This window comes from Quercus robur, chromosome 9, assembly GCF_932294415.1.
Source record: "Quercus robur chromosome 9, dhQueRobu3.1, whole genome shotgun sequence".
NCBI classification, from domain to species: domain Eukaryota; kingdom Viridiplantae; phylum Streptophyta; class Magnoliopsida; order Fagales; family Fagaceae; genus Quercus; species Quercus robur.
The window spans coordinates 55,793,864-55,849,926 of record NC_065542.1 but is presented as its reverse complement, the minus strand read 5'-3'; the positions used below and the strand labels follow the sequence as shown (position 1 = coordinate 55,849,926).

The window sequence follows — 56,063 nt, the reverse complement described above, 5'->3', positions numbered from 1 at the left end:
GTTAGTTCCTGTTTAGAGTATAAAATAGGAATAACACTCATTGTAATCTTATCTGAGTTTACTACAATTTCCACATAATAAAATTCCTAGAGTATAAAAATTCATGCTTTGAATTGAATTTTAAAATGGAAGTGTTTATTTGAATTTTAACTTTTACAAAACAGCTCCATATCTATATATTTCCATTTAATTAAATAAATAAATAAATAAATATTTAATTACTATGGAGATCATCCATACTTTCTTATTTTGATTACCCATTAGTTACCACCTATGCTATGATCCAAGGACGAATTGGTCCCATTAACAACAATCAAAATACGGGTGTGACTTACCTCCAGTACTTTTTTAACTGGATATGTCCTTTTATTTTAAATATACAATGACAAGTGGTCGTGAATTTTAATCCCCATCTTTTATTTATTTAGTGAGTGATGTGGCAATCTCTCATTAAAATAAAAGGAGATTACTTTTAAGAAAGTATTGGAGGTAAGCCAAACCCTAAAAATACACCCCACCCACGTTTTGGATTTTTCTTTTTTGGGAGGAAACCACATTTTGGACTAAAACTCTCACTTAGGCCATCAAAAGGAGAGCCCATTTAGACATGAAAATATAAGATCCTATTTAAAAGCTTCTCTCTTTAAAAACAAAACTTGTTCCTTTTTCTCATACTAAAACACCCATAATTGACATCTATGAGGCTTATCATAACTTATAAAATGGGTCATAACTTAATCCAAAAAATAATAATTTGCATTCAAGATCGTGTTATAAAGATTTTAACACAACTTAGGCTCCACTGAATACATCCCTTGATACAGTGAGGATAATTATTTTCACCAAGTTTGTGTTCCAAGGACCTGACACAACTTAGTTTCTGTTTAATATTTCCAAGGATGTCGTAGTATATTAATTTCCACCAAGTTTGTGGTCCGAGGACCTGACATAACTTATTTTCTGTTTAATATTTCCAAGGATGTCGTAGTATATTAATTTCCACCAAGTTTGTGGTCTGAGAACCTGACATAACTTAGTTTCTGTTTAATATTTTCAAGAATGTCTTAGTATATTAATTTCCACCAAGTTTGTGGTCCAAGGACCTGACATAACTTAGTTTCTGTTTAATATTTCAAAGGATGTCATAGTATATTAATTTTCACCAAGTTTGTGGTCCGAGGACCTGACATAACTTAGTTTCTGTTTAATATTTCCAAGGATGTCATGGGATTCATGATATACACTTAGGATAAACTAGAAGGGGATCATAATGCAACTATTCTTATTAATAGTAGTACCTTTTCAGGTTGTTTACATTCCAAGGATGGAGTACAGTTTTTTCATCCAAATCTTCTAAGTAATACGCCCCTATCCCTGCCACTGATGTAATGCGATATGGTCTCTCCCAGATAGGCCCCAATTTTCCCCACGGGGGGTTTTTAGTATTTCCCAAAACCTTCCTCAATACCAAGTCTCCTGGGTCCAATGGCCTTAACTTTACATTCATATCGTAGCCTTGCTTAAGCATATGCTGATAATAGGCCAACTACACCATAGCATTTTCTCTCCGCTCTTCAACCAGATCCAAATTCTTCCTAAGCAGCTCATCATTTCCATCCGAGGTGAATGTGCTAGTTCTCATCGTTGGGAAACCATTCTCCAATGGGATTACAGCCTCAGCCCCATATGTCATTGAGAAAGGGGTCTCTCCGGTACACTTTCGAGGCGTTGTTTGATATGTCCAAAGGACATGAGGCAACTCTTCTACCCACTTTCCTTTGGCGTCGTCTAATCTCCTTTTAAGTCCATTCACCATGACCTTGTTAATAACCTCAGCCTGTCCAATTCCCTGTGGATAGGCGGGAGTGGAATACCTATTCTTTATACCTAGATCAGAACAGTATTTCCTGAAAGCTTTGCTGTCAAATTAAAGTCCATTTTCCGAGATGAGCACATAAGGAACCTCGAATCGTGTAACAATGTTCTTCCAAATGAATCTTTTGACATCTACATCCCTGATATTAGCCAGAGGCTCAGCTTTGACCCACTTGGTAAAATAGTCTGTACAGACTAGTAGATATTTTTTGTTTCCTACCGCTTTGGGGAAAGGTCCCACAATGTCCAAGCCCCATTGAGCAAATGGCCAAGGGCTAGAGAGAGGGTTGAGAACTCCTCTAGGCTGGTGAATATTTGGCGCGAACCTTTGACACTGATCGCATTTCTTAACGTATTCTTGCGCCTCCTTTTGCATGCCTGGCCACTAATATCCTTGGGTAAGAGCCCTATGAGACAGGGATCTTCCTCCTGTATGACTCTCACAAACCCCTTCATGGAGCTCCTCTAGAAGTGATTCTGATGCTTCGAGGTGCACACAAAGCAAATAGGGACCAGAGAAAGAGCACTTGTATAATTTCCTATCCTCGGACAGCCAAAACCGAGGAGATTTTCTTCGTATTTTCTCAGCTTCAGACTTCTCTTCAGGTAGTATATCTTTTTCCAGGAATAGTGATATGGAATCCATCCAGCTCGGACCTAGTTTGATTTAGTGGATCCGAGGCATACCATGGTGTATTGAAGTAGGTGTATACAGGTCTTCAATCAGTACTACTCGGGGCAAATCCTGCGCCGAGGACGTGGCGAAGGTAGCCAATGAGTCTGCATGCGTGTTTCCACCTCTAGAAATATGAGAAAAGTCAAAAGCTTCAAATTTTTCTTGTATACTCCTGATTTGGCACAAGTACTCCTGCATTCTTGGATCACGCGCTTCCAGATCACCCCTTACTTGACCCACCACTAGTTTTGAGTCTGAAAAAACTTTCACTGCCTTTCCCCCCATTTTCTGGACCATCATCATTCCCATCAGCAGAGCCTTATACTCTGCTTCGTTATTCGTAGCCGAGAAACTCAACCTCAAGGACTTTTCAATAGTAATCTTTTCTGGTGACACTAGAACTAGCCCCACCCTGATCCTCGCTGGTTCGCTCCCCCGTCGATGTACAATTCCCAAGGCATTGAGCATTGGACAGATACCACACCGATTGATGTTTCTCCCAATTTCTGATTTTCCCCCTCCATCTCCTCAGGACATTCAGCAAATTCGGCCACCAGATCGGCGAGCACTTGTCCCTTTATAGAAGTACGAGGCATGTACTTTATATCAAAAGCCCCAAGGATCATACCCCACTTGGCAATCCTTCCAGTATAATCTGCACTTCTGAGTACTGACTTGAGTGGAAGCTAAGTGAGCACGACCACAGTATGTGTTTGGAAGTAATGGGGAAGTTTTCTTGTAGCATGGACCACTACCAATATCGCCTTTTCCAACAGCAAATAGTGCACCTTGGCTTCATTAAGTGACTTGCTCACATAAAAGACTGGTCGTTGTATACCACTGTCCACTCGTATGAGCACAAGGCTTATGGCATATAAGGTAACTGCAATATAAGCAAAAAGAACTTCATCCACCACAGGGCTAGACAGAATGGGCGGATGGGTTAGGCGAATGCAGCGTTTAGAATGGTTATGCATGATGAATGTAAACTGAAGTTCTTAGAGCTAAAAGCAAAGAGGAATTACCGGTTCATTATTTTTAAGATTGAAAATCAAGAAGTGGTGGTGGAGAAACTGGGAAGCCCATATGAAACCTACGAGGACTTTCCTAAGTCTCCGCCTACCAATGAGTACCACTATGCTGTCTATGATTTAGATTTCTTCACTGATGAGAATTTCCCTAAAGGCAAGATTTTTTTCATTGCATGATTCTTCTACCATATGTGTGTGTGTGTGTGTGTGTATGTATAAATATAAATGGTTTGTATAGATCATAAGGCAGAAAGCATAATCCTTAGAAAATTATTTATGTACAGTTTATAACAAGTTCAGGGGCTAATGAGACCTACTACAATTCCAAACTAATCTTTTTGGCCACTTGAAAAGCATGAACCAGAGTACCTTCTAAAGCATGCACAACAAGGACCTGCAATCATCAATAGTATTGCCATAGGGTAAGCTTTTAGAATGTTACGTGTGTGTCATAGTACAAAATTGAACGATACAAATGTGTGAGAAATAACTTGTTTTAGAGCTTACTCTGTTTTCTTCTAGAGCATTGTGTTATCAAATCATTTTAAATTAAATCTGCATCTGAAAATGAAACATATTTTATATGGCAACAGTCAACAAAACTAGACTAAAAATTGAAAATGTTGGCTCCATTTTAGTATCAGCATATTTCTTAAATAAAATCCCGTTGGGTAGAAGGTTAGATATGAATTAAATCACATTTACAGTGCAGTGCCTAAAACATCAACAAGACCAAACAATTGTTAAGGACATAATATTTGCAGTATATCTCAAAGAAGATGATGCCTTTTACTTACATACCAACATGAAAAAGAACAAAGATGATGTCTTTCATAATTTGAAGTAACCAATTCAATTTTAACATTTCAGTCCTGCTGATCTTTTATGTCATCGATAAACCTGAAATCATCATACCTTGAAGTCCTTTTGAAGAAGAGAACTCCACATATTCCCCAAGAACCAACAGAATATTCAACTCTCATATCTATTCATACTAGGGGTTTTCAGAGTCGTCCTCATTTTTGCCAATTGCTTTTGAGAACTTTTGGGAAAGGGCTCCATTGAGTTCAAGATTGGCACTGTAGCTAAATGCAAAACAAATCTTAGGCTGGGTGCATGATGGAATTGTTCTCAAAAAATTGTTGTATGAAAGTTCATGAAACCAAGAAAAGACAAATTAAATATGCCCTTGACAATTTTGCCAAAAAGATTGTTTATTGAGATATCAAAGATTACCAACAATGTCATATTCCTAGCTTTCACTGCTATCTTTCTCATCAAATAACTTTGACACAAGTTCAAGAAACGAAATCCTGTAAGACTTCAGTAGAAACTAATACAAACGAGTTACCTGAAAGGTCTATGCTCCTATCAAATGTGGAATAATAAAAAACTCTTAGTAGGTTCCAGTTAGTTCAACTGGTAAAGTCTCTGATGGCTATATAAGATATCTAGGGTTCAATTTCCGCCTACACCAAAAACTGATTGATGTCTTGGTTTGATGATAAAGAGCTATTATTAGGAGTGACCGTTATAGGTTGAAACTTTCTTTAAAAAAAAAAAAAAAAAAACACTTAAAAAGTGCTAGAAAAAAGAAGAAACTGTAAGGTTCAGGTTCATTTGAACACCTTGGTCGATGTCCATTGGCAAAAATCCAATACCAAAGGAGAAGCTAGTTGCCATAATATTGGAGTACCATTTCACCCATCTAGCTTGGTACAAATCCTTGTGAATCTATTCCAAGCTAGACCAAGGAGCCCACAATGTTTACTTAATGAAAAGGTACAATTATGAACAAGCTATTGATGTTCAAGCACAAGGGTTCAAGCTTATATAATGGTGCCAATGAGTTGTGACTTGCATCTGAAGGGCTATTGTTCCCAGTTGAATGTGGGTCAAAGATAGCTAATGCATTTGTCAATGATGAAATTCTCCCGATGGAGATTTTTTTTTTAAATAATAAAACTTCACTGAAAGAAAATGATGAACTACAAAAAGCCAAAGCACACAGGAAGTGCGCTAAGGTAAACTAAGATGCATGAAAAGTACAACTATCAAGCAAAGTAGGTAAGAAATTAAAAGTGGAAACACTTGAAGCCGTTGTCCACCCAAGCAAAGTATGGAAAAAAGTTAGTTTCAGGTCTTGAGTTTGAACTTTCAGTTCCTTCAAAAATCCGAGCATTCCTCTCCCGCCAAATGCCACACATTAAACAATGAGGAATAATGTTCCAAACAACCCCAGTTCTATGTTTGCTGAACTTACCCGGCCAGCTAGATAAAAGCTCCATTACACCACTAGGCATAACCAAATGTACCCCAAAAAGAGTGAACACCATGCACCACAACTCTCTAGCTACCGGGCAACATAAAAGTAAGTGATTAGTAGTCTTCCCAGCCCTCTTACACATACAGCACCAGTTAATAACAACAAGCTAACGTTTTTGCAAATTGTCATTTGTTAAAATAAGACCCAATGCCGCCATCCAAATAAAGAAACTAATCTTTGTTGGCAAGTTTGGTTTCCACACCGTCTTCCAAGGAAAAGACATATGAGAAGGGGGTTGTAAGACTTTGTAGTAAGATCACACATCATAAACTCTTACAGAAGACAGTTTCCAGCACAACTTATCCGCTCCGTCCCCTTTCCACGCTCCAGAATAAAGTAAATCCATAAAGGAAGCAATAGACTCTTAACTCCCAGTCTTGACCCAACCAAGTAAAGATAATGTTCCAATGATAGCTATCCAAAGAGAAGGAAATTAACTCTGCCACTGACGCCTCTTTATTACGTGCCATGCCATACAACTTAGGGAAATTCCCCTTTAATCAAGCTAGAATCTGATAGAAGATCCATCCCCCACCTTCAAGCTAACAAAACGGTGAAAAGTATCCCAACCTTCCTTATACTCTTCCAAAGGCATACCCCTCAAGGCCCCTGCACAATATTAGAACACCAGGCCAATCTCTATTCATGTTTTAAGGGAGCAATACAATTTGCTATGCGATGTTGCCTATGAAAGTTGACTCTCTTGTTTTTCAGGTCACCTTGATACATCAAAAGTGAGAAGTAAGGTGGTCTATGCCACCTCGAAGGATAGATTCAAGAGGGACCTGGATATGGATGACACTCCAGTCATGTCACAAGCAACAGATCCTAGTAAAATGAGCCTTGACACTGTAAAAGGGCAAGAACTTTGTCATTTCAACTTCTTGATGTTTAGCTCCTCCTAACAGTAACATTCTACGAGCATTTTTCTTTTTCTTTTTTCTGTCCCTTGTCCTTTTTATTCTTTAGTGTTGTATGGGCTATAGAGAGAGAGAGAGAGAGAGAAATCAAATTGGATTGCCTTTGGCAAGATATAGATTACCACTTTTAACGGATGAGTGCTTGTATGAGCTGAAAATTGATTTTAAACTATCAAATTGGATTGCCTTGGACATTTATAGGAAGAAACATTGTATTCATATATATTCTCTCTGTCCTCAAAGTAAGTGATTTCTTTTAGAAATTAGGCAAAGCAGATCTAGAAAATAGTCCTAGGATTGTGCCGCTTGTCCCAAAATCATTTCTGTTCCACGAGAACATTTTAAAGTAGAGTACAGGCCACTTGGAAAACCACCAAATCTGTGTTTTAATAGAAAGAACAAGGTACCAAGGATCCATACATTCACTGACTGGAAAAAAAAGGAAAAAAAGAAGAAGGAGCCAATATTAAGGGATAGATTAATAAATCTAGTTGTTTACAGACTTGCTTAAAACTGGAAAGATACAAACAACTAACCTAGTGTTCTATTCTTTTTAGTGCAAAGTGAAATGACATACCACTCCGTACATAAATAGTTCGTACAGATCATAGGCAGAAATCATACCACTACGGTGCACATGAACCTGAGCTGCCTTCGGAAGCATACATACACAAGGACCTGCAATAATCAACTGTATTCCCACAGAGTATGCTTTTAGCAAGTTACATGCGCACCGTAGTACAATACTTTTATGATACAAATGTGCGAGAAATACTCGTCACAGTGCCAACTCTGTTTACTTCAGTAGCATTGTGTTCTCAAACAGTTTAAAAATGAAGTACGCATTTCAAAATGAACCATATTTCGTATGGCAATAATCAGCAAAACTATTAAAACTGAAAACATTGGCACCCACAACGTCACCATTAAACAAGACCACACAGGTATTAAGGACATAATGTTTAAAGCATATATACCTTGTACAATACATAACCAGGAATTTTCAAAGACAAACCAAATATGCCCAAAGCAATTTCGCAGAAGAGAACAAATGTATTTAAAAGATTTACACAACTAGACCCATTTAATTATTAATTCGAAAGATTGTGTAGAAAACTAGAGAAATCAAACCTGAGCCTTTTCAATTCTCCTTCGAAGTTCGAATCGTTATTTGTCAGATTCCAGTGAGAGAGAGACTGAGCGTGAAAGAGAGAAGACTGAGAGAGCCATAAAAAGAGAGATACGACGTCGTTCTGTGTATTAGAAACTTATAAGGAGGTTGAATTACTCATTTGCCCTTCACTTCATGATTTTAAATAATCTTGAAAAAATGGAAATAATCCGTACTTTCTTATTTTGATTTGGATATAATTAAAACATAAACTTCCATATTTTGATTCTATTTTTTTACCATGCAATTTTTTTTTTTTTTTTGGGGGGAAGTACATGACTATGCAGTATTAATTCTTAAAAAAAAAATAGATAAAAAATTCATGCTTTGAATATTAAAATAAAAGAGTTTCTTTGTTTTTTAACTTTTATAAAAGGACTAAGTATTTATATACTTCCATTGTATTCAAAAAATTAAATAATCAAGTACTACGAAAATAATGCATATTTTCTCATTTTGGTTACCTTTTCGTTACCACTAGTGCTATGATCTATGGACAGATTGATCCATTAACAACTGTTAAAAACACGCTCCACCCATGTTTGGGCTAAAACTCTCACTTTGGTCCATCAAAAGAATTGGACAAAAAAATATACTATCCTATTTAAAAGTTTCTCTCTTTAAAACAAAACTTGTAACTTTTGCTCACATAAAAAAATATTTGTTCATTGCTTATTTTAATTAATGCCTAGTAGGGTACTATGTTTGCAATCCCCAAGTATTGATGATTGAAGGGCCAAATTCGAACCCTCATTGTTCTAGTATGCTAGGCTATATTCAAAATCCATTGTGATATTATTGTATGATCGTGTCTTAGCTTCATTGGCTTTTTCCACCTAAAGTCATGTGTCCTTTTTGTTTTGTTTTGTTTTGTTTGTTTGTTTTTTTTTTTTTTTTTTTTGTTTCTCAAAAAAAAAAAAAACAAATGCAATAATTTCATAATTATAAGTCTCACCACAAAAAAAAAAAAAAAAAAAAAAAAAAAAAACAAAACAAAAACAAACAAACAAACAAAAGAATATGAAATAAGATTTAATGCGTTTAGAATATAATTGTTAATTCGAAGAATTGTATAGAAAATGAGAGAAATCAAACCTGAGCTTTTTCAATTCTCCTTTGAAGTGCTATTTGTCATATTCCAGTGAGAGGGAGAGACTGAGAAAGACATAAAAAGAGAGATACGACATTGTCTTTGTATTAGAAACTTATGAGAAGCGTGAATTACTCACTTGCCCTTCACTTCATGATTTTAAACAATCTTTGTTAAAATGGAAATAATCCATACTTTCTCATTTTGATTTGGATATAATTAAAACATAAACCTCCATATTTTGATTATATTTTTTTACCATGCAGTTTTTTTTTGGGGGGGGGGGGGGGGGAAGTACTTGACTATGCAATATTAATTCTCAAAAAAATAAAAAATTCATGCTTTGAAATTTAAAATGAAAGTTTTTCTTTGAATTTTAACTTTTATAAAAAGGGCTCCATATTTATATACTTCCACTGCATTCAAAAATTAAATAAATATGTTATAAAAAAATTTAATAAATAATCAAGTAATATGGAAATAATCCGTACTTTCTCATTTTGGTTACCACCAGTGCTATGATCTAGGGGCAGATTGGTCCATTAACAATAATTAGAAACATGCTTCACTCATGTTTTGGGGCCAAAATGGCCGAATACCACATTTTTTGGAAATTTTTAGCAAAAAAACACTGTTTCGGAAATAAATGGGAAACTACCACTTTTTCTAGAACTCGAGTTTCAGAAACTCGAGTTCCTCATCAACTCTGCCATTGTGGCACTGTTGAGTTGGATTTATGTGATTAAAAAAAATTTTGTGGTACTCGAGCTTGGTAAACTCGAGTACCATGCAACATAATACTCGAGTATATCAAGCTCGAGTACCTTTTATAAATAAAATGCAAAAAAAAAAAAAAAAAAATTTACACAGTACTCGAGTTTGGTAAACTCGAGTACTGTGTAATTTTTTTTTTTTTTTCTTGTTTGGGGATAAACAACAAATAAGCATAAAATAATAATAACTCCAAGTACAGCTGCTCTAGGTTGTTTAGTGCACCTAACTCTAAAAATAATAATAATTTTTTTTTTTTTTTTTTGCATTTTATTTATAAAAGGTACTCGAGCTTGGTGTACTCGAGTATTATGTTGCATGGTACTCGAGTTTACCAAGCTCGAGTACCACAAAATTTTTTTTAATCACATAAATCCAACTCAGCAGTGCCACGATGGCAGAATTGATGAGGAACTCGAGTTTCTGAAACTCGAGTTCTGGAAAAAGTGCTAGTTTCCCATTTATTTCCGAAACAGTGTTTTTTTGCTAAAAATTTCAAAAAAAGGTGGTATTAGGCCATTTTGGCCCATGTTTTGGACTAAAACTCTCACTTTATACCATCAAAAGATTAGCTCATTGGACATGAAAATATATGATCCAATTTAAAAGCTTTATCTCTTTAAAACAAAATTTGTACTTTCTACTCATGCTAAACATGTTTAAGGATGCAAAGATTTAGTTTGGTACTTGGTACTTAGGCATTGTAGATTACTTAAATTTAAGGTCAGGTATGAAAGTTTATTACTGATGATGTATTAGAATCAGTAGGTTGAAGTGCTTCGGGCTATGATAATGGCAGAGTCCTGAAAAGAAAGAAGTGTCAAAGGTGACTGGTGTGACCCGGCCAAGAACCCTTCGACAGTTAAGTTAGTTTTCTCTCTAGGACATAGGGACAGAAAAATAGTAGATGGTTAGAACTTACCTTTGGTAGATGAGACTTGCTCTTTTTATAGAGAGTTTGACGTGGGTCTACTTGTTTGGGATTCATCACCATCGTGGGCGATGTTGGTGGTTAATGAAGAAAATGGGGTATGTGGAATGAAGTGTGTGGAATTCCTTCCACGTACCAAGCAACATGTCATATTTTGCTTATATAGAACCTTTAGAGAACCCTTTGTAGAATTTACTAAGTACAATTTGATCGTTTGTGGATATGGTCGTCTACATCATGGTCGTCCATGGACGAGTTCTTTTTGGCAAATTCCATTATTCTTAATAAAGGGTCTTGTTCATGCATTCTGTTGGTCTATTGTGGTTTTCTTTGGATGTGATCAAGTCATGGACAACAACTAAGGACGGGTTATACTTAGTTGATCCCCACTAATTGCCCCCTCGTCCTTGCGTTGTCTGTCATTATTGCTTTAACACCTTTTTTTTATGGTGACACATGGCATGATCCTGAGATTCATCCATCATGTCGTTTTGTTCTTCAAAGGAAGTGCCATATGGCTCAATCAGGCCAGTCGCGTCATTCCAGTGACTAAGTCTTTCGCTTATAAATAGTAGAATTCCTCTCCTAACCCTCTCACATTTCTCAAATTTTCTTCTCTGACCTCTGTTGTCCAACGCCTCATCTAGAAGTCTTCTCCTGTCCTTAGGCCTTCTTCATTTAGAGCTAGGTATCCTCTTCCTCTCATCTTTAGGTTTTCCTTTAGTTTTTCAAAAATGTCTAAAATTGTAGTTTTTTCGTCCAGTAATAGTGATGATAGAGAGATAGATGAGTAGTACGATAGCTTTAGTGGCAGTGGTTCTAGCAATAGTAGTAGCAGTAGTAGAAGTAGTAGTAGCGGAAGAAACACCACGGATGAGCAATATATGTCTGGGGTTCCTAGTGTTCCATTAGAAGTCCTTCAAGAGGAGTTAAGGATGAGGATGGCCTTTAGGTTAAATGCTGGTACCTCCACCAACGTTCCTTTGTCCACTAGCCCCTTTTAACTTTTACAAAAGGGCTCCATATTTATATACTTCCACTATGTTCAAAAATTAAATAAACAATGGGTTTCTGGTTGTTAAATAAGAGATTTGATGTTCAGTCCTTATTTACATCAAAAATCGATTGGTGTCTTGGTTTGATGATAAAAAAATTATTATCAGGAGCGAATGTTATAGATTGAAACTCTCTAACTACATATTTAGTCCCTAACCTTTAAATCATATTTTAATTTAGTCCCTAATATTTCAATTGTCTCAATTTGGTCTCTAACCGTTCAATGTCGTGTCAATTTAGTTCTTGCTGTTATATCTTAAATAAAAATTGCTTATATGGCAAACGGCCAAAATAAAATTTATGTTTATTGTCACATCAACGGAAGCTAATTTTTTGTTTTGGCCATTAGACACATCATCAATTTTCATCCAAAAGATAATGGAAAGGACTAAATTGATATAGTATTGAAAAGTTAGGGACCAAATTGACATAATTGAAATGCTATGAGTCAAATTGAAATATAGTATATAAGATAGGGACCAAATACGTAATTTACCCTAATAATAATCAAGTACTCCACGGAAATAATCCATACTTTCTCATTTTGGTTACCCTTTAGTTCCACCAATGCTATGATCTAGGGACAGATTTATCCATTGACAATTGTTAAACAATATGCTCCACACATGTTTTGGACTAAAACTCTTCTCTTGGCCCATCAAAAGAAAAGCCCATTGTGCATGAAAATATACTATGGTAACTATTCTATTTAAAAGCTTCTCTCTTTAAAATAAAACTTGTACCTTTTGCCCACCCTGAAAATATTGTACATTGGTCATTTTAATTTAGATTTTTTTTACTTGCTCCCCAAAACAAAAGAGTGTATCTTTCTTGTACCTTGTCCCTTATTCGGGGGATCATATTTTGTCATCTTTAAGAGATGACTCTAAACAAAGTAGGAGTAACCATAAGAATGCTAAAAAAAGACAGATTTTAGAGATAATAATAAAATATATTCAAATAAATAAATTATAAATAAGATATATATAAATTTTATTCCATATATAAAAATGATATTAAATAAGAAATATATATACTCAATGTATGCTTGGGTGGAGTGATAAAAAAATTATATATATCATCATCAGAAAATCAAACTCATAAAAAAAATGTTATTTTAATGGAATAATTAATGCCTAGTAAGGTACTAATTTTTTTTTTTTTTTTAGAATTCTAAGTATATTAACACACACACACACCAAGGTGGGGGGGGAGAAGGCTTTCAAGAAACTGACAATGGTGTATATCCAAAAGGGCCTGTCTTGTAAGGTACTAAGTTTGCAATTTCCAAGTATAGATGATTGGAGAGCCAAATAGGAACCATCATTATTCTAGCATGCTAGGCTATGTTAAAAATTCATTGTAATATTATTAGCTTCATTTGGCTTTTTCCACCTAATGTCATGTGTCCTTTTTGCTTTTAACAAATTAATGCAATAATTTCATTAGTAGTCTAGCCCAAAAAAAAAAAAAAAAAAAAATAAAACACCATTAGAATATAAAACAATATTTAATGCATTCAGAATTTTACGTTTGAGAAATAATGTAGTCGCTAGGCACCAATAGATGTGTGCTTCATTGATCATTGTGGAACAAAACCAATATATTCCATGTACAAGCTTGGTCGCTTAGTGATAACTGAGCTCATTTTTGTAGCCAAATCTAAGTTTAAGTTATTTGGAGAAAAATTACATCAATAGAAAATTGAGGGGTCATTAGATTGATAAATAGTACATATCATTTTCTTTCCCACCAAGTCATTACATAATTTAGTTGAGCCAGTAAAATTTCTCATAAAAAGGAACAGTCCTAAAAAAAGAACAATTTTGTGACACTATAACTCATGTATGGTTGCCTTCTGTCCTATTGAGAATTTCCAAAAAAAACAAGAATTTTTTTTTTCATTGCATGGTAATTCTACTTTTCCTCAAATAATTTCATATGCATGCTTAAAGATTATTGTTTCTTCTTTTGTGTACATGGTAGCATGTTGAAATAAAGAATAAAAAAAGGCACCACGATTAGTACTCAAAGAAATGAGCTTTGACATTGTACAAGGGCAGGCAATTTAATTTTTTTCACCACACCCTTTGCCCTTCCTAACAATTACATTTTGTGTGCGTTGTGTTTTTGTCCCATGTACTGTTTATTCTTTATTATTGTTTGGGCTTATACTAAACCTGTAGTGCAATGCATACTATGAACTCATCTGTCCCGATTACTACTTTTTAGGTTGTTTGCCAATTTTATGGGATAGATAAGCAAATCTAGTTCTTTCGGGGATAGTTTAAAATTGGAAAGACATTAACAACTAACCTAATGTTATTCAGCCCAAAAAAAAAAAAAAAAAAACTAAGCTAATGTTCTAACCTTTTTGATTGAAAGTGAAATGGCTTACCACTGTGTATATAAATAGTTCTTACAGATCATAGGCAGAAATCATAATCTTTAGCAATTTATTCATGTAAAATTTAGAACAAATACAGGAGGTAAAGAGACCTATTACAATTTCAATCTAATCTTTGTGGCTTCTTGGAAGGCATGAACCAGAGCTTCCTTCTGAAGCATGTACAACTAGGACCTGAAATCATCAATGGAATTGGCATTGAGTAATCTTTTAGTGTGTTACATGTGCATTGTAGTACAAAACTGTACTTCACAAATGTGTGAGAAATAACTTGTTCTCAAATCATTTTTAAAATGATTTGAGAACACATTGCTTTAGAAGGAAACAAAACTAGACTACAAATTGAAAACGTTGGCTCCATTTTAGTATCGACATATTTCTGAAATAAAATCCCACTGGGTAGAAGGTTAAATATGAATTAAATCACATTTGCAGTGCAGTGCGTACAACATCAACTAGACCAAACAGTTGTTAAGGACAATGTTTGAAGTATATCTTATAGAATATGATGCCTTTCACTTAATACTAGCTCACTCACAATTTCAATGAACCAATTCACTTTTAACATTGTAATCACATTGATCTTTCATGTCATTGATAAACCTAAAATCATCATGCCTTGAAGTTCTTTTGAAGAAGAGAACTTTATAGACTCCTCGAGAACTAACCAAATATCTAATTCTCATACCTATACATGACTAGGAGTATTTAGAGTCATCCTCATTTTTTCAAGTTTCTTTCGAGTATTTTTGGGAAAAGGAGCTCCATTGAGTTCAATATTGGCAATGTATATAAATGTGTCAAAACTCTTAGCCAGGGTGCCAGGGTGCGTGATTGAATTGTTCTCACAAACTATTGAATGAAAGTTCATGTATGACGTAACCAACAAAAGAAAAACCAAATATGCCACAGCTAATTTCACCAAAATGATTGTTTATTCAGATATCAAGGGATTCCAACAATATCATGTTTCTGGCCTTTTCTAGTATCTTTCCAATCAAATGACTTTATGACAAGTTTAAGAAACGAAATCCAGTAAGAGCTCAATAGAAATTGATATAGACAAGTTGCTTGAAAGGTCTAAGCTCCTTACAAATACGGAAGAATAAAAGACTTTTACAAAGTGCTAGAGAAAAGAACTGTAAGTTTCATGTTCATTTGAACAACTTGGTATATGTCTAGAGGCTATTATTGACAAAATATCAATACCAAAAGAGAAGCAGGTCGGCAGATTTTTGGAGGAGTATAATTTCACCCGTCTGGCTTCATTCAAATCCATGTGAATCGTCTAGATCAAGGGGCCCACAAAGTGTGTAGTTCTGCAGCAATGGAAAAGGTACAATTTCTTTTTGGGATAACATAGGGAACCTTTCTAAGAAAGAGCCCATTGGGCTCACATCTAGCAAGTAAAACTTAGGGACAACTAACCCCACCTGCCAGTATTAGTTACCAAGTAATCCAAGGGCACTCACCCCTAATGGGATAAGCAATTTATGCTCATGCCCAAAACCAATTATGAAGAAGCAATTGTTGTTCAAGTACAAGGGTTCAAGCTTATACAAGGGAGCCAAAGAATTTTGAATTACATCTGAAGGGTTGTTGTTCCTATTTCACTATGGGTTAAAGATAGCCCATGCATTTGCCAATGATGAAGCTTTCTTGATAAAGATTTATCTGCTATGTCAGGCCAATCTCTATTCATGTTTTTGGCTCAAAAATAAGGATATTGGTATAGAAAAATAATCAAGTGCAATATTCAAAATTGTTACGTTAGGAAATAATCATGTTAGCTAACATTTGAAACAATTAGAGCTAAATCAATGAGTTCAGAATTTAGCAATACCTTGGATGCATTGCTGTCAAGTTTGTTCTCAAGGAGATTGATCAATTTAAGGTACATAGCCAAAATCCAGAACTAGTCTAAAACCCTCTGAAATTGTGAGATGTCCCACTGCTTAAGATGGGTAACCATGTAGGAAATTGTGGACCAATCTGACAAGAACTCACTGTGATGGCATTGATTTTAAGAGTAGGAGCTCCATTGGAGCTTTTATTCGTGACAATAGAGTGTGAAGACAAATCGGCGAAATGCATTTAAGACACATTGCCCTCCAAGCAATTTTGTGCAATGCTCAACTCCTTCCAATTCTGTGAGTGGAACCAAGCTTTCTAGTGTGGTAACATTCAATTGATTCAATTCAAGATGTAATATCAATAAAGTTCACAATTTTCCAAGAGATTTAGGGATGGGACCATAGAAGAAGTTATCATATAGAAAATGATATGCAAGATGCACCTAGTAAGCTGAGTGCTAGACAAAACATGTCAAGGATTCAAAGATTTATTTTGGTACTTGGTACTTGGCCTTGTAGATTACTGAAGTCTAAGAACAGGGATGAAAGTTTATTGCTGATCGTTATTGTGCCCTTGAAATGGTTCATAGAAAGATTAAGCTATTCAAGGGATACAAAAATTGACATTTCTAGGGACCAATGTGTGTCATGAAGTTGGTATTGAGATGACCATAATGCTGAAAAGGAAGGGGGTTGATTTATCATTTGAAGCCTTTTTCTTTTCCCCTTGGAAGGTTCATGCCACTTGCATAAAAATATTGTAGGGGAGAGAGATAAGAAACCCTCCCTAGACCATACACCTAAAGATATTTTCCCTGCAGGTTACGAAAAAAAAAAAAAAAAAAAAAAGCTGTGATAGATTTCTAGACTGTTGAGGAATGAATATTCCAAATCCTACAAATGATAAGTCAAAATGTCCAAGTCACTCCAATTAACCAATATAGCTTGGAATACCCTTACCACTATAATAATTAAACTCAAGTAATCTAGCAGTTTTAGTTTGAGTGATGAAGGATTAATCTTGCACCCAAAGGTAATTTATATCCATCAGCATGATATGAAATTCCTAGGTGGAGCTCAACCAAACCTTACACTTATGTTGTCACATCATACACTAGTCTATCTATAGCAATCTTCTTGAATAAACAAAGAGAAGAGCCTATTTGAAGGATTTGTAAGAGCTTTGCAAGTTACATTGGAGATCCTTTTCATAAGCTAGATTTGTAGGGTAATACATAGAAAACTGAAGAAAGAGAAGCATGATACTTATGAAAGATATAGGCATGTTAAAGCAATAAATAATGAGGAATTGTGTTTAGAGGAAACTTAATACGTTCATAACAAGCTAAAACAAAAGCTTATGGTTAAATAGACTTTTAGCCAAATGGCCCAAAACCAGCCATTGATCTAGAGCTCACATATAATGTTTATGACTCTGTTCATTTCCTATAGTAATTAACCAAGGTAATCATTTATAAATCACCTTAGAAAGAAGTGGAATACTGTTTATGGTATCTTTTTTTAGACACAAGAATTTTTCATCTATGCTAGGGTCATGCTTCCCTAAAGAGTTTTAAATAGGACTTCAAAGTTTACGAACTCTAAAATTTCTGGGAGAAAGTATTCCATAGGACACTATTTAACTTGCCTTGCAAGTTGCTTTGAGACATTGTCCATCTTAATATATGGCCAATCCCAACTCAATGTCCAAATCCCCATACGGTACCTTTTCACTATTGGTCCTTTGCTAGCACAACTGCGATATTAAATGAATAACAATAATATTATTATTATGACTGATTATTATTATTATATATGCTTCGGTAATGGCTGATGCGCCTAAAACAAGAGATTTAGCTGCTGTTTAAGGTTCATATTGTGTAGGACCCTGATTATTTAAAATCTAGCAGATAAACCAAAAGGGCAGGCATACCAAATTATGTAGACTCAAACTGAGGAAGAACTACCGGTGACTTGGCTGGAAACCAAACATAACAACTCAAAGAGGGAGACCTCCAAAATGTATACCTCGAATCTTCAAGGACTTTCACTGCCAGAACTATGTTAACATTCTGCTAAGTACTTTAGCCACTAAGTTGCAGAAAAATAAACTTTACCAAAGAGTAAAAATGATCTAAATCTCATTGAATTTAAATTCCAAATGATAGATCCAATTATTTATTCTATCCATCTCAATATAGCAAACCCTTTGTAGTTGGCATAAAGAATTATTTAAGTTTAGTTGTAAAAATGCTCTTAGCTTGGAAGTGTAGTGTAAGATGAACTGGTTCTCTATGAGCCTTACAAAGCTATGATCGTATCATTCTTTAAAAAAAAAAAAAAAATCAGAAAACACTAATTGATATTCACAAGTTCTAATAAGCACAACTAAACAGCTGATGCTACTGATGAGTAGATTGATTAAACCACAAAACACATAAAATAAAAGGATAAAAAGGAGTTGGACCCTTTTTTTTTATAGATAAGTAGAGGGTGGGGGGGGGGGGGGGGGGGTTAGATCTATGACAATTTTATCTTTTTTTTTTTGAATAATGCAGGGAACCCTTTCTAAAGAAGAGCCCTTTCAACTTGCCTCTAGTTATAAAACCTATGGGCAACTAACTCCAGCTGCCAGGTATCCATTGACGAGCTATGACAATTTTATCTTGAAAAAAAGAAAAAGAAAAAAGTAAAATCACCTGTTGCTTAGGTACTGAAGAATAAGGTTGATAACTCTGTCGGATAAATAGCCACCAACACGAATCACAATAAGCAAATTTATGTGACACTCCAAGATCTTTCCAGCATATTTCTAATGAAACATTTGAGCAAAAGCTGTGTTTTCTGGGTTTTGAAGGTTCAAATCTACAAACATGAGTAAAATAAGACTTTAAATGGCAATGAAAAGTCAAAATGCCTCCTGCTGCAAGCCTCATACTTATTTTAATATGTTTCAAATACAGGAACTTACCAAGTGTACAACCTGTTTAAAATGTGAATCGTCCATTTCTTGACCTTCCACCATCGCCATGATTTCCTAAGCTCGGGATCAGCAGGCCGCCCTTCCAAGGGAACGGAACTCCCCAATATATTTAAGAAAAGAATCATCCACGCATTGAACACGTTTGGATAAAATAGCTGCTTTGGAATCTCCAACTGAAAAGAACAAACAACAAACCCAAATGATATATAAAAGTCATCTTCTAAATAAAGAAATCAGCCATTCTCAATTTGGATATGAAAAAAGGATGAAAATAGGGTAAAAAACTTCCTCTTCTCCAAGACTTTTCCAAAACAAAAACAAACAAACAAACAAAAAGGTGAACCAAAGCTCTCTTCAGCTTTTTCTATTTCTCTTTTCTGTTAATTTGCTCTTACTTTGACAGTAATTTGAGCAGCAGAGGATTATTTGGAATTTTAAGTGATGTTAAGGTGTTGATTGCTCAATTTTAAACTTTCCAAGATATAGTTACTTGGACAATAGTTCAAGATAGATATTTGCAATTTATCCAAAATGAATTTAAGCATAACATGAAATGAGAACAATGATAACTATTAAAACACCACCTAGAATGAAAACCCATGTATAAAGTTAGACTGCAAATCTCTCCATCTAAGAACGAACATATATGGATGACCAAATATTTTACAAATAAGCTGGATCAAATCTGCAGCATCCAATGGCGGGTTGACAATCTCGACAAGCTTGTTATGAATAGATGAGGGAATGTCTCCTCAACAATGTGATAAACGGGTGATCTCTTCTCATCAAATTTGAAGCTACGAATATAAAAGAATAGAATACATTTCAACAAACAAAGTAAGACATCTTGCAAACAAGGGAAAAGATTCTACGTGAAAAATATTTATTATGTGATAAGAGTACCTCATCAATCAGAAATGTATCAGTAAAAAATAGCATTGCTGAAGGCATCGGTACACAAAAAAACATTGGATAAGATGGTAAAGTTATGGTTCCTTCCCAGATTTTCAAAGTTCGAGTGTACTGATCCCATGCCTCACACCACCCAAGTAGTGTCAATGCATTCACTAGTTGTTAGAGAGATATTAGCCCATTAGTATAGACCCAAGCCTAATTCTACTTTGTATGCAAGTCAAGTCTCCTACTTGTACTAGAAGTCTATTAGTCTAGGGTTTAGTCTACTATATATACACATGTTATGATTCATTGAAACACAGGATTTATACTACACTATAATATATTATTGATGTAACCCTTTAGGGTTTCCTCCGTGAATGTAGGCCATTAGGCTGAACCACGTAACTCTCGTGTGTTACTGTGTTCTATACTTTATACTTTCGCTTCCGTATCCATACTAGCATATTCAACATGGTGTATCAATGCTAATATTTAACATGGTATTAGAGCCACCTTCTTGTGGCCATGATTTTCTGTCCTTATGGAATATTTAAGAGCAATCTTTGTCTTTCTCGGTGTTTTTTTTTTTCGCTGCGTTCATCTTCTTTGGCTTACTGTTGCCGTCAAAACTCTCCGGTATAGTCAAGCCACCGTTAGAAGTTGCATCAACACTACAAGACTATTGCCTTCCTCAAACTACTATTACAGAGCCAAACTTCATTCAAGGGATCTTCTCAACCTTATCAAATCTCAAGATTTCATCAAACTTCCATCTTGAGTTTTAGAGGGGGTGTTAGAGATATATTTGCCCAATAGTATAGACCCAAGCCTAATTCTACTTTGTGTGCAAGTCAAGTCTCCTACTTGTATTAGAAGTCTATTAGTCTAGGGTTTAGTCTACTATATATACACATGTTATAATTCATTGTAATATAAGATTTGTACTACACTCTAATATATTATTGATGTAGCCCCCTAAGGTTTCCTTCGTGGATGTAGGCCGTTAGGCTGAACCATGTAACCTTCGTGTGTTATTGTGTTATATACTTTATGCTTTCGCTTCCACATCTATACTAGCATATTCAACATGGTGTATCAATGCTAATATTTAACACTAGTAAAAGAAGCATAGTACTAAACTTACTACTGTATCGCAATATTGTGTACATTTAATAAAAATTTATAGAAAAAATAAAAATAAAAAAAACCTTAAAATCAAGATCCAAGGTAGTTTTTATTTATTTCTTTAAAATTGTAGGAAAATTTTCTCCTATTTGGCGGGGAGGAGAAGTAGACTTTTGAGAGCCACACTTTTGTAAATTGGGCTTCCTTCGTAGAAACTGGTTGGGACGTATTTAGTTATACACAATCATGTTGAGACTTTAGACATTAGAAAGTGATCGCTAAGAGATTCTAAAGAGATCTGCTAGGATAGTCGGATGAATCTATCAACTTTTCTCTTTAGAGTAACAGAAACAGTAATAGGGCATCATTACAAGGTATAGTATACTACATTACTACTTTAACAAATCGGTTACTTTTATGAACTAAAATTTGATTTTACAATATTAATCTTCAAGGATTACATGACACTACAAATTGGATTGCCATTGATGTTCATAGGAAGAAACACCATATTCAGATATGCTAATGGAGTGAATTAACTAATAATATAAGTATTAACCAGCAAAAAGATTATTCGGAAATCATCAAAATATTAACATGATCAAGACAACATTTACTTACAATATTTAACATGATCAAAATATTTAACATTTGCACAAATTATTAAGAATCTTACAAGACAAAACTCTTAAGCTTGTACCCTATATGATCTAGGAATTGAAAGTACATCATTCTCCATAGCTTATTGAATAGTAAAGGACCACATACACCACAAAACCCAACCACCGAGCCGAGTGACATGCTCACATAGAACCAATCCACTTCAAGTCCACCAGTATCTTTACTTCTTATGTTGGGTTTTACACCATTTGTAGTACAACTATTAGTAAGTGGTGGTCCACACAGTTTGTTTCCAATAAAACTGGATGGATCAAGGCTTTGTAGTTGAGTGCTTAAAGGAATTTTCCCAGTCAAATTGTTGTTTGACAAGTTCAAATGATTTAAAAATGTCAAACTTGACATGCTTGAGGGAACTTGACCTGAAAGTTGGTTCAAAGAGAAATCAATAGATTCCAGTGATCCCATAGCACCTATATTCTCAGGAATACTTCCGATCAAGAGATTATATGACAAATTCAAAGATTGTAATCCTTGGAGACTAGTAACTTCGATGGGGATCTTTCCTGATAGACTATTCTTGGAAAAGTCTATACTTTTTACGAATTGGAGAATGGTGCTATACTCAAAAATGTTTCCCTTTATCACAAGCAATGCACTTTCAAGTGGGAGAGTTTCACCATAATTAGTAAAAGAAGAATAAGAATTCAAGTGGTCATTTGAAATATTATTTGTGGCCATGGCGCTAAAATTTTTAACACATCTAGGTATGCTTCCAGATAGCTTATTATGTGAAAGGTCCAATACTTGGAGTGAAGCTAGAGCACAGAGTTCTTTTGGTATGTGACCATGGAAATAGTTTGCGCGAAGGTTAAGAATCATCAAGCTTGTACATCTATGCCCAATCCAAGAAGGTATGTTTCCAGCAAACCTATTTTCAGCAACATCAATAGTTACCAACTCTGTACAATTTTTCAAAGATGATGGTAACTTTCCAAAAAATTTGTTTTTGTATAAGTGCAAAGATTGAAGAGAAGCCAAAGATCCCATCGATGCTGGAATAATGCCACTGAAATTGTTGTACCCCAAATTCAAGACCACCAAGTCGTTCCAATTCATCAAACAATCAGGTATTATTCCTGATAAAAGATTTTTTCCAAGATTGAGATATCCTATGGTTTTGTGCTCATTCACTTTGAAACAAAAAAAGTGAGAAATAGATCCAGAGAATGAATTGTTAGAAAGATCTAGCACATACACATTAGAGGATATACAAGGCAATGGACCTTTGAAATGGTTTGAACTTAAATCAATCACTGAAGCAGACAAAATCACGGGAATTTCTCCATGGATTAGATTGTGGGAGAGATTTAAAAGTCGGAACTGAGAAGACAAGTTCCAAAATGAAGAAGGAACCACATCTGAAATCCTTGTATCAGAGATGTCTAACGACTGCAGATGCCTTTGTGAACAAAGCCATGGGGGAAATTTTGGCCCTAAATTCCATGATTGCAAGTATAAAGACTCAAGCTGAAAAGGAGGAATCCAATTTTGACTTGCTTTTAAAGTCAGTTGGTTTCCAGATGCAAAAAGTCCCCTCAAACTGGTTAAATTGGAAAAATGAACTTCAGACACGACACCTTTCAACATATTAGACTCAATATGTAAAGTCTCAAGTTTGGAAAGCTGTCCAAAATTTTGAGGGAGGGTTCCTTCCAATTGATTATTCCCAAGATCCAGGTATGTCAGAGATGAAAGATTTCCTAAAGACACCGAAAGTGGACCTGAAATTGAATTATTCCAAAAATAAAGTCTCACTAGATTTTTCAAATGTCCAAAATTTTGAGGGAGAGTTCCGTTGAATAGATTGTTTGAAAAATCCAGGTATGTCAAAGATGAAAGATTTCCTAAAGACATTGGAATTGGACCAGATATTGAATTAGACCTAGCAAAAAGTTTGACTAGATTTTTAAATACCCCAAGTTCATCCGTCAATTGACCATGAAGTTGAGAATTACTTAAGTCTAAGATCTCTAGTCCATCTGAAACACACCCTGATAAACTTTCTAAGATTTCAGATATCTCTTGACCCCATTTGTTGTTTGACAATATGATTTCCCTTAAGTTACAGAGATTACCCAATGATCTTGGCAACTTTCCACCAAGTTCATTGAATGACAAGTCAATACTAATGGCAGAGGTTAGGTTTCCAATGGCACTGGAGATTGTTCCCTGCAAATTAGTGAACTGAAGGTTGAGAAACTCAAGACTTCTAAAACTATACAACCAATTGGGAATTAAAGAGTTGATATGGTTATTAGATAGATCGAGGTGACTAAGAGAAGTCATGTTTTGGAGATCAACAGGGATTGGACCTTGAAAGCTATTTTCAGATAGACGAAGAGAAACAAGATTACGAAGACCAAAGATCCATGATGGGATCAAAGTGTTTTCAAATTGGTTCTCTGAAAGATCGAGGGTGAGGAGAGATGAAAAGTTAACAGTGAGTGTCGGTGGAATGAAAGGAAGTTGGCAAGATGACAAGCGCAAGTCAAACAAGGAAGGGAGTGTATTTGTGACTTGTAGCCAATCAGAGGCTTTGCTAAGATCTACACCACTCATATCCAGATGTTGTAGCAAAGGAAGACCAGAAAGCCATTGAAGGTTATTCACATATAAACCAGGAAAACGAGAACTTTCGAGATTGAGATGGAGCAAATTGGAGAGATTTCCAAGTTGATGAGGTATGAGTCCCACAAATCTCGCATTAGAGAGATTAAGAGAAGTTAAACTCTTCATTGAACCGAGAAATTCAGGAATAGGAGAAGCAGAGAAATTATTGAAGCTGAGGTCAAAGTAATTCAAATGCTTCAAATCAAGCAGAGAAGGATTTAGCTTACCACCAAACATTGACTGCTCATAGGCATCAATTTGTCCCTGAGTCGTAAAAACATCCCAATCAGGAGGGAAGCTTCTGAGATGGAGTTGTTGAACGTGAGCAGTGAGGTTGTGGCAGACAACACCAACCCAGCGACAGCAATCCCCATCAAATATCCAAGAGGAGAGCCGGTTTGAAGGATCAATAAGGTCTTGCTTGAAGGTGAGAAGGGCATGTCGCTCGCTATCGATGCAACGAACCTCAGAGTGAGTGTGTCCGGTGCAAAAAATGAAGAAATGAGGAAGAGGAATAATTAGAAAAGTGAGGAAAAGGAATCCTAAGGAACCCTCCATTATCAGATTATGAGAAGTAAGGGTTAATTGTGAAAAAGGATTCTAATTGGATGGGAATTTATAGGAGCACTTCAAATTCTAATTGGATGATTTTGTTTTGTTTTACACTTCAAATTCTACACTCTGTCCGCATTCCGTGGTCTATGCTTCAAGCATTGACCGAAGTCTTGCAATTAGGACCCTCCCTCCATTTTGTGGGGCCTTCATCTTGACCTTGCCACATTTTTTTTTTTTTTTTGGGGGGGGGAGCTGCCTGCCAAATGTGAAACGAATTTTAGACAATATTAATTAGACAATGTCCTTCGTAGTCTTTCCCACAAAAAAAAAAAAAAAAAAAAAAAAAAAAAAAAAAAAAAAAAAAAAAAAAAAAAAAAAAAAAAAAAAAAAAACTTTCTCATTCAAGGTCCAGGACCATTAGACTTTATTTAATAGATTGACAATTTTTTTTTTTTTTTTTTTTTTGGAGAAGGACAATATTGTTTTAATTTAAATGAGTTGGGGAATCCTAAATATAAATAAAGTATACATTATGATGAAATCATGGCAAAGTGTTTAGCTCTAGAGTGAGGAAATGTTTAGGAAATTGAATAATTGATAGAAGCACAAAAGATTGTCCGCACCTGAAGTCTTTATTACTTTTGCTTTCTTTTTGCTGAAATTTTCTTCATGTCAAGATGATGAACTTGAATAATTGTTCCTTTTTTTTTTTTTTAGGAAAAGAACTTGAATAGTTGTAAGTTTTCATCACACGTTAAAGGGATGATCATTTTGTTTAATCTAATTAGATTTTTTTTTTTAAATCACACAAAAGTTACATTATTTGTACCAAATTGCTTAAGAAGAATTTCATTAAAAAAAAAAATTAAGCAAAATATTCAGAGTAAAGGTTGATCTTTTGCGTTCTGTGTGTGATCTTTAGCCAAGTATATACTCTAGACTAGTATATGGCCAAAAGGTCTAGCCGGAAGATGTCTCGTCCTGTAAATTTAGATGTAAATGTTGTTTAAGTCAATAAAGTTGTATTTGTTCTGAAAAAAAGAAAGAAAATAAAATGTCTAGTCGCTCAAGTCTTCCACTATAAAAAGTTGTGTTTATTTATTTATTTTTGTTGAAAAAAAGTTTTTATTTTGTTTTGTAAAAAAAAAAAAAAAAAGTTTATTGTTTTGTCTAACACAACTTATGGAGAGTACGCTTGATAAAATACAAATGATGCTAGTCTGAATATCTCATTTTCAGGAAAAAAAAAAAAAAAAATCTCATTTTCCCTTCCTAAGGCCAAACCTTTTTTTTTTTTTTAAATTTATTAAAAATAAAATAAAAAACAGAAGGCTTGTCTTCCCCCATAGAAAAAGAAAAAAAAAGGTTTGTCTTATAAAAGCATTCAAAAATTTCAATCAATTCATGATCCACGTTCCTAAGGTTTAGATTAGAGACAGCAATAAGTCATTTTTTCACAACACATCAACCCATTTGCTTAGTCTTCCACTATCAAAATGCTTATTCTTTAAAAGTCTTCTACTAAAAAAAAAGTCTTTCTTTTTTAAAAGATAATAATTGCATGAGTAATGTTATAAATATAACAATTTTCCCAATATTTGAAGGAAAAAATTTGACAACAAACTTAGTTATAACCTAAGACTACAATTCCACTCAATATCTTTGAATTAATGTGAATTTTGACAAATCCACCATTAGATTACATTTTCTTTTTATATTTTCCATACTTGCAAAATTTTCAATAAAATTAAAGTTTAATAAATATGTCATCAATCAAATGTTTAACAATAAAAAAACTTAAGTTCAACCTGCCAACTTTACTTAAAATGCCTACAAAACAGGATACTCTCCTACTAATCCATGATTTCTCAAGAAACTTATCCATTTTTTTTCTTTTTTAAATGAAAATCATGACACTAAACCAACACAAAAAAAAAAAAAAAAAAAAACTTCATCGCATGTGCAAAGCGCATGTGATGAGACTAGTAAAATCCTATTATGATTGAGTCAATTTTGACTCAAGATGTAATGCTTTTATCTTCTTCTTAATAAAATTACGATATTCTTATCAATATATATATATATATAGTATGCTTGATAAAATAAGAAGAATGCTAGTTTTTTTTTATCCACCTAAAGTGAGTCAGTTCGGTTTTGAAAGCTCTTGGGTTCTGGTTTTGTATTGTTCATATAGTTTCAATGTTGTGCGTGTGTGTGTGTGTGTAAAAAAGACGGTTAGTGTTATAGTAATTTGAAATGGAGTACCAAATTGGTTGTCAGAGTCTCTCTCTTCTCTTTCCCCCAATTCGGCATTATCAATGCAAAAATTCTGTAAAACTTTGCACTTAGGGTACCGAAATCTCCCCATCTTCTCAATCGCTTCAATATTTGTTTGTTTGTTTTTTTTTTTTTTTTGACAAATACCCATAAACTCAAATTTTAATAATATTTTGTTAAAAGACTCAAAAAATTCAAAGAAAAATAACCAAAACTTTGACTTCCTTATTCAAAAACCCAAATTAGATCAAACGCCTCCAAAGTCCTAAACATAATAAAGTTGCTATACTGCCACCATTGTGATCAAAATGAAAATACAAAACGATAATTCTAAACTCATGATTGTTCAAATAATGATAAGTCTATTTATATACCTTTTTTGTTTTAAAAATTACAAATTTATAATCCAAAGACTTTGAACTTCTAAAGTCTTAAAAGAGAGTTTGGAGATTTCGTTTTTCTTTTCTGAAGTCTTTGGAGTCTCCTTTAAGCTGGGCAAAATTTAAAATTTTTTTTCTTAAATTACCTAATTTTCCACACCAAACTTTTCTTTTTGATGGAATTCCACAAAATTTTTTCTTGTAGTACCTAATTTTCTACACCAAACCTTTTCTTTTTGATGGAATTCCACACTACACATTGAATACGCTCAATAACATTTTTCTCCATCTAGTTTTTCCAAGAAAGTATCGTTCATGAAAATTAAAAATTGTGGGGGCCTTAGAATCTTGACAAACAATAATTGTGCGAAGATTTTAACATTAATTTCATGGAATAGGAGATATTGAAATCTAATACCCTCTAATACCGTATCCAACGTCAAACATTTAATCTAGCTTTTACTTACTAATTGAAAAAGTATTTGAAAAAATAAATTTCTTTGGAGATTAAGAAAATCACTCTCAAGATATTCACCATACACATGGAGAAACTTTAGCAACCAACTCAATCTTCTACAGCCTGGGCTTCTTTCTTACATATTGGTTGCAAGTAATTCATCAAATATCCTCGGATTTTGTTACAAAGAGCCATTTAGTTTGCACAATTAAGTATAATCTTATCGTCTTTTGTTTGATACTTTACAAAGTGATCACTGCTCACTAAGAGACTCCAAATCGAGCTACCATGATTGCTAGACGAACACTAAGATCACCTATTAGAGTGGAAATGCACGTGTCAGTTATCTATTAGTAGTTTAAAGAGTTTGTTAGTTCCTGTTTAGAGTATAAAATAGGAATAACACTCATTGTAATCTTATCAGAGTTTGCTACAATTTCCATATATTAAAATTCCTAGAGTATAAAAATTCATGCTTTGAATTGAATTTTAAAATGAAAGTGTTTATTTGAATTTTAACTTTTAAAAAACAGCTCCATATTATTTTAATCTTATCAAGTACTATGGAAATAATCCATACTTTCTCATTTTGATTACCCATTAATTACCACCTGTGCTATGATCCAAGGACAAATTGGTCCATTAACAACAATTAAAAATACGAGTGTGGCTTATCTCCAGTATTTTTTTAACTGGACATGTCCTTTTGTTTTAAATATACAATGACAAGTGGTAGTGGGTTTTAATCCCCGCATTTTATTTATTCAGTGGGTGATGTGGTAGTCTCTCATTAAAACAAAAAGAGATTCTTTTTAAGAAAATATTGGAAATAAGCCAAACCCTAAAAATACACCCCACCCACGTTTTGGATTTTTCTTTTTTGGGAGGAAATTCACCTTTTGGACTAAAACTCTCACTTAGGCCATCAAAACGAGTGCCCATTTAGACATGAAAATATAAGATCCTATTTAAAAGCTTCTCTCTTTAAAAACAAAACTCGATCCTTTTTCTCATACTAAAAAAGTAAAAATACTTGTACATTGCTCATTTTAATTTAGATTTTTAGACTTGCTCCCCAAAACAAAAGAGTGTAGCTTTTTTGGGGGCAACTTTAAACACATTCCCTAAAAAACACCTATTCTTATCTTAATCAGATTGTACTTTAGCTTTAAGTAAAACTCTAATTTCAAAACCCTAAAAAACATAATAATATTACAAATTTTTTCTCCATCCAATGATATGATAAGCCAAAAATAATAAGTATATACTGTAAGGATGGCAACACGGTGTAGCCAAGTCAAATCATAGATACCATGTCCCTGCTTCGGGAGAATGTATTTTGCCATCTTTAATGAGATGACTCTAACAAAGGAGGGGTGACTATAAGAGACCTATTTTTTTTTTTTAAAAATACAAATATTTTAGAAATGATAATAAAATATGTACAAATAAATAAATTATAAATATAAAGGGTATATAGAAATTCTATTCCATATAATTAAAATGTTATTAAATAAGAAATATATATACTTAAGATATGTTAGGGTTTAGTGACCGAAATATATATATATATATATATATATATATCTTGTTAGAAAATCAAACCCATCAAAAAGTTATTTTTATAGAATAATTAATGTATAGTTTGAAGTAGGGTACTATGTTTGTAATTTCCTAGTATTGATGATTGAAGAGCCATATAAGAATCAAGAAGCCTCATTAGCGGAGCCATAAATTTAGCAATTTAACACCACAAAATCTATTTTATCTATTTTACCACCTTACTTTACAAAACACCTAACATTGGTGGTGTTATTTTAGCTTTCAACATAATAAAATAATATAAACAATACAAGAAAATAATATATTTATTACAATAAACAACAACCATTGCCACCAACACAATAAAATAATATAACTTTGAATGAAATATTGTTTGTTTTTTACCATTTTAGCTACAATGATGGGTGTGCACTATAACTCAAAAGCTTTTTTTTTTTTTTTTTCCTCCACCATTACAGGCTTGCAGCATGCTTTTTAGTATTAGTGGTGCTAAATTGCCATAAAAGCAATATGACATTTTAGCACCACCAATACTAATTGGATGGTAATTTATAGGAGCACTTCTCCATTTGATTTTGTTTTGTTTTGTTTTACACTTTAAGCCTTGACTGAAGTCTTGCAAGTAGCACCCTCCCTCCATTTTGTGGGGCCTTTATCTCGATCTGGTCACATATCATTTTTTTTTTTTTTTTTGGCTGCCACATAGCAATTTTCATTGGTCAATTTTCAGTGTCTTTGTAGTCTTTCCTAGAAAAAACACTTTCTCATTCGAGGGCCAGGGTCATAGAATTTAATTAATAGATTGACAATATTATTTTAATTTAAAATGAATTGGAGAATTCAAAATATAAATAAAGTATACATTATGATGAAATTATGGCAAAGTGTTTAGCTCTGTAGTGAGGAAATGTTTAAGAAATTGAATAATTGATAGAAACACAAAAGATTGTCCGCAGCCGAAGTCTTTGTCTTTATTACTTTTACTTTCTTTTTGCTGACATTTTCTTCATGTCAAGATGATGAACTTGAATAATTGTTTTTTTTAAGAAAAGTACTTGAATAATTGTTTTTTTTTTTTTTAGGAAAAGAACTTGAATAATTGTAAGTTTTCATCACACACGTCAGGTTAAAGGGATGGTCATTTTGTTTAATCTAATTAGATTTTTGTTTTTTAAATCACACAAAAGTTAAATTATTTGTATCAAATTGCTTAAGAAGAATTTCATTTAAAAAAATTAAGCAAAATATTCAGAGTAAAGGCTGATCTTTTACGTGCTGTGTGTGATGTTTTAGCCAAGTACTCTAGACTAGTACATGGCCAACAGGTCTAGCCGGAAGATGTCTCATTCTCTAAATTTAGAAGAAAATGTTGTTTAAGTCAATAAAGTTGTATTTGTTCTGGGAAAAAGAAAGGAAAAAAATAATGCTAGTCTCTCAAGTCTTCTACTATAAAAATTCTTTTGCCTCTCTTGTATAAGCTGGGCAGAACTTTTGACTTAGAAAAATTGTTTCTCTTTCACACTAACGTTGAGCTAAAGATGAAGCTCGTATTGGTGTGGCTGTAGAATCAATGCTTGTGAGAAGAAATCAACATTCATTTAATGGGAATAGGGGGCATTGAAATCTAATACCGTATGGGTTTCTTTACTCATGGGGTGAAATTTCGGTGGGGTTCTGAAAGTCTAGATATTGATGAGTTTCTATCTTCGCTTTTGATTCACAAAAAAGAAAAAAAAAAGGATATTGAGTCTCCAAGTCAAAGAAAGAAAAAAAAGGTGCGAGAGTCAATTAGTTTTTTTTATTTTATTTTTTTATTATTTTTTTTTTATTTTAACAAATGATAAATTACAAATTATACCCTTAAAGTTTAAGGTTGTTTGGATTTTACATGTTGAAATTTTAGAATTTGAATTTTATCCTTGAAGTTTGGACGTGAATAGATTTTACATTTGACGTTTTATAATTTGAATTTTACATTCAAAGTTTGGAGGTATTTAGATTTTACACCCCAAATTCTTAAATTTCTAGGTATAAAATCCAAACACTCTCAAACTTTGAAGAGTAAGATCTAAACACTCCTAAAATTTAGGGGATAAAATTTAAATTTTGAAACGTCAAGATGTAAAATCTAAAAACTTCAGAGGATTAAATTCAAATTTTGAAACTTTAGGCATAAAATCCAAACACACCACAACTTTAGGTTTATAATTTGCAATTTACTCTTTAATAAATAATTCGATGGTTACAAAATAGGGGAGATGATGAAAACATATAGAGGTATTATCCAGTTGAACTATAAGACTCTTAACAATATCAATTACTTTAAACAAAGAGTAGTATGGTTAATTCGTTATCTAAAAAAAGAGTAGACGTCGTGAATAGTATACTGGTATCTTTGATCTTTAAAACTAGTTGTTTTGGTCAATATTGATTTATATAATGTTAATTAAATTTAATGATTTTGATTGTTGTTCTCCTAATTTTTTTGAATTTTTATAAATTACGTATGGATTTGGTAGAGCTCTTCCTGTTTTAATAAACCTTAGGTAATTTGTAGGGTCTGGTTGAAGTTTTCTTAATTTTGAGACTCTTAAATGAAAAATAGCAGTTAATTTAAAAAATGGGCGTTATTTCTCTAATTTACTAGGTTGAAAAATGAAATGCTTAGTTTAATGCTTTCTGAAGATGAGAATGAGCAGCATGACTAGACCTCCTAGGCATCTAGCTTAACTACAATTCAATAGTATTTTATTGACATCGAGTAAACCTTTTAGCATTATTACATGTGCACCATAGTACAAAACTATACTATACAAATGTTCAAGAAATAACACGTCATAATGCCGAACAAATCTTCAAAAAAAAAAAAAAAATCATCATAGTGCCTGCACTGTTTCCTTCAATAATATTGTGCTCTCAAATCTTTTTAAAATGAATAATGCATTTCAAAATGAACCATATATCATATATTCATATGGCAACAATCTACAAAACTAGACTAAAAATTGAAAACGATGGCTCCATTTTAGTATATCATATTTCTGGAACAAAATTCCACCAGTGAAAAGTTAGATATGAATTAAATCACATTTGCAGTGCAGTGTTGGTTGGGTTGGGTGTATGGTAAGACACCGTGTGGGTCCAGCCCACTTGATCGGTCAAAGCTCATTTATAAGCTTGTCTTCTCAAGCCACACAAAATCAGTTTTTGGTTTAATGCAAAGCTGACTAGAAGCGTGTGAGACACGCTGAAGTTGAAAATGAAATTCCACTGATAGAAAGTTAGATATGAATTAAATCATATTTGCATTGCAGTGTCTGTTGGGTTGGGTGTACCCACTTGATGACTGATATTGGGTCAAGTCAGGTCGGGTTAGGTTTATTGTGACCCAAAACCCGACCCGATAGAAACCGGGTTTGGTTGCCTTAAACCCGACTCGATTTGGAAAATCGGGTCTGTAATCAGGTTGGTTTTCTGGGTCTCAGGTCGGGTCTCGAGTTGGACACTTTTTTTTTTTTTTAAATCAAAGCTATTCAAAGCTGTATTGAATATGAAGAGTTATACCATCTTTGTGTTGTATTGATATATATTAAACAATTACATTGACACCAATTTCTATAACAAGTTCCAATGGAGGGAGAGCAAGAACTGATACGTTGATTCTCTACAAAGGAGCATACCATTCATGTCAATGCAATTTACTTGCATCAAATTTCAATCTAATCATCCAGAAAACACAAACTCTAAATATAACCAACCAAAATAATACCAACCAACAAAACAAATTATAATCCAAATAACAATTCAACCAACTAAAATTCAGATACTTCAACAAAAAAGAGAGAGCCTTAAACCAAATAACACAAAAAGGGCTAACCCACAAACACAAACAAAGAAGAAATTTTTAGATAACAAAAACGAGGCCAAATGACAAAATGGGAAAGATCAATCCATGGATCAGTCTGAGTTGGTGTAGCTTTGACAGTTCTGAGATGGTCAGGGTCTCCTTCAAAGAGTTCATACTCAAAAAGGACTGCTGTGTGTGATCTAATTAGATTTTTTTTTTAAAATCACACAAAAGTTACATTATTTGTACCAAATTGCTTAAGAAGAATTTCATTTAAAAAAAAATTAAGCAAAATATTCAAAGTAAAGGCTGATCTTTTACGTGCTGTGTGTGATCTTTTAGCCAAGTACTCTAGACTAGTATATGGCCAAAAGGTCTAGCCGGAAGATGTCTCGTTCTCTAAATTTAGATGAAAATGTTGTTTAAGTCAATAAAGTTGTATTTGTTCTAGGAAAAAGAAAGAAAAAAAAATGCTAGTCTCTCAAGTCTTCCACTATAAAAAGTTCTGTCTATTTATTTATTTTTGTTGAAAAAAAGTTTTTATTTTGTTTTGTAAAAAAAAAAAAAAAGTTTATTGTTTTGTCTAACACAACTTATGGAGAGTACACTTGCTAAAATACGAATGATGTTAGTCTGAATATCTCATTTTCAGGGAAAAAAAATTTTCATTTTCCCTCCCAAAGGCCAAATCCTTTTATTTATTTTTTTACTAAAAATAAAATAAAACAGAAGGCTTGTCTTCCCCTATAAAAAAGAAAAAAAAAAGGTTTGTCTTATAAAAGCATTCAAAAATTTCAATCAATTCATGATCCACGTTCCTAAGGTTTAGATTAGAGACAACAATAAGTCATTTTGTCACAACACATCAACCCATTTGCTTAGTCTTCCACTATCAAAATGCTTATACTTTAAAAGTCTTCCACTAAAAAAAAAGTCTTTCTTTTTTAAAAGATAATAATTGCATGAGTAATGTTATAAATATAACAATTTTCACAATATTTGAAGGACAAAATTTGGTAACAAACTTAGTTATAACCTAAAACTACAATTCCACTCAATATCTTTGAATTAATATGAATTTTGACAAATCCACCATTAGATTACATTTTCTTTTTATATTTTCCATACTTGCAAAATTTTCAATAAAATTAAAGTTTAATAAATATGTCATCAATCAAATGTTTAACAATAAAAAAAACTTAAGTTCAACCTGGTAAAAATATATCTCCAATTTTACTTAAAATGCCTACAAAACAGGATACTCTCCTACTAATCCATGATTTCACAACAAACTTATCCAATTTTTTTTTTTAAATGAAAATCATGACACTAGACCAACAAAAAAAAAAAAAAAAAACTTCATCGCACGTGCAAAGTGCATGTGATGAGACTAGTAAAATTCTATTATGATTGAGTCAATTTTGACTTAAGATGTAATACTTTTATCTTCTTCTTAATAAAATTACGATATTCTTATCAATATATATATAGTATGCTTGATAAAATAAGAAGAATGCTATTTTTTTTTATCCACCTAATGTCGGTCAATTCGATTCCGAAAGCTCTTGGGTTCTGGTTTTGTATTGTTCATATAGTTTATATATGGTAATATTGCTTATTTGAGTATTGTTGGTGGAAGTTTCAATGTTGTGTGTGTGTAAAAAAGACGGTTAGTGTTATAATAATTTGAAATGGAGTACCAAATTGGTTGTCAGGGTCTTTCTCTTCTCTTTCCCCCAATTCGGCATTGTCAATGCCAAAATTCTGTAAAACTTAGCACTTAGGGTACCGAAATATCCCCATAAAACTTAGCACTTATGTGACAAAACTTTGAAGTTTTGTCACATAAAATAATATTATTTTTTCAAAAATCTCTAGATTTTACTGTAAAAGTGTTGCAAAAAAAAGGGAGTATAAAAGGTTTAACGATATTGTATCTGTATGCAAAATATTACTTATTGGTGTATTCTCAAAATGTATGGTTATATTATGCAAAGTTCAAGCATAATGAACTTAGCTCGAATGGAAAGGGCACAATAACAATTTTATTATTGAGAAAACCAACAGAATAATTATGAATGTGCAAGTGTTTAAATCTTAAAATTTTTGGGACATTAATTTCTGATGATGCATAAAAAATAGAAATATTCCTTACCAATTTCCATCTCCAATGTTTTTGAAATCTTTCCCTAGACAAAAGTTTCTTAGAAATGTAGTTTCTTACTCGTACCAAATATATTCCCATTAATGCTTTATTATAAATGTTATTATTATTATTATTGATATAAGGGTAAAAGACTTTAATTATTTTAATTAAAATTGAATCGATGAATTTTTAAGTATAAATACAGTATACATTGTGAATTTCAGTTAGCTCCATTGATAAAATTTCTTTTTATTGAATAAAAGATTTGGGATTTAAATTCCACCTATACCAAAAACCAATGGGTATCTTGGCCTATTGATAAAGAATAATAATTATCATAGAATGGATACTATAGGTTGAAATTCAATTGCATGTGTGTGTCTATATATATATATATATATATTATGATGAAGCCATGACAAAGTGACCCTCTCTAGAGTGAGGAATTGTAAATGTCAAGGAAATTTACAATTGATAATATATATATAAAACTGAAGTTGTTTGACTTTTGGCTAACCATATAAGATCATGCTATATATTCTTTTGAGAATTCAATTTATAATATAGATAATTATCATGAAGCATATACTATAGATTTTCAATTTACTTCCTTCTAGATGCATAGAAATTTTATATTGCTCTAATTAATCTGAATTATTTCAAATGCCATTTTTTGGAACTTTATAGTTGATTGATGACATGTTTTCTATATTTCCAACTCAATGCTTTCTGGGAAATTTTCTTCATAAAGAATTGGACGAAGAGTTGAGCTTGATGGTTTAGGACAAGTATATATTTAAAATCCAAGTGATATGAAAGGGAGTCCTCCAACTTGCAAAACGTAATAGAGACAATTGGTCTTATAGTAATTACAAAATTATAACTACTTTTATGTGCAAAAGAAAAGCTAAAATAGAGATTAAACAAAATATCCAAAACTTTGAGTGTCCATTTGAAAACGCAAATTAGATTGGCTCCTAACCATGATGGGGCTACTACGCTACCACCATTGTGACCAAGATCAAAATACAAAATGATAATTTTGAATTTGTGATTATTCAAATAATGATAAATTCTTTTTAATACTTTTTTTATTTTAGGAAATTATAAATTTATAATTCAAGGCTTTGAACCTCTAAAGTCTTGAAAAGAGAGTTTTGGAGACTTTGTTTTTGTTGTCCAGAGTCTTTGGATTCAAAGTAATCCATACGCTGGGCAGAACTTTTCATTTTAGAATTTTTTTTTAATTACAATACCTCTTTTTTTTTCAATGATAATTCAATTTAATAACTCTTGTCCCAAAAAAATACAAATTCATAATCCAAAGACTTTGAACTTCTAAAGTCTTAAAAGAGAGTTTCGGAAAGTTCATTTTTTCTTGTCTAGAGACTTTAGACTTTAGAGTCTCTCTTATATACACTAGGCACAAGCACAACTTTCCCATTTAAAAAATTTGTTTGTTAGTGTAGGGACACGTTTCGGGACGAACCGCAGTAGAGTTGGGTTCGCACGTGAATGGGCCCAAACAATATCATTTGTAGAGAGTGGATTCGAAAGGCTAGGCCTTAGTTGCCCAGTGGTGGTTCTGGTGGTGTTCATATGTGATTTAAGCGCTTTCACCCTTGGGGCCTTTCTTCTGGAGGTAGACTGGGAGCCTTTCTTTTTTGGACAGTCGTCCCAGCCCCCCCCCCCCCCATCTTAGATTACTTAATTTTTCTTTTATACTAGTCTGCATTCACTTTCCTTCGTCCACGTGTAGGGTCGACATTTCCAACACTGATACTTGTCCTGTCAATCCAAACCCAAAGTTGTTGGGAATGGTCAATAAAGTTAAGGGATAAGGCTCTGTTAGGCGCAGAGATAGACATGGGGAAAATGGTAAAAGCAGCCTTTTCTAGATATTTTAGATTTCCCTTCAAGCATGTCCCCTTACCGTTTTGCCCCTCTTCTTGGTAGATCATTGGGTCAGCCGAGGACTGCACTGTCCTCGGCTGCTTCTCCGGGCCAATTGGGCCTTATTATTCTTGAGCTCGGGCCATGTCCTTTTTCGGCTTAGGCCTTTGAACTCTCCATCAGCAAGTGGGCCTGGCCCATCAATTATTGGACCCCACAATAGCCCCTCAAAACCCTGCTGTCCGACATCATGGTTGAAGAGGGGGGTTTTGGTAATACCGAGCCTTTATTATGGCTCATTTAATTCATCCCTTGACTGGTGCTGGCGACTCTTCACCTGCCCAGAGAATGTACCGGCCTACAAGACGTTTCCCTTGATTTGCGCACGAGGCGTTTATGCCGTTTGGTTATCTGAAGCGCGCCTTTAATGTCTTCCCTTTACGAGGCCTCCCAGATTCAACGGTTTTTGATGGCGTGGGGGAATGAAACGGACGCATTCATGTTTACAGATTTCCTTGGAGATCTGAATGTATTATGTGTTCTTTTCCTCGTCCCCTATATAAAGAGAGAAGACAAAAGCTTACTTTCTCATACTTGAGTCCCTCAGATTCCTCCCAGAGTCCACCTCTTCTCTTTGATTATACCTTATTCGATAGAAATTTCACCACAGTAGTCAGCCATGAACAAACCACTTCACTCCCAAAAACACCATGTCCCAATAAAGCTCGAGATGGCTCGGTCAGGGCAAGGATGGCGGAGACTCAAGATTCGTCTCCTCTTCCTTTTAGCCAAAATCCGAAGCAGGGACTCGTCACATCTCACTTTCGGTGTGACCGAGTCAAAGACATCCATTATCACCACCCTCCGCTCTGTCATGAGCATATCTAACATGGCACCAGTGTGTTAGGAGTCAGGACTGGGGCAGGGACTAAGTGCCCCTGCTTCTTCTTCTCTTCGTTCACTGGCGCCTCCTTCTGCCTCTTTTTCTTCTTCTTTCCACCACCAGATCCATCCTGGTGTTTTTCCCTTTCCCTCTTTTACTCCTCTTTCTTTCTTTTCATCTCTTCCCTCTTCTTCTCCTCCTTCTTTTACTCATGTCTTCCATCTTCCTCATTCATCTCCTCCATCTTCTGCTCATGTCCTCCATCTTCTTCTTCCTTTGCGCTCCTTGATGACAAGAGCTTGCTGAAGTGCTTCCATGTGTTCCAATTCTTCTTCCTTCTCCTTCATCTTTTTCTAAAGAAGGTTCTTCTCCTGATATGAGCAGTACTGAGGCAGAGATTGGAGAGACTTTGAAGGCGAGTTTAAAAGACACCTGACTGTTTACTTATTTGTATTGTGGATGCTATTGTTGCTTTGGCAGTTCATCTTTTGTACAGGCTTGTTTAAGCCCTTCTTTGCACGTTGTAATAATTTTTCACATTAATAAAAGTTGCTGTTACCTTATTTTGCATGTTATGTTTTTATGTTTTTACAAGTTTACAAACGCTGCTCGGCACCGTAATATAGCATTTGAGTCAATGATAACTAAGGCTAAAATGTTTGCTAATAAAAAGGTGTCACCATAACTTTAATAAAATTATTTAACATAGCAAAGCCGACCAGTGAGGAACGAAACTCACCTTAAAATTAGCCAAGATGAGGACTAAGTGCTCGATACGGTGTAGGAAGTAACTATCCGAGGACATGTCACTCGCCAAATAGACAGTTTACTTAAGTTAATGAAAGTTGGGTCATTTCGCCATCTTTTTAACGTACTGGTTTTAACCTTTTACAGTATTTGAGCCGAGAACCTTCTCCATTCGAGTAGTCGGTTTCCCAAAAGGCTTGAGTCCGAGGACTTCTAACACCTGGGTTCTGTCTAAAACTTAGATTTTTTCTCAGTACTTGGTTTCCCCATAGGCTTGAGTCCGAGGACCATGCAAGCCCTAGGTTCTGTCCAGAACATAGGTTTTTTCTCAGTATTTGGTTTCCCCATAGGCTTGAGTCCGAGGACCATGCAAGCCCTAGGTTCTGTCCAAAACTTTTTGAGTTCAGTTTCTCCCTTTCCTCAGGTATTTCACGAGGTGCCGAGCAGGAAGTTGTCCTCGGCAACGGTTATTCCTCGGTGTGGGCCATTGCCCCTGGGCCCCCATGCAGAACAGGCCTGGGCCGCGAATTCACTCGGCCCACAACTTAAAGGGTATTTATGTAGTTTTTGGTTACGTAGTACTTTTTGGCGTCCCAATGTTCGAGGTGCACCTTCCAAAGACTCCTTTAATCCCCTGGTTGCAGGTGGCGTTGGAGATTGAGCCTAAGCCATCTTGTCTGTAGCGTTCCTTGGGACGCTGCGTGAATTAAATGCCACCACCTTATCTCTTTTAATAAATAGGAAAGAAAGTTACTTCACCCTCGCACCAATTCTTTAGTTTTCTCCCAAGTCACAGCTCCTATACTCAGTGCTGTCCTCCCTTAGCACAACATGCTTGAGGCGAGGGTTGGGAAGAAGGAACTCTCTCCTCCACGGAAGCGCCGTGCCCTCATGAGACTTAAAATAGTGAGGTATGGGCACAGGAAGCATAAGTTCAAGAGAATACTCCATTTCGGTCGAGGGGAAAGGATATCTCTCCCCCTTTTAGTCAAAATCCGAAGCAGGTTCTATTCATGCCAGAATTTTGGTGTGTCAGAAGAAAGATTCTCCGCCATCAGCGCCTCTGCCTTGTGGCGGGCAAATATTTAGAGAAAGCCTCTCAACTTCCAACTCCCTGCACCTTTCCTTCAGCGGTGTCAGGCTCAAGTTGGGTCTCTTTTGCTGTTTGAGTTGTGGGCATGGGAAAGCATTGAGGAAGAACAAGGTCTTGGAGCTGTAGCCAACCTCTCCTCTGATCTACCTCCTCGGCTTTACCTTATTCTCTTGTATCTTCCTTTCTTTTTGGCTATGTAGTGAGCTTTGACACAAACTGATTCCAGCTTTTCATTGTACGCTGTACTATTTCTTTGCTTTAATAAAAGAAAAAATGGAAATTTTTTTACTTGTTTTGAATGCAGTTCTTTTGACAACACTACTTTGTGAATGGGTGTGCTCCATGTGTGTGTTTCTCCTCGGCGGTACTTAAAGCAAGAACTCTTGAAACACAATCCAACTAATTCTAATTTACCGACACTATCAGGCATAATAATAATAACTCATAGTAAGTTAAACTTAGGAAACTAACCGAGATAACGGTTGAACGTTCTGTAATAAGCACGAGAATACTGTCTGAGAACGACAAATTCTAAATAATTCATCCGAGGGAGTGACCGAGCATTGCATGACTTCGATTATGCTTTTGGAAACACGTTACTCCATTCCATACTGGTCCCTTTAGTATTGAGGATCCGAGGGCAAACTAGAGAATCCATGTAACGCAGTTTTTCCTTTTAAGTAGTTGGTTTCCCCAGAGGCTTGGGTCCGAGGACCATACAAGGCCTTGGTTATGTCCAAAACATGTATTGTCTTTTTAAGTAGTTGGTTTCCCCAGAGGCTTGGGTCCGAGGACCATACAAGGCCTTGGTTCTGTCCAAAACTTGTATTGTCTTTGCAAGTAGTTGGTTTCCCCAGAGGCTTGGGTCCGATGACCATACAAGGCCTTGGTTCTGTCCAAAACTTGTATTGTCTTTTTAAGTAGTTGGTTTCCCCAGAGGCTTGGGTCCGAGGACCATAGAAGGCCTTGGTTCTGTCCAAAACTTGTATTGTCTTTTTAAGTAGTTGGTTTCCCCAGAGGCTTGGGTCCGAGGACCATAGAAGGCCTTGGTTCTGTCCAAAACTTGTATTGTCTTTGTAAGTAGTTGGTTTCCCCAGAGGCTTGGGTCCGAGGACCATAGAAGGCCTTGGTTCTGTCCAAAACTTGTATTGTCTTTGTAAGTAGTTGGTTTCCCCAGAGGCTTGGGTCCGAGGACCATACAAGGCCTTGGTTCTGTCCAAAACTTGTATTGTCTTTTTAAGTAGTTGGTTTCCCCAGAGGCTTGGGTCCGAGGACCATACAAGGCCTTGGTTCTGTCCAAAACTTGTATTGTCTTTGTAAGTAGTTGGTTTCTCCAGAGGCTTGGGTCCGAGGACCATACAAGGCCTTGGTTCTGTCCAAAACTTGTATTGTCTTTTTAAGTAGTTGGTTTCCCCAGAGGCTTGGGTCCGAGGACCATACAAGGCCTTGGTTCTGTCCAAAACTTGTATTGTCTTTGCAAGTAGTTGGTTTCCCCAGAGGCTTGGGTCCGATGACCATACAAGGCCTTGGTTCTGTCCAAAACTTGTATTGTCTTTGTAAGTAGTTGGTTTCCCCAGAGGCTTGGGTCCGAGGACCATAGAAGCCCTCGGTTCTGTCCAAAACTTGTATTGTCTTTGTAAGTAGTTGGTTTCCCCAGAGGCTTGGGTCCGAGGACCATACAAGGCCTTGGTTCTGTCCAAAACTTGTATTGTCTTTTTAAGTAGTTGGTTTCCCCAGAGGCTTGGGTCCGAGGACCATACAAGGCCTTGGTTCTGTCCAAAACTTGTATTGTCTTTGTAAATAGTTGGTTTCCCCAGAGGCTTGGGTCCGAGGACTATACAAGGCCTTGGTTCTGTCCAAAACTTGTATTGTCTTTTTAAGTAGTTGGTTTCCCCAGAGGCTTGGGTCCGAGGACCATACAAGGCCTTGGTTCTGTCCAAAACTTGTATTGTCTTTTTAAGTGGTTGGTTTCCCCAGAGGCTTGGGTCCGAGGACCATACAAGGCCTTGGTTCTGTCCAAAACTTGTATTGTCTGTGTAAGTAGTTGGTTTCCCCAGAGGCTTGGGTCCGAGGACCATAGAAGGCCTTGGTTCTGTCCAAAACTTGTATTGTCTTTGTAAGTAATTGGTTTCCCCAGAGGCTTGGGTCCGAGGACCATACAAGGCCTTGGTTCTGTCCAAAACTTGTATAGTCTTTTTAAGTAGTTGGTTTCCCTAGAGGCTTGGGTCCGAGGACCATACAAGGCCTTGGTTCTGTCCAAAACTTGTATTGTCTTTGTAAGTAGTTGGTTTCCCCAGAGGCTTGGGTCCGAGGACCATACAAGGCCTTGGTTCTGTCCAAAACTTGTATTGTCTTTTTAAGTAGTTGGTTTCCGCAGAGGCTTGGGTCCGAGGACCATACAAGGCCTTGGTTCTGTCCAAAACTTGTATTGTCTTTTTAAGTAGTTGGTTTCCCCAGAGGCTTGGGTCCGAGGACCATACAAGGCCTTGGTTCTGTCCAAAACTTGTATTGTCTTTGTAAGTAGTTGGTTTCCCCAGAGGCTTGGGTCCGAGGACCATACAAGGCGTGGTTCTGTCCAAAACTTGTATTGTCTTTTTAAGTAGTTGGTTTCCCCAGAGGCTTGGGTCCGAGGACCATACAAGGCCTTGGTTCTGTCCAAAACTTGTATTGTCTTTTTAAGTAGTTGGTTTCCCCAGAGGCTTGGGTCCGAGGACCATACAAGGCCTTGGTTCTGTCCAAAACTTGTATTGTCTTTGTAAGTAGTTGGTTATCCCAGAGGCTTGGGTCCGAGGACCATACAAGGCCTTGGTTCTGTCCAAAACTTGTATTGTCTTTGTAAGTAGTTGGTTTCCCCAGAGGCTTGGGTCCGAGGACCATACAAGGCCTTGGTTCTGTCCAAAACTTGTATTGTCTTTTTAAGTAGTTGGTTTCCCCAGAGGCTTGGGTCCGAGGACCATACAAGGCCTTGGTTCTGTCCAAAACTTGTATTGTCTTTTTAAGTAGTTGGTTTCCCCAGAGGCTTGGGTCCGAGAACCATAGAAGGCCTTGATTCTGTCCAAAACTTGTATTGTCTTTGTAAGTAGTTGGTTTCCCCAGAGGCTTGGGTCCGAGGACCATACAAGGCCTTGGTTCTGTCCAAAACTTGTATTGTCTTTTTAAGTAGTTGGTTTCCCCAGAGGCTTGGGTCCGAGGACCATACAAGGCCTTGGTTTTGTCCAAAACTTGTATTGTCTTTGTAAGTAGTTGGTTTCCCCAGAGGCTTGGGTCCGAGGACCATAAAAGGCCTTGGTTCTGTCCAAAACTTGTATTGTCTTTTTAAGTAGTTGGTTTCCCCAGAGGCTTGGGTCCGAGGACCATACAAGGCCTTGGTTCTGTCCAAAACTTGTATTGTCTTTTTAAGTAGTTGGTTTCCCCAGAGGCTTGGGTCCGAGGACCATACAAGGCCTTGGTTCTGTCCAAAACTTGTATTGTCTTTGTAAGTAGTTGGTTTCCCCAGAGGCTTGGGTCCGAGGACCATAGAAGGCCTTGGTTCTGTCCAAAACTTGTATTGTCTTTGTAAGTAGTTGGTTTCCCCAGAGGCTTGGGTCCGAGGACCATACAAGGCCTTGGTTCTGTCCAAAACTTGTATTGTCTTTTTAAGTAGTTGGTTTCCGCAGAGGCTTGGGTCCGAGGACCATACAAGGCCTTGGTTCTGTCCAAAACTTGTATTGTCTTTTTAAGTAGTTGGTTTCCCCAGAGGCTTGGGTCCGAGGACCATACAAGGCCTTGGTTCTGTCCAAAACTTGTATTGTCTTTGTAAGTAGTTGGTTTCCCCAGAGGCTTGGGTCCGAGGACCATACAAGGCGTGGTTCTGTCCAAAACTTGTATTGTCTTTTTAAGTAGTTGGTTTCCCCAGAGGCTTGGGTCCGAGGACCATACAAGGCCTTGGTTCTGTCCAAAACTTGTATTGTCTTTTTAAGTAGTTGGTTTCCCCAGAGGCTTGGGTCCGAGGACCATACAAGGCCTTGGTTCTGTCCAAAACTTGTATTGTCTTTGTAAGTAGTTGGTTATCCCAGAGGCTTGGGTCCGAGGACCATACAAGGCCTTGGTTCTGTCCAAAACTTGTATTGTCTTTGTAAGTAGTTGGTTTCCCCAGAGGCTTGGGTCCGAGGACCATACAAGGCCTTGGTTCTGTCCAAAACTTGTATTGTCTTTTTAAGTAGTTGGTTTCCCCAGAGGCTTGGGTCCGAGGACCATACAAGGCCTTGGTTCTGTCCAAAACTTGTATTGTCTTTTTAAGTAGTTGGTTTCCCCAGAGGCTTGGGTCCGAGAACCATAGAAGGCCTTGATTCTGTCCAAAACTTGTATTGTCTTTGTAAGTAGTTGGTTTCCCCAGAGGCTTGGGTCCGAGGACCATACAAGGCCTTGGTTCTGTCCAAAACTTGTATTGTCTTTTTAAGTAGTTGGTTTCCCCAGAGGCTTGGGTCCGAGGACCATACAAGGCCTTGGTTTTGTCCAAAACTTGTATTGTCTTTGTAAGTAGTTGGTTTCCCCAGAGGCTTGGGTCCGAGGACCATAAAAGGCCTTGGTTCTGTCCAAAACTTGTATTGTCTTTTTAAGTAGTTGGTTTCCCCAGAGGCTTGGGTCCGAGGACCATACAAGGCCTTGGTTCTGTCCAAAACTTGTATTGTCTTTTTAAGTAGTTGGTTTCCCCAGAGGCTTGGGTCCGAGGACCATACAAGGCCTTGGTTCTGTCCAAAACTTGTATTGTCTTTGTAAGTAGTTGGTTTCCCCAGAGGCTTGGGTCCGAGGACCATAGAAGGCCTTGGTTCTGTCCAAAACTTGTATTGTCTTTGTAAGTAGTTGGTTTCCCCAGAGGCTTGGGTCCGAGGACCATACAAGGCCTTGGTTCTGTCCAAAACTTGTATTGTCTTTTTAAGTAGTTGGTTTCCCCAGAGGCTTGGGTCCGAGGAAAATACAAGGCCTTGGTTCTGTCCAAAACTTGTATTGTCTTTGTAAGTAGTTGGTTTCCCCAGAGGCTTGGGTCCGAGGACCATACAAGGCCTTGGTTCTGTCCAAAACATGTATTGTCTTTTTAAGTAGTTGGTTTCCCCAGAGGCTTGGGTCCGAGGACCATACAAGGCCTTGGTTCTGTCCAAAACTTGTATTGTCTTTTTAAGTAGTTGGTTTCCCCAGAGGCTTGGGTCCGAGAACCATAGAAGGCCTTGGTTCTGTCCAAAACTTGTATTGTCTTTGTAAGTAGTTGGTTTCCCCAGAGGCTTGGGTCCGAGGATCATACAAGGCCTTGGTTCTGTCCGAAACTTGTATTGGCTTTTTAAGTAGTTGGTTTCCCCAGAGGCTTGGGTCCGAGGACCATACAAGGCCTTGGTTCTGTCCAAAACTTGTATTGTCTTTTTAAGTAGTTGGTTTCCCCAGAGGCTTGGGTCCGAGGACCATACAAGGCCTTGGTTCTGTCCAAAACTTGTATTGCCTTTTTAAGTAGTTGGTTTCCCCAGAGGCTTGGGTCCGAGGACCATACAAGGCCTTGGTTCTGTCCAAAACTTGTATTGCCTTTTTAAGTAGTTGGTTTCCCCAGAGGCTTGGGTCCGAGGACCATACAAGGCCTTGGTTCTATCCAAAACTTGTATTGTCTTTGTAAGTAGTTGGTTTCCCCAGAGGCTTGGGTCCGAGGACCATAGAAGGCCTTGGTTCTGTCCAAAACTTGTATTGTCTGTGTAAGTAGTTGGTTTCCCCAGAGGCTTGGGTCCGAGGACCATACAAGGCCTTGGTTCTGTCCAAAACTTGTATTGTCTTTTTAAGTAGTTGGTTTCCCCAGAGGCTTGGGTCCGAGGACCATACAAGGCCTTGGTTCTGTCCAAAACTTGTATTGTCTTTTTAAGTAGTTGGTTTCCCCAGAGGCTTGGGTCCGAGGACCCTACAAGGCCTTGGTTCTGTCCAAAACTTGTATTGTCTTTTTAAGTAGGCGGTTTCCCCAGAGGCTTGGGTCCGAGGACCATACAAGGCCTTGGTTCTGTCCAAAACTTGTATTGTCTTTTTAAGTAGTTGGTTTCCCCAGAGGCTTGGGTCCGAGGACCATACAAGGCCTTGGTTCTGTCCAAAACTTGTATTGTCTTTGCAAGTAGTTGGTTTCCCCAGAGGCTTGGGTCCGATGACCATACAGGGCCTTGGTTCTGTCCAAAACTTGTATTGTCTTTTTAAGTAGTTGGTTTCCCCAGAGGCTTGGGTCCGAGGACCATAGAAGGCCTTGGTTCTGTCCAAAACTTGTATTGTCTTTTTAAGTAGTTGCTTTCCCCAGAGGCTTGGGTACGAGGACCATAGAAGGCCTTGGTTCTGTCCAAAACTTGTATTGTCTTTGTAAGTAGTTGGTTTCCCCAGAGGCTTGGGTCCGAGGACCATAGAAGGCCTTGGTTCTGTCCAAAACTTGTATTGTCTTTGTAAGTAGTTGGTTTCCCCAGAGGCTTGGGTCCGAAAACCATACAAGGCCTTGGTTCTGTCCAAAACTTGTATTGTCTTTTTAAGTAGTTGGTTTCCCCAGAGGCTTGGGTCCGAGGACCATACAAGGCCTTGGTTCTGTCCAAAACTTGTATTGTCTTTGCAAGTAGTTGGTTTCCCCAGAGGCTTGGGTCCGATGACCATACAAGGCCTTGGTTCTGTCCAAAACTTGTATTGTCTTTTTAAGTAGTTGGTTTCCCCAGAGGCTTGGGTCCGAGGACCATAGAAGGCCTTGGTTCTGTCCAAAACTTGTATTGTCTTTTTAAGTAGTTGGTTTCCCCAGAGGCTTGGGTCCGAGGACCATAGAAGGCCTTGGTTCTGTCCAAAACTTGTATTGTCTTTGTAAGTAGTTGGTTTCCCCAGAGGCTTGGGTCCGAGGACCATAGAAGGCCTTGGTTCTGTCCAAAACTTGTATTGTCTTTGTAAGTAGTTGGTTTCCCCAGAGGCTTGGGTCCGAGGACCATACAAGGCCTTGGTTCTGTCCAAAACTTGTATTGTCTTTTTAAGTAGTTGGTTTCCCCAGAGGCTTGGGTCCGAGGACCATACAAGGCCTTGGTTCTGTCCAAAACTTGTATTGTCTTTGTAAGTAGTTGGTTTCTCCAGAGGCTTGGGTCCGAGGACCATACAAGGCCTTGGTTCTGTCCAAAACTTGTATTGTCTTTTTAAGTAGTTGGTTTCCCCAGAGGCTTGGGTCCGAGGACCATACAAGGCCTTGGTTCTGTCCAAAACTTGTATTGTCTTTGCAAGTAGTTGGTTTCCCCAGAGGCTTGGGTCCGATGACCATACAAGGCCTTGGTTCTGTCTAAAACTTGTATTGTCTTTGTAAGTAGTTGGTTTCCCCAGAGGCTTGGGTCCGAGGACCATAGAAGCCCTTGGTTCTGTCCAAAACTTGTATTGTCTTTTTAAGTAGTTGGTTTCCCCAGAGGCTTGGGTCCGAGGACCATACAAGGCCTTGGTTCTGTCCAAAACTTGTATTGTCTTTTTAAGTAGTTGGTTTCCCCAGAGGCTTGGGTCCGAGGACCATAAAAGGCCTTGGTTCTGTCCAAAACTTGTATTGTCTTTTTAAGTAGTTGGTTTCCCCAGAGGCTTGGGTCCGAGGACCATACAAGGCCTTGGTTCTGTCCAAAACTTGTATTGCCTTTTTAAGTAGTTGGTTTCCCCAGAGGCTTGGGTCCGAGGACCATACAAGGCCTTGGTTCTGTCCAAAACTTGTATTGCCTTTTTAAGTAGTTGGTTTCCCCAGAGGCTTGGGTCCGAGGACCATACAAGGCCTTGGTTCTATCCAAAACTTGTATTGTCTTTGTAAGTAGTTGGTTTCCCCAGAGGCTTGGGTCCGAGGACCATAGAAGGCCTTGGTTCTGTCCAAAACTTGTATTGTCTGTGTAAGTAGTTGGTTTCCCCAGAGGCTTGGGTCCGAGGACCATACAAGGCCTTGGTTCTGTCCAAAACTTGTATTGTCTTTTTAAGTAGTTGGTTTCCCCAGAGGCTTGGGTCCGAGGACCATACAAGGCCTTGGTTCTGTCCAAAACTTGTATTGTCTTTGTAAGTAGTTGGTTTCCCCAGAGGCTTGGGTCCGAGGACCCTACAAGGCCTTGGTTCTGTCCAAAACTTGTATTGTCTTTTTAAGTAGGCGGTTTCCCCAGAGGCTTGGGTCCGAGGACCATACAAGGCCTTGGTTCTGTCCAAAACTTGTATTGTCTTTTTAAGTAGTTGGTTTCCCCAGAGGCTTGGGTCCGAGGACCATACAAGGCCTTGGTTCTGTCCAAAACTTGTATTGTCTTTGCAAGTAGTTGGTTTCCCCAGAGGCTTGGGTCCGATGACCATACAGGGCCTTGGTTCTGTCCAAAACTTGTATTGTCTTTTTAAGTAGTTGGTTTCCCCAGAGGCTTGGGTCCGAGGACCATAGAAGGCCTTGGTTCTGTCCAAAACTTGTATTGTCTTTTTAAGTAGTTGCTTTCCCCAGAGGCTTGGGTCCGAGGACCATAGAAGGCCTTGGTTCTGTCCAAAACTTGTATTGTCTTTGTAAGTAGTTGGTTTCCCCAGAGGCTTGGGTCCGAGGACCATAGAAGGCCTTGGTTCTGTCCAAAACTTGTATTGTCTTTGTAAGTAGTTGGTTTCCCCAGAGGCTTGGGTCCGAAAACCATACAAGGCCTTGGTTCTGTCCAAAACTTGTATTGTCTTTTTAAGTAGTTGGTTTCCCCAGAGGCTTGGGTCCGAGGACCATACAAGGCCTTGGTTCTGTCCAAAACTTGTATTGTCTTTGCAAGTAGTTGGTTTCCCCAGAGGCTTGGGTCCGATGACCATACAAGGCCTTGGTTCTGTCCAAAACTTGTATTGTCTTTTTAAGTAGTTGGTTTCCCCAGAGGCTTGGGTCCGAGGACCATAGAAGGCCTTGGTTCTGTCCAAAACTTGTATTGTCTTTTTAAGTAGTTGGTTTCCCCAGAGGCTTGGGTCCGAGGACCATAGAAGGCCTTGGTTCTGTCCAAAACTTGTATTGTCTTTGTAAGTAGTTGGTTTCCCCAGAGGCTTGGGTCCGAGGACCATAGAAGGCCTTGGTTCTGTCCAAAACTTGTATTGTCTTTGTAAGTAGTTGGTTTCCCCAGAGGCTTGGGTCCGAGGACCATACAAGGCCTTGGTTCTGTCCAAAACTTGTATTGTCTTTTTAAGTAGTTGGTTTCCCCAGAGGCTTGGGTCCGAGGACCATACAAGGCCTTGGTTCTGTCCAAAACTTGTATTGTCTTTGTAAGTAGTTGGTTTCTCCAGAGGCTTGGGTCCGAGGACCATACAAGGCCTTGGTTCTGTCCAAAACTTGTATTGTCTTTTTAAGTAGTTGGTTTCCCCAGAGGCTTGGGTCCGAGGACCATACAAGGCCTTGGTTCTGTCCAAAACTTGTATTGTCTTTGCAAGTAGTTGGTTTCCCCAGAGGCTTGGGTCCGATGACCATACAAGGCCTTGGTTCTGTCTAAAACTTGTATTGTCTTTGTAAGTAGTTGGTTTCCCCAGAGGCTTGGGTCCGAGGACCATAGAAGCCCTTGGTTCTGTCCAAAACTTGTATTGTCTTTGTAAGTAGTTGGTTTCCCCAGAGGCTTGGGTCCGAGGACCATACAAGGCCTTGGTTCTGTCCAAAACTTGTATTGTCTTTTTAAGTAGTTGGTTTCCCCAGAGGCTTGGGTCCGAGGACCATACAAGGCCTTGGTTCTGTCCAAAACTTGTATTGTCTTTGTAAATAGTTGGTTTCCCCAGAGGCTTGGGTCCGAGGACTATACAAGGCCTTGGTTCTGTCCAAAACTTGTATTGTCTTTTTAAGTAGTTGGTTTCCCCAGAGGCTTGGGTCCGAGGACCATACAAGGCCTTGGTTCTGTCCAAAACTTGTATTGTCTTTTTAAGTGGTTGGTTTCCCCAGAGGCTTGGGTCCGAGGACCATACAAGGCCTTGGTTCTGTCCAAAACTTGTATTGTCTGTGTAAGTAGTTGGTTTCCCCAGAGGCTTGGGTCCGAGGACCATAGAAGGCCTTGGTTCTGTCCAAAACTTGTATTGTCTTTGTAAGTAATTGGTTTCCCCAGAGGCTTGGGTCCGAGGACCATACAAGGCCTTGGTTCTGTCCAAAACTTGTATAGTCTTTTTAAGTAGTTGGTTTCCCTAGAGGCTTGGGTCCGAGGACCATACAAGGCCTTGGTTCTGTCCAAAACTTGTATTGTCTTTGTAAGTAGTTGGTTTCCCCAGAGGCTTGGGTCCGAGGACCATACAAGGCCTTGGTTCTGTCCAAAACTTGTATTGTCTTTTTAAGTAGTTGGTTTCCGCAGAGGCTTGGGTCCGAGGACCATACAAGGCCTTGGTTCTGTCCAAAACTTGTATTGTCTTTTTAAGTAGTTGGTTTCCCCAGAGGCTTGGGTCCGAGGACCATACAAGGCCTTGGTTCTGTCCAAAACTTGTATTGTCTTTGTAAGTAGTTGGTTTCCCCAGAGGCTTGGGTCCGAGGACCATACAAGGCGTGGTTCTGTCCAAAACTTGTATTGTCTTTTTAAGTAGTTGGTTTCCCCAGAGGCTTGGGTCCGAGGACCATACAAGGCCTTGGTTCTGTCCAAAACTTGTATTGTCTTTTTAAGTAGTTGGTTTCCCCAGAGGCTTGGGTCCGAGGACCATACAAGGCCTTGGTTCTGTCCAAAACTTGTATTGTCTTTGTAAGTAGTTGGTTATCCCAGAGGCTTGGGTCCGAGGACCATACAAGGCCTTGGTTCTGTCCAAAACTTGTATTGTCTTTGTAAGTAGTTGGTTTCCCCAGAGGCTTGGGTCCGAGGACCATACAAGGCCTTGGTTCTGTCCAAAACTGGTATTGTCTTTTTAAGTAGTTGGTTTCCCCAGAGGCTTGGGTCCGAGGACCATACAAGGCCTTGGTTCTGTCCAAAACTTGTATTGTCTTTTTAAGTAGTTGGTTTCCCCAGAGGCTTGGGTCCGAGAACCATAGAAGGCCTTGATTCTGTCCAAAACTTGTATTGTCTTTGTAAGTAGTTGGTTTCCCCAGAGGCTTGGGTCCGAGGACCATACAAGGCCTTGGTTCTGTCCAAAACTTGTATTGTCTTTTTAAGTAGTTGGTTTCCCCAGAGGCTTGGGTCCGAGGACCATACAAGGCCTTGGTTTTGTCCAAAACTTGTATTGTCTTTGTAAGTAGTTGGTTTCCCCAGAGGCTTGGGTCCGAGGACCATAAAAGGCCTTGGTTCTGTCCAAAACTTGTATTGTCTTTTTAAGTAGTTGGTTTCCCCAGAGGCTTGGGTCCGAGGACCATACAAGGCCTTGGTTCTGTCCAAAACTTGTATTGTCTTTGTAAGTAGTTGGTTTCCCCAGAGGCTTGGGTCCGAGGACCATAGAAGGCCTTGGTTCTGTCCAAAACTTGTATTGTCTTTGTAAGTAGTTGGTTTCCCCAGAGGCTTGGGTCCGAGGACCATACAAGGCCTTGGTTCTGTCCAAAACTTGTATTGTCTTTTTAAGTAGTTGGTTTCCCCAGAGGCTTGGGTCCGAGGAAAATACAAGGCCTTGGTTCTGTCCAAAACTTGTATTGTCTTTGTAAGTAGTTGGTTTCCCCAGAGGCTTGGGTCCGAGGACCATACAAGGCCTTGGTTCTGTCCAAAACATGTATTGTCTTTTTAAGTAGTTGGTTTCCCCAGAGGCTTGGGTCCGAGGACCATACAAGGCCTTGGTTCTGTCCAAAACTTGTATTGTCTTTTTAAGTAGTTGGTTTCCCCAGAGGCTTGGGTCCGAGAACCATAGAAGGCCTTGGTTCTGTCCAAAACTTGTATTGTCTTTGTAAGTAGTTGGTTTCCCCAGAGGCTTGGGTCCGAGGATCATACAAGGCCTTGGTTCTGTCCGAAACTTGTATTGGCTTTTTAAGTAGTTGGTTTCCCCAGAGGCTTGGGTCCGAGGACCATACAAGGCCTTGGTTCTGTCCAAAACTTGTATTGTCTTTGTAAGTAGTTGGTTTCCCCAGAGGCTTGGGTCCGAGGACCATACAAGGCCTTGGTTCTTTCCAAAACTTGTATTGTCTTTTTAAGTAGTTGGTTTCCCCAGAGGCTTGGGTCCGAGGACCATACAAGGCCTTGGTTCTGTCCAAAACTTGTATTGCCTTTTTAAGTAGTTGGTTTCCCCAGAGGCTTGGGTCCGAGGACCATACAAGGCCTTGGTTCTATCCAAAACTTGTATTGTCTTTGTAAGTAGTTGGTTTCCCCAGAGGCTTGGGTCCGAGGACCATAGAAGGCCTTGGTTCTGTCCAAAACTTGTATTGTCTGTGTAAGTAGTTGGTTTCCCCAGAGGCTTGGGTCCGAGGACCATACAAGGCCTTGGTTCTGTCCAAAACTTGTATTGTCTTTTTAAGTAGTTGGTTTCCCCAGAGGCTTGGGTCCGAGGACCATACAAGGCCTTGGTTCTGTCCAAAACTTGTATTGTCTTTGTAAGTAGTTGGTTTCCCCAGAGGCTTGGGTCCGAGGACCCTACAAGGCCTTGGTTCTGTCCAAAACTTGTATTGTCTTTTTAAGTAGGCGGTTTCCCCAGAGGCTTGGGTCCGAGGACCATACAAGGCCTTGGTTCTGTCCAAAACTTGTATTGTCTTTTTAAGTAGTTGGTTTCCCCAGAGGCTTGGGTCCGAGGACCATACAAGGCCTTGGTTCTGTCCAAAACTTGTATTGTCTTTGCAAGTAGTTGGTTTCCCCAGAGGCTTGGGTCCGATGACCATACAGGGCCTTGGTTCTGTCCAAAACTTGTATTGTCTTTTTAAGTAGTTGGTTTCCCCAGAGGCTTGGGTCCGAGGACCATAGAAGGCCTTGGTTCTGTCCAAAACTTGTATTGTCTTTTTAAGTAGTTGCTTTCCCCAGAGGCTTGGGTCCGAGGACCATAGAAGGCCTTGGTTCTGTCCAAAACTTGTATTGTCTTTGTAAGTAGTTGGTTTCCCCTGAGGCTTGGGTCCGAGGACCATACAAGGCCTTGGTTCTGCCCAAAACTTGTATTGTCTTTGTAAGTAGTTGGTTTCCCCAGAGGCTTGGGTCCGAGGACCATACAAGGCCTTGGTTCTGTCCAAAACTTGTATTGTCTTTTTAAGTAGTTGGTGTCCCCAGAGGCTTGGGTCCGAGGACCATACAAGGCCTTGGTTCTGTCCAAAACTTGTATTGTCTTTGTAAGTAGTTGGTTTCCCCAGAGGCTTGGGTCCGAGGACCATACAAGGCCTTGGTTCTGTCCAAAACTTGTATTGTCTTTTTAAGTAGTTGGTTTCCCCAGAGGCTTGGGTCCGAGGACCATACAAGGCCTTGGTTCTGTCCAAAACTTGTATTGTCTTTGCAAGTAGTTGGTTTCCCCAGAGGCTTGGGTCCGATGACCATACAAGGCCTTGGTTCTGTCCAAAACTTGTATTGTCTTTGTAAGTAGTTGGTTTCCCCAGAGGCTTGGGTCCGAGGACCATAGAAGGCCTTGGTTCTGTCCAAAACTTGTATTGTCTTTGTAAGTAGTTGGTTTCCCCAGAGGCTTGGGTCCGAGGACCATACAAGGCCTTGGTTCTGTCCAAAACTTGTATTGTCTTTTTAAGTAGTTGGTTTCCCCAGAGGCTTGGGTCCGAGGACCATACAAGGCCTTGGTTCCGTCCAAAACTTGTATTGTCTTTGTAAATAGTTGGTTTCCCCAGAGGCTTGGGTCCGAGGACCATACAAGGCCTTGGTTCTGTCCAAAACTTGTATTGTCTTTTTAAGTAGTTGGTTTCCCCAGAGGCTTGGGTCCGAGGACCATACAAGGCCTTGGTTCTGTCCAAAACTTGTATTGTCTTTTTAAGTGGTTGGTTTCCCCAGAGGCTTGGGTCCGAGGACCATACAAGGCCTTGGTTCTGTCCAAAACTTGTATTGTCTGTGTAAGTCGTTGGTTTCCCCAGAGGCTTGGGTCCGAGGACCATAGAAGGCCTTGGTTCTGTCCAAAACTTGTATTGTCTTTGTAAGTAATTGGTTTCCCCAGAGGCTTGAGTCCGAGGACCATACAAGGCCTTGGTTCTGTCCAAAACTTGTATTGTCTTTTTAAGTAGTTGGTTTCCCCAGAGGCTTGGGTCCGAGGACCATACAAGGCCTTGGTTCTGTCCAAAACTTGTATTGTCTTTGTAAGTAGTTGGTTTCCCCAGAGGCTTGGGTCCGAGGACCATACAAGGCCTTGGTTCTGTCCAAAACTTGTATTGTCTTTTTAAGTAGTTGGTTTCCGCAGAGGCTTGGGTCCGAGGACCATACAAGGCCTTGGTTCTGTCCAAAACTTGTATTGTCTTTGTAAGTAGTTGGTTTCCCCAGAGGCTTGGGTCCGAGGACCATAGAAGGCCTTGGTTCTATCCAAAACTTGTATTGTCTGTGTAAGTAGTTGGTTTCCCCAGAGGCTTGGGTCCGAGGACCATACAAGGCCTTGGTTCTGTCCAAAACTTGTATTGTCTTTTTAAGTAGTTGGTTTCCCCAGAGGCTTGGGTCCGAGGACCATACAAGGCCTTGGTTCTGTCCAAAACTTGTATTGTCTTTGTAAGTAGTTGGTTTCCCCAGAGGCTTGGGTCCGAGGACCATACAAGGCCTTGGTTCTGTCCAAAACTTGTATTGTCTTTTTAAGTAGGCGGTTTCCCCAGAGGCTTGGGTCCGAGGACCATACAAGGCCTTGGTTCTGTCCAAAACTTGTATTGTCTTTTTAAGTAGTTGGTTTCCCCAGAGGCTTGGGTCCGAGGACCATACAAGGCCTTGGTTCTGTCCAAAACTTGTATTGTCTTTGCAAGTAGTTGGTTTCCCCAGAGGCTTGGGTCCGATGACCATACAGGGCCTTGGTTCTGTCCAAAACTTGTATTGTCTTTTTAAGTAGTTGGTTTCCCCAGAGGCTTGGGTCCGAGGACCATAGAAGGCCTTGGTTCTGTCCAAAACTTGTATTGTCTTTTTAAGTAGTTGCTTTCCCCAGAGGCTTGGGTCCGAGGACCATAGAAGGCCTTGGTTCTGTCCAAAACTTGTATTGTCTTTGTAAGTAGTTGGTTTCCCCAGAGGCTTGGGTCCGAGGACCATAGAAGGCCTTGGTTCTGTCCAAAACTTGTATTGTCTTTGTAAGTAGTTGGTTTCCCCAGAGGCTTGGGTCCGAGGACCATACAAGGCCTTGGTTCTGTCCAAAACTTGTATTGTCTTTTTAAGTAGTTGGTTTCCCCAGAGGCTTGGGTCCGAGGACCATACAAGGCCTTGGTTCTGTCCAAAACTTGTATTGTCTTTTTAAGTAGTTGGTTTCCCCAGAGGCTTGGGTCCGAGGACCATACAAGGCCTTGGTTCCGTCCAAAACTTGTTTTGTCTTTGTAAGTAGTTGGTTTCCCCAGAGGCTTGGGTCCGAGGACCATACAAGGCCTTGGTTCTGTCCAAAACTTGTATTGTCTTTGTAAGTAGTTGGTTTCCCCAGAGGCTTAGGTCCGAGGACCCTACAAGGCCTTGGTTCTGTCCAAAACTTGTATTGTCTTTTTAAGTAGTTGGTTTCCCCAGAGGCTTGGGTCCGAGAACCATAGAAGGCCTTGATTCTGTCCAAAACTTGTATTGTCTTTGTAAGTAGTTGGTTTCCCCAGAGGCTTGGGTCCGAGGACCATACAAGGCCTTGGTTCTGTCCAAAACTTGTATTGTCTTTTTAAGTAGTTGGTTTCCCCAGAGGCTTGGGTCCGAGGACCATACAAGGCCTTGGTTTTGTCCAAAACTTGTATTGTCTTTGTAAGTAGTTGGTTTCCCCAGAGGCTTGGGTCCGAGGACCATAAAAGGCCTTGGTTCTGTCCAAAACTTGTATTGTCTTTTTAAGTAGTTGGTTTCCCCAGAGGCT

The 56,063-nt window shown here is 37.7% G+C and overlaps 2 protein-coding genes and 1 long non-coding RNA gene across 3 annotated transcripts; 1 reads left to right on the top strand and 2 right to left on the bottom strand.

Moving 5' to 3' along the window:
• Window positions 1-3,516: 3,516 nt before the first annotated feature.
• LOC126701237 (actin-depolymerizing factor 7-like) lies at window positions 3,517-6,813 on the top strand. Its single transcript, XM_050399342.1, has 2 exons — window positions 3,517-3,736; window positions 6,623-6,813. The coding sequence occupies exons 1-2, from the start codon at window positions 3,517-3,519 to the stop codon at window positions 6,811-6,813; spliced, it is 411 nt and encodes a 136-aa protein (XP_050255299.1).
• A 7,397-nt stretch (window positions 6,814-14,210) lies between these two features.
• On the bottom strand, window positions 14,211-20,156 carry LOC126699175 (uncharacterized). Its single transcript, XR_007646705.1, has 4 exons — window positions 19,994-20,156; window positions 19,079-19,887; window positions 18,807-18,972; window positions 14,211-14,428 (listed from the first exon to the last, which is right to left on the bottom strand). It is a non-coding gene; the product is annotated as an uncharacterized LOC126699175 (long non-coding RNA).
• Window positions 20,157-21,698: 1,542 nt separating this feature from the next.
• On the bottom strand, window positions 21,699-24,977 carry LOC126699174 (receptor-like protein EIX2). Its single transcript, XM_050396843.1, has one exon. The coding sequence runs from the start codon at window positions 24,959-24,961 to the stop codon at window positions 21,785-21,787; it is 3,177 nt and encodes a 1,058-aa protein (XP_050252800.1). The 5' UTR covers window positions 24,962-24,977; the 3' UTR covers window positions 21,699-21,784.
• Between the last annotated feature and the right edge of the window lie 31,086 nt (window positions 24,978-56,063).

Coding starts and splice junctions, on each gene's coding strand:
- LOC126701237 (XM_050399342.1), top strand. CDS start 3,517: ATGGTTATGCATGATGAATGTAAACTGAAGTTCTTAGAGCTAAAAGCA. Junction 3,737..6,622: donor TGATGAGAATTTCCCTAAAG/GCAAGATTTTTT, acceptor CTTGTTTTTCAG/GTCACCTTGATACATCAAAA.
- LOC126699174 (XM_050396843.1), bottom strand. CDS start 24,961: ATGGAGGGTTCCTTAGGATTCCTTTTCCTCACTTTTCTAATTATTCCT.